Source organism: Calonectris borealis, unplaced genomic scaffold (genome assembly GCF_964195595.1).
Source record: "Calonectris borealis unplaced genomic scaffold, bCalBor7.hap1.2 HAP1_SCAFFOLD_49, whole genome shotgun sequence".
Taxonomy (NCBI): Eukaryota; Metazoa; Chordata; class Aves; order Procellariiformes; family Procellariidae; genus Calonectris; species Calonectris borealis.
In genome coordinates this window covers 605,480-675,619 of record NW_027441458.1, presented here as the reverse complement: position 1 = coordinate 675,619, position 70,140 = coordinate 605,480, and the positions used below count along the sequence as shown (strand labels likewise).

At 51.3% G+C, this 70,140-nt stretch overlaps 4 protein-coding genes across 4 annotated transcripts in view; all 4 read left to right on the top strand.

The window, feature by feature from the left end:
* The window catches only part of LOC142076400 (olfactory receptor 14J1-like), a 1,022-nt gene extending 165 nt beyond the window's left edge, over nucleotides 1-857 (top strand). Inside the window, exon 1 of the mRNA XM_075138699.1 lies at nucleotides 1-857. This exon is cut by the window's left edge and continues 165 nt beyond it. Coding sequence (XP_074994800.1) covers nucleotides 1-771 — 771 coding nt within the window. The 3' untranslated portion in view covers nucleotides 772-857.
* A 15,669-nt stretch (nucleotides 858-16,526) lies between these two features.
* On the top strand, nucleotides 16,527-17,778 carry LOC142076445 (olfactory receptor 14A16-like). The gene has a single exon (XM_075138747.1). It carries the CDS (start codon nucleotides 16,542-16,544, stop codon nucleotides 17,514-17,516), a length of 975 nt encoding a protein of 324 aa, XP_074994848.1. The 5' UTR covers nucleotides 16,527-16,541; the 3' UTR covers nucleotides 17,517-17,778.
* Nucleotides 17,779-32,261: 14,483 nt separating this feature from the next.
* LOC142076414 (olfactory receptor 14J1-like) lies at nucleotides 32,262-48,595 on the top strand. Its single transcript, XM_075138714.1, has 2 exons — nucleotides 32,262-32,831; nucleotides 48,518-48,595. Exons 1-2 carry the CDS (start codon nucleotides 32,262-32,264, stop codon nucleotides 48,593-48,595), a joined length of 648 nt encoding a protein of 215 aa, XP_074994815.1.
* Nucleotides 48,596-54,272: 5,677 nt separating this feature from the next.
* LOC142076413 (olfactory receptor 14J1-like) lies at nucleotides 54,273-54,982 on the top strand. Its single transcript, XM_075138713.1, has 2 exons — nucleotides 54,273-54,842; nucleotides 54,956-54,982. Exons 1-2 carry the CDS (start codon nucleotides 54,273-54,275, stop codon nucleotides 54,980-54,982), a joined length of 597 nt encoding a protein of 198 aa, XP_074994814.1.
* Nucleotides 54,983-70,140: the final 15,158 nt, after the last annotated feature.

Sequence of the window (70,140 nt, the reverse complement as noted above, 5' to 3'; positions counted from 1 at the left end):
CCCATGTACTTCTTCCTCGTCAACCTCTCCCTCCTCGACCTGGGCTCCATCTCCACCACTGTTCCCAAATCCATGGCCAATTCCCTCTGGGACACCAGGGCTATCTCCTACGCGGGGTGTGTTGCACAGGTGTTTCTCTTTCTGTTCTTGATCACAGCAGAGTATTACATTCTCACCATCATGGCCTATGACCGCTATGTTGCCATCTGCCAACCCCTGCACTACGGGACCCTGATGGACAACAGAGCTTGTGTCCACATGGCAGCAGCTGCCTGGGGCAGTGGGTTTCTCACGGGTCTGCTGCACACTGCCAATACATTTTCACTGCCACTCTGCAAGGGTAATGCTGTGGACCAGTTCTTCTGTGAAATCCCCCAGATCCTCAAGCTCTCCTGCTCACACTCCTACCTCAGGGAAGTTGGGCTTCTTGTGTTCAGTGCCTCTTTTGCTTTTGTGTGTTTTGTTTTCATCGTGCTGTCCTATGTGCAGATCTTCAGGGCTGTGCTGAGGATTCCCCGCGAACAGGGACGGCACAAAACCTTTTCCACGTGCCTCCCTCACCTGGCCGTGGTCTCCCTGTTTGTCAGCACTGCTGTGTTTGCCAACTTGAAGCCCCCCTCCATCTCCTCCCCATCCCTGGACCTGGTGGTGGCTGTGCTGTACTCAGTGGTGCCTCCAGAAGTGAACCCCCTCATCTACAGCATGAGGAACCAAGAGCTCAAGGGTGCCCTGAGGAAACTATTTGAACACACACTATTCCAGCAACAATAAGGTGCCCACCATCCTCATTGGACTCCCAGGGTAGCTCAGGAAATCCCAGGACTAGCTTTTGGTCATATGTGTCTTTATTTTTCCTTTGTGGGGTTGGTTTTTTTTGGGTGGGTTTGGGGTTTTGTTTGGTTGTTTGTTTATTAATACCTGTGATATTATTCTTGGCCTCCTAACTGTTTTGTGATGCAAAGACCTCCTGTATGTATGGATCCAGGCCCCCTGTTTAGATAAACTCAATGAGGAAACCAGCAGAAAACAATTTGCCTCAGCTCCCATCTATTCCCATCCCTTCTGGTCCTGGGGGCACAGCCCCAGCATGCAGAAGGATGTTCAGGAGCCAACAGCCCAGCCGTCGCATTGAGGAGCAGCCCTGATGGCCCTCGGGGCTCCCCCTCACTGCCTCGCCTGCCTCTCTGCTGCCTGTGAGTCAGGGCTGCTGCTTCCCTGGAGACACGGCCATGGACAACAGCAGGACGTGTTCTCCTCGGTCCTGGTCTCTCGTCACTTCCACACTGTCCTCTTGTGTCCTTGCGTTTGTGTAAGCCCCAAGGTCTTGCGTGACTTGTGATGGTGCTGTTGTCTCTACAGTGGCATCCCTGGGGCTGTGGGCAGGAGCAGGCCATGTGGACCACTGAGTCACAGCTGGCCTCCCTTCTAGCACCAGCGTAAGCAAAGGGTCTCCTCAGGGCAGGGCCAGAAGGCTGGATGCCTCTTCCAAAGCTGGTGTCAGGAACACACCCAAGGAGCTGCTCCCTGAAGAGGCCTGTCACTGTTTGGGCTTCGCGATGGATTCAGGGGGAGAAGCTCAGAGTCCCAGGGTGATGTGTTAGGGACCAAGGGCTGGGCGAAGAGCTGCCTTCTTGGTTGCACGCATCCAAAAAGACAGCGACTGGTCTGACTTCTCTGCCTGGCACTGTCCCACCTGCGGTGGGGCTGATGGCAGATGCCATCCTGGAGAGGAATCAGGAACCGCCAGGAGAGCTCAGGGCACCTCAAGGGAAGCATCTGAGTCTGGGTGGGCAGTGAGGGGTGCCTCATAAAATGAGTGACGATCCAGGCAGGAGTCTCCAGAGGAAAAGGTGAACCTGAGGAGCCCATGGGCTAACAAAGGCTCTGCAACACCAGGAGAGGCTGTGAGGATCCAGCACGTGAAGGGGCATAAGACTGGAGAGTGGTTCAAGACACCCTCTTGGAAACCCCATGGGCTGGATCTAGTGCAGCCGTCCCCTGCCCTTTGTGCCACTAGAGACACCCCATGGTCCTGCCCAGCCTTGTCCTTGGCTACTGAGCCACCAAGGGAAGATGGAAAGGGGCTCAGCAGCAGTGATCCCCATCTGGCTGGGTCTGCTTCTGACCCTGACAAGCACAAGGTCACCCCATGGCCCCAGGACACCACAGCCCCCTCGCTCTGCAGAGCAGCACCACCAGCTCGGGGTCCAGCGGGGAGCACAGGGTGGGAACCAGGACCAGCCGGCCAGGCCAGCATGGACACGTTCGCCTGGGGAAAGGGATGTCCAGGGAGAAGAGCAAGGGAGCATCTCTGTGCCTGCAGGGAGGAATCCATGAGACAGAGAAACCTCTTTCTGGAGGCACCCACCCGGGGCAGGCTGCTCTGTCCCCTGGCCAGGACTCTTGTGCTGGCCTGGGGAGAGGGGCTGACAGTGATGGGCACAGTCAGTCTGTGGTGGGCATCTCCTGCACCAGAGAGCAGGATTCATGGAGTCATAGAATCATAGAATCATTGTGGTTGGAAAAGACCTCTAAGATCATCGAGTCCAACCGTCAACCCAACACCCCCATGCCCACTACACCATGTCCCTAAGCGCCTCATCTACACGTCTTTTAAATACTTCCAGGGATGGTGACTCCACCACTTCCCTGGGCAGCCTGTTCCAAGGCCTGACCACTCTTTCAGTAAAGAAATTTCTCCTAATGTCCAATCTAAACCTCCCTTGGCGCAACTTGAGGCCATTTCCTCTCGTCCCCCAGCCTCTCCCATCACCATTTCCAGCACTGGCAACCCACCCCAGTTTATGGGGATGAGGTTGGCTTTGTGGCCATCTCCTTTCTCCTGCTGGTCTCGGTGCCTGTGTCGGGGGAACAGCCGGCCCTGCCCCAGCCTCTCTTCTTGCCCAGACCTTGGCAGACCCCAGAGCAGGGCTGTCGCCAACCCCTGTGTGGGACATGGCTGGGGCTGGGCAGGGGCCAGGAACTGGGGGAGGCTGCCAAAGCAGGAGGGTGGGGCACTGAGGGCTGTCAGAGGACTGTGCTGGGGGACACCTCCCCACCCCGAAGGTACCTGCTCCATGGGGTTCCTTCTCCGCAGAGCTGTAGGCCCATGTGTAGGCGTGGTGGTGCATTCATACCCCCCCTTTCTTCCCTGGGCCGCTTGTTGATCTCAGAAATTCCCATGAAACCTTGGTGTATTGAAGTCTGGCGGTTGAGCGCTCCTTGACTGTATCAGAAACTCCGCACAGCTGAGGTTGGGAACATACTCCTACTGCCTGGCCCAGGCGTCCAGTGGAACAACACCGAAACCTGGAGAGTTTTTTAGTAATTACCACCTGGGACTGTGGCCAGGATGGAAATTTACGGATGACTAAAGCCAACCATCTTGAGAACCTATAAACGGTGATTCTAAGTGAGGCCCTTGGAGCTCTCCTGGACCGCAGCGGCTGCACCCAGCATCTCCCTCGGAGTGGGAGCCTCTCAGAGCTTGCGATCTTTCGGGTCTGCGATATTCGGAGGACCGCTGGGTCCTGGGTGAGTCCCTTTCGAAGCTCAACCCTTCGCCCATTGAGAGGGAATGCCTAGACATTCGACGTGAATATTTCTTCACTGAAATTGAGGGGAATTTTTAACACGTATACCTTCTGTATATATTTTTTTATATATATATATATGTTTCTCTGTGTGTGTGGACTGATAGTAAGCATAATCTGTAATTAAGTTGTAATTGTAGTAGACTTACTAAGTCACTTTGCAAATATTGAATTAGTTAATGATTAAGCGTTACTAAAGTTTGTAAATGATTAGTTGATAATTAAGTGTTACTAAATTGTGAATGAAACCTAGACTGCTGCCAAACACATATAGTCCCTCAAATATAAACCCTTAGATGATTTTCCTTTATCTGTTTCATCCGTGTAATAAGTAATAGAGTGAACCTTGCCATCGAATTCTGTTAGGTCGCACCTTTATAAATCTCTATGAAAATCACTTTCTGCTGATATCTTTGGTGGTGATTCTTTAAGCGGCCTCTAAACCGCTCATTCGCGACAGTAGGGCAGTATGGATGGGCCATGCCAGGGGCAGGACACTGCCAGGGACACGAAGCAGCCGTTAGGAGGTGAAAGCAAGGGCAGGCTACAGAACAGGAGTTGATATTTATTGCCTTTGGTGCACAGGTGTGCTTTTAGGAAAGGCAAACCTCAACTGGAGTTGGTGAATTGTCCTGTGTTTTATGTGACCAGCTAAGACAAGTCAGGTGACATCTCCTCCACTTGTTTGACTGTCAGGGGAGGCTGGGAGGCACCGCCTCAGATGGCTCTACATTACCCCTGAAGCTCATTGCGTCCAGCTTCAACCATCTCAAAGGCCAGTATCTGGACTCTGAAGCTCCTACTTGTAGGTTTTGGGCATCAGAGGAACTGAATCCCACCTCTGACTATTTCATACCTTCCCAGTGTTTGTGGACAGCAAGGAGTTTCTCCTGGTGCATTCCCATGTCCCATGGACTCCACCTCGGATTTGTCTCCCCTTGATTCAGACAATCGCTGTTTGGGTGCCTCTCCGCTCTTGCTTGTACAGGCTCCTCTTAGAGCTGACAGTGGTTCTTGACCCTCCTTCAGTGTAATTTACCCTCACAGCACTTTTAAATCACTTGCTTCCTTCCTTCTTGGCCTCCAGGCACCTTATGAGCCCCCCCACAGCCTGGCTATTAGCTCACTCCTGGGCTCTTCTTTCCAGGTGAACCCCCTCCAAGTTGAATTCCCAGCTCTGCTTCTGAGTCTACTTTGGCCCAAGGTGAAAGTATGGATGAACCCAGGCAAGGTTCACTTACCTCCGCAAGTATGCCAGTGCTGTCCTGGAAAGCTCTGCACTGCTGTGCACACCCACTCTTCTTCAGGCTGTGCCTCAGTGCACACACCATGAAATCTTCTGCGGCACGCTATGAAAAACCTGGCTGGGAATAATACATCACATGCAACTTCTGGGAAGGTTGAGCTGCCAAAGCAAGCCTGCAGATGATCCCCGTGGTGTCTCCAGGCCACAGGGGCAGCCCATGGCATTCGAAGGAGACCTGGGCAAGGAGCCACATGCTGCTTGGTGTCAGGTCTGCTGGAGAGGAGACAGGGCTGAGCAGGGTGTCCCTGAGTGTGGCCTGCCCTCCTGCCTGCGCAGCCGCTCGGCTGGCTGCAACAGAGGTGTCCTCACAGCCAGCACCCAGACGGGTCCCTTCCACCTGCCTCACCCCTCCTGTTTTTGACACAGGCAATTGATGACTGATGAGGGCTGGACTCTTCCTCACAAACAAGGCAGAACTGGATGAGGATGTCAATGGTGAGGGCAACCATGGCTGCAGTGACCATGGCCGAGAGAGCAGATTCCAGCCTGTTCAGCATCTGCTTGGCAGGATCCTGGAAAGCCAAGCTCCATGGAGCCCTCTTGACTTTGCAGGGGCAATAGCATCAAAGCCCAGGAAGAGTCCAACGTTCTGGGAGTCAGGCAGGGCCTGGCTGGAGGCTGGTGGGACGAACAGGGACTCCTTGGATAAAGAGTTCAAACAGCAAAAGGCGGTGCAGAGGGCGTGGCAGGGGAAACAGGTCACCCAGGAGGCCGATAGACACATGGCCGTGGGTGCAGGGATGGACGCAGGAAAGCCAAAGCTCAGCTGGGGCTGGAACTAGCAAGGGATGGGGAGGGCTACCAGAGGGGCTTCTCTAAGTACACTGGCAACACAAGGAGTCAGCTGAAGAAAATATAGTGTCGTGGCTCAGTGGGGCAGCACATGGAGTGATAAAGACCTGGAAAAGGCTCAGTGAGGAACTCCCTGCCTTTTTTTCCATCCTCTTCTCCTGGTAAGATCTGCTCCCAGACCTCCCTGGCCCTCGACTCTCCTACCAACATCTGTGGTGGCAAAGCTGCATCCATGGCAGAGGAAGATGTGTCTGCGGAGCACATACGCCATATGGGCACACACAGGTCCATAGGACCAGAGGGGATGCAGCCCAGGTTGCTGGGGGAGCTGGCTGGTATCATTGCAAGGCTGCTCTCGATCGTCTTTGAAATGTCAGGGCAAAGAAGGGGTTCCCTGAGGACTCGAAAAAGACAGACATTGCACCCATTGTCAATCAGGGCAAGAAGGAGCACCCAGGGAACTACAGGCTGGTCAGCCGCATCTCAGTCCCTGGGAAGGTGATGGACCAAATTCATTTGATTAATTCCTTTTGCCCACTTCCAGCGGCTCTTGCTATCTGAGATGCCCTGGGGGAGCTGACATACCAATATGCTGCTTGGAAACCTCTCCCAGGACCTATGGGAGCCCTTCTGGATCACCAAGAAAGGTATCTCCAGAAACCTCGGTGGAGACAACTTCTTTCTCTCCGTTGATGAGAAAGGGAAGTCTAGACAACTTGATTCAACGCGGACAATTGCACTGAGGTGTCTGATGCTGGGGGAGACCAGTCTCCTCCCTTTCTTCACCAAAAATGGACTCACTCCTCATTTACCCTGGAGGGAATGAAAAGGGAGTCTTCATAGATGACCTAGAGACCCCTTGAAGTAGACACTGTTGTACAGATTTGCAGAGATGAGTACGAATCTGGCCACCCAAACCCAGGGCATTCACTGAAATTGGTCACCCTGCTTCCCAGGATCAGGTGAGAGAGCCTGCTGCTTCAGTGGGTGACTCTCTCTTGCAAAGAGCGAGGAGGGGCGTGGGTGCTCCTGGATGGAGAGGAGTTTTAGCTGGGACCTCTGCAAGACATAGAAATATCTTTTTTTATGCTGCAGGTCTGATTATGGTAGAAATGTTCAGGAAAAAAAACAATAAAAAAGAAAGAAAGAAGAAATGAGGAAAGATCTAAAGCAAAGACAATGTTTTAGTACAATTTTCAGCTTTTTAAATTCCTCGTCTTTATATCTTCCTAGATTAGGAGGAAATAATGTGTTTTGTTTTGATATACCAGTCTTTGGGGGATTTAATGAATGGTTGTTTTTAATTACTATTTTGAAAGAAAAAATGTTTTCCAGAAGCGGGGTGGGATGTAGCTACAGGGACACAGATGTCTTAAGTTACAGGGACACGGGGGCCTGGTGCCTGTGCAGATGTCCTAGGACCCTCTGCCTGCTCTCTATCAGCAGCTCCCGAGGGGTCTGGTCTCCTGCAGGAGACCTCCTGTCCTGTGTGACAGTGGCCAGTCGCAGGGAAACACCTCAGCTACTGCGGGGCCTCTACAAGCGGCCCTCGATGTCCATGGCCAGACAGCTGAGCTCCGCCTGGAAAGGGAAGGAACTGCTTGACACTTTTAAAAAACACATGAGCACCTTTTCATCAGCTGAGATGACTGAAAACTTGTAATAAAATGACAACATTTAAAATGACCAGGACAAAATGGGAATTTCCAGGAAGCGTATCAGCTGCAGGAGGTGAAGGATGTACCTTCCTCTGTGCTATCATTGCCAAGACTCTGTTCGTGATACTGTGTCTTTAACCTCCCTCACCTTTGCAGATGCAGTAGATGATGACTGTAGGTCCTTTCCAGCTGAACTAGTCTGGTCTCATCTAGTCTAGAGTATTCTGCCTGCCCAAGCCTAAAGGCACCTTCCCAGCAGCCTGTCTGTGCCTGTACCCTGTCCTCCGCTCTCCAGTTTTCCCCTCCCCTTACTCCTTGTTCACTCAGATCCCTCTCAACTCCCCAGGTGCTGCTTTGAGCTTCAGGGAGTTAGAGGCCTGCCCTTGTCTTTCTGCAGTCTAATTACCTCTTCAGCCAACCCCTGCCTTGTGCTTACAGCTATTCTTTCCAACCTCTCTCTCTCAGACCTTTCTAGTGAGGCCATCCCCTGAGGATGGTGAACCTCACTGGAGGCAGCTTGGACTCAGCAGACAGTTGAGGAGGGTGGGGGTTATTGTTTGCTCAACTTTGCTAGGTTTTCCTTCTGTTGCTTTGAAACAAAGAGAAAGGCAGCTGTGCCTGTGCGCAACCAGGTCCCTAAGGAAAGCAGGTGGGAGTTGGTGCAAAGGAGCTGTAACCTCCAGCTGCAGACTTCACTGGAGAAGTCTGATGGAAGGAGAAGTAATGCAAGTCCCAGGTGGCCCATGAGAGAAAGGGCAGGGGTGGGGAGGTGAGCAGGGAGGTTGTCCATGCCTGACCTCAAGGAGGAGCTCTTCCTACCCATCTTGACTTTATTTGGAGACACACACACACACACACACACCCCGCATCAATATTGATTGGAGAATGCTGCTATCACTTCTGCTGTGAATTTAAAAAAAGCCCCAAACTCTTAAAAATCAAAAATCCTCCTTTATTAAGTGCTCATTGAAAGCTTGGAAATCTTCCCCTTCACGTACTCTCTGGACACCTCTCCAATTAACTGTGTAAGTCTTGAAGACTTGCAAAAAATAATGGGAAGAGGCATGTCTTTTTCCATTTTAACGAGTCCCATGGTGTATTCGATGCTGAGACCATGAACTAAGACACTGAGAGGAGCCTGAAGGAACCACTGAAGAAGTCAGTGCCAGAAGCAAGCCCTACAGTTTCAGGGAGTGTTAATGGGTCCCAGTGGGGGTCGTTACTAACAAAGCCTCCCGAGGGGCTCGTTAGAGCAGAAAACGAGAGGCGGTGACGACAGGTAGGCAAAGGCAATCATAGAATCATAGAATGATAGAATCATTTAGGTTGGAAAAGCCCTTTAAGATCATTGAGTCCAACCGCAATGTAAAGGTGGCTCTGATGCTGAGTAACCCGTGGTATGTCACATCTACTGTGCTTTGCAGAGGAGCTGCTCCTGGGCAGAGCTGTCTCTCTGCAGCGCTGCCCGCTCGCCACGAGCCCCCTCCGTCCCAGGAGCCCAGCCCAGCTCAGCAGCAGAGGCCCAGCCCAAGGCATTTTAATGACCCCTCTGGTGGTTTTGGTGTCGAGTCCATGAAACTCAGACACTGAGAGGAGGCTGAAGAAACCTCTCAAGAAGTCAAAGTCAGCTGCAAACTCCAAAGTTGCTTGGAGCCTTAATGGGTCCCACTGAGAGACATTACTGACAAAGCAACCCTGGGCACTGGTTCGTGCAGAAAACTGCTCAGTAAACCTGGATGCGTTACATTAAGCCAGAGGGCCAAGCCCTGTCCGCCATTCCTTGGGAAGGGAGATGATGTCCCTCACACCTTGCTCACGGCTCTTCCGAGGGCCAGCGTGTTGTGGGGATGTGCGATGCCAAGTGCAGGACAGCTCCCAGGGCTCCTGGGTGGGGATGAGGAGGCCATGAGGCTCTTGTGCTCTAAGGAGAAGGTGTCTCCTTAGAGTCCTCAGGTGCAGAGAGAACAGCCATAGCCCAGGAGACAAAGACCTCGGCTATGGTGGGGGCTTTCAGCCTTGCCAGAGCCCTCAGCTCTCTCCACTACAGGATGTCCTCCATTTGGGAGCTTGAAAAGGAGATCCTTCAACATCAAGGCTCTCTGCCTTGTTCCCTTCTCTCAGGATCCTAAACTCTACCTTCTCACTCCTGCCTTTTACATCCCTGACCAGTTCTTCCATTTTGAAAGTATGAAGTCCCACAGGGCACCTCACCTCATTGCCTCCTCTGTCACCCCAGTCAGGAAGATGGTGTCAATGAGCTCCAAAATGCTCCTGGATGGCTTGCACCTTGCTATGTTGTCTCTTCAGCAGAGGCAGTTGGAATAGTTCAAGTCCCCCATGAGGACCAGGGCCTGCAAACATGAGGCTTCTTCCAGTTGTTTGAAGAAGGCCTCATTTACTTCCTCTTCCATAGCAGGTGGTCCATAGCAGACATCCACCCACCGCAGCGTTGCCCATCTTGTTCTGCCCTCTCATGCTGACCCTTCAGCTCTCAGCTGACTCATTGTTTGTCCCCAGGAAGAGCTCCACGCATTCCTGCTGCTCTCACATAAAGGACAACTTCCCCTCCAAGTCCAGACGTATGGCTGAGACCAGACCCCCAAGACCCCACCGTTTCCCCGGGAGGTGATTTGGGCCACCTTCTCACTCCAGTAGCCAACTTGCAGATCCTCTGGGCTCTCCAGTGTCCAGCCCAGACTTAGGGTCTCTAAATACGGGGCTCCCAGGCTGCTGCTTCTACTCACTGGCTGCTCTGGTTTGATGTTCGCTAGTGGTTACACCCAATGACATACACACCAACATTATATGCACGCTCTCCAATCTCTCCAGTTTCTGGGGCCCTGAAGAACATGAACTTGTATGACTTGTGGTTGCCGCTCCAGTGGCTGGCAATTGGGCCTCCATCCGTACACAAAACCAGAGATTCTCCTCAGCCCAGAAAGCTGTGGGAAATTGGAGTTTAATAAGAAGACGCAACAGTCTGGGGCAATCAGTTGCTGGGCATGGCCAGACAAGTGTACTGACCAATCACCTGTTTACACATGATCAGCCTCTCTTATCCCCTTTTCCCTCCGTTCTGCCACGCTTGTTCCCCCCCAAATCACCATGAGCCCTTCCTCTTGTTGCCTTTGGATCTTTCCTAGACGTTCCACAGGAAGTCTTGCACAATCCCCAAATGCTCTTTCTTGCATCCCATCAGGAGTCTCAGACACCCAGACGCAGAAACCCCCATCCTCAGTATGCAAGGTCATCCTGCGAGGCTCCCCCTTGGACCCACACCCACATATCTTGGACCTGTCTGGGAAAGACAGGTTTTTCCATTAGGGTGTTTAATTGTTTCTCTGAGAACAGGCTGATTCATGTTGTAGAAATGGCAATTCTTTATGTTTATGGAAGCGTGGGGGACTTGGTCAGATCCAAATGCCTACATCGGGCATGTGTGAAACAGAGCAGACTGTTTGCCTCCCCCCGGCCGTGACCAAGTCCTGAGGATATTGACTCTAGGAGGCATTTACTAGCACTGACCACAGACGATAAGGACCATAACAGCCACCTATCTGGATGACCCAAGAAGTCCTCTTCATTCCTGTCTGCCCATGTTTATGTGTTTCCCCCTTCAAAGGCTGTGTCATACACACAAGCTCCAAGACTTAAAGGAAATTCAAGGGACAGAAATGCAAGCCGGGCCAACAATAACTCTCTATCAAAGCTTAAGCCACAAAGAACAAGCAGCAGTCGATTAAAGACGTCCTAGAGCATTTGAGTGTACATCATCTTTAGCACGCCTAGGGAATTTTTTGAGGCACCCAGTCATTTGGAGGTTGTTTCCGATCCTCTCCAGTGTGTCCAGTCAACCCTAGGTATATATAAAGAGGGCTTATGAGAAAGACGGAGAGAGACTTTTGACCACGGTCTGTAGTAACAGGACAAGGGGTAATGGTTTTAAACTGAAAGAGGGTAGGTTTCGATCCGACATAGGGAAGAAATGCTGTACGGTGAGGCTGGCGAGACACTGGAACAGGTTGCCCAGAGAAGTTGTAGATGGAAGCGTTCAAAGTCAGGCTGGATGGGGTGTTGAGCAACCTGATCTAGTGAAAGATGTCCCTGCCCGTGTCAGGGAGGGCGTTGGACTAGATGACCTTTAATGGTCCCTTCCAACCCAAACCATTCTATGATTCTATGATTTCTCAGTGTCTGCAGAGCCCCTTGACTGGAGTTTAAGGTAGGCAACAGTGACCAGGCCAAAGAAGAGAGTCACCACCCCAAGGTGTTAGGAGCAAGTTGGAAAAGGCTTTGTGCCTGCTCCAAACTGAAGGCATTTTCAGAATTGCCCTGATAATTGTAGTGTAAGAAATAGCGATAAAGGAAAAGGGAAGGGCTGCGAATACCAGGATGATGGTGTGCAGCGTCACTTGGTTCCAGGACGTGTCTGCAGAGACCAGTTCCAACAGAGGGGGTGTCACAGAAGGTGTGATGAAGGTCATGGAATGCTCAGAAGGGCAAAGTGAATACCTGATAGGTCTGCCCTACTTAGACCGGTATGACAGCCACCTGTGACTCCACTACCATGTGACGCAGAACCCCCCTTTCATGATGAGGCTATAGTGCAGGAGGTCACAGACGGCTACATAATGGTCGTAGGCCAGGGAAGCCAGGAGAAGGCTTTTGGTGCCTCCCAGCAAAACCAGGAAATACAGCTGGGCAGCACATCCATGGAAGCAGATCCAGCTGGATTCCTTCAGGAAGCCCACCAGCGTTTTTGGCAGTGTGATTAATGTAGAGCAGATCTTTGGGAAGGAGAAAGTCCTCAGGAAGAAGTACACGGTGCTGTGGAGGGTTGACTCCACCACAGTGGTAAGCACGATGAAGCCATTCCCTATGAGGACCATGCAGCAGATGATCAGGAAGCCTGTGAAGCGCAAGCTCTGCAGGTCAGTGTGGACAGAAAATCCCAGAAGAAGAAATCCAGGTGCAGCAGTGTGATTCTCCAAGCCACTTCTTTCGGGCATTTTCTCTACATAAAGTCATCCACACAACAGCTGGTAGAGGTCACTGATGGCCCATCCATCATCGCATACCCCTCAAACATAGGGAAAGACTACAAACATCAGCATACACTATTGCAGCATCAGGAAAGCTAGCCCAAGATCTACGTGTATGTACGGAAGTCTAAGGTGGAGTGATGGGTAGACCTGCACGCAGCTAAACCTCCAAGCAGTCGCTCTCTCCCTCCCTCTCCTCAGCAAGATGGGGGAGAAAATAAGATGGACAAGCTTGTGGCTTGAGGCAGAGGCAGTTGAATGAGAAAAGCAAAGGTCACCCACGGAAGCAAAGGAAGAAGAGATTTATTCCCTCCTTCCCATTGTCAGGCAGATGTCCAGCCAATTCCTGGGAAGCATGGCTTCAGTGTGCCTAGCGGTTGCTTCGGAAGAAAAATGCCATTATTATGAATGCCCCTCACCCCTCCCTTTCTCTCGTCTGTTATTGCTGATCCTGACGTCATATGGTATGGAATATCCTTTTGATCAGTTTGGGTCAGCTCTCTTGGCTATGTCCCCTCCCGACCTCTTGCCTACCCCCAGCCTCCTGGCCTTTGCGGGTGGTGGGGTTGGAGAGACAGCCTTCGTGCTGTGCGAGTACTGCTCAGTAACAGCCAAAACAGGGGTGCGTTGTCAACACCCTTCGAGCAACCACTGCAGAGCACGGCACCCGATGGGCTGCTAGGAGGAAAGTTAACTCCTCCCCAGCCAGACCCAGGACAATCTCTACCTCGTATTCCACACCACCTGTGTCATGCTCAGGTCCCACATAATTTGATACGTTTACATATCTTCCGAAAATCCTTTGTTATGTATTTCTCTTTCCTGACATCCCCTCTTACCAACACTTAAAACTTATGCCACATGCATAAACCATCTTTACATCCAACGTACAGATTTATGCATCCTCATTAACCACTAACATTGGGGTTGAGAGCAGACTTGCAACAGGAAAACCTGCTACCAAGCACCCAAGACCTTGTGTGTGCAAAGGCTTTGCCTCAGAGCACAGCCATGCTGCAGTGGATGGCAGGTGGCAATGTGAAGAAGAGGTGAGGTGCCCACAAGGAAGACAAACCCTGCTGTCCCCAAGGCCAGAGAGAAACAGAGCTGGGCTGTGCAGTCCAAGCAGGAGAGGGCTTTGCTCTCTGTGGTGTCTCTGCAGCCCTGAGCGCCTGCGGTGGAGGTGAAGCTGATCTCAGGAAGGAAGAGGTGATATTGAGAGTGTCCTTGGGAGTGGACATCCTGTGGTACTGGCACAGTGAAAATCATTGGCCTGACCCGTGACTGTGACATCGAGGGGTGGTTAAACGATGGGGGAGAGAAGAACCAGCAGAGTTTGAGAGGGAATGCCCATGAGTGGAGACCCTAGTGTGATGTGCTTCGTATTCATGCGCTGCCCTGCATCTACTGGAAAGAGAAGGGCACAGCCTTAGGTCAGCGCAGTGGTGCGGTTCAGTCATTGGCCCAACGGCACCGAATCTGTCTGAGATGCCGTGCGTGATGCCTGTCACACAGCTGGTTTGAATGGGGACAGGGGTCCTGTACAGGACCTGTGCTGTCCACGTCAGCTGCAGAGCCCTGGCATCTCACGTAGCACTGCAGGCCTGTAGGTGGATATTAAATGAAGATTCAGCTGCCCTGAAGTAGCTTAGACAATTGGAGCGCAGGGGATGCACTCGACAAAACTGCCATGATACTCGCAGGACGTGTAGGAAATGCAGTTGATGGTGAAGAGAAAGAGAGCTCTCCCTGTGCTGCATGACTCCATTTGGCCAGCTGAATACCTCTATAGGCTGCCCCGTACATGGGAATAGCTACAGGTTCAGTTGTCCTACATATGGGCATCCGCCGTCATTCCACCTGGCCAATTTAACTTCCCATCAGCCTCCAAGAAGATGCCCCCAGATGCTGCCCTGTCTCTAGGAACTGCTCCCTTAGAGCTTGCAGTCACCTCACATAGCTTGGACCCCCTCCTGAACCCCAAAGGTCACCAGGTGATGGTGGCTGAGTAGCTCACTCCTGGTGGCCACCCCCATTATTGCCATGGCAGTTGAGAGAAGGAGCTCCCATGCAGGTGCCCATTTTGTGCCCACCTGAACTGAGGCAAGAGGAACCCCACCTCCTGTGGCTTTGTGGTCTGCAGGGGAGTGAGCTGAGACCCCTTCCAGCCCCGGGACTGCACACCCAGGATGAGATGCCTCGATTGACTCTGCTGGATCATTCCCTCAGCAGGGGTAAAGGAAATGCCTCCCTGTCACTGTCTGGGTGTCCTCTCTAATGCTGAGACAAGGAGAAGTGATTAGAGGACCTACATGTGACTCTGGGAAGAGAAATGACCTTGGTGGAAAGAAGTGTCTCTGCGCAGCTGAGGGAGGGAAGATCAGGGATGACTTCAGGCTGTTTCCCATCAGGTTCCCCTGGAGCCCCAGGGACCCCTCGAGGGAGCCGCGAGGGGCAGAGCAAGTGCTGCCTTGGGCTGGTCCTCTGCTGCTGAGCTGGGCCGGGCTCCTGGAAGGAGGGAGCTCCTGGCAAGTGGGCAGTGCTGCAGAGAGACAGCTCTGCCCAGGAGCAGCTCCTCTGCAAAGCGCAGCAGGGCTGAGGGCACTGCCTGCAGGCACCGAGGGGAGGGAGCGAGGCAGAGAGAGCGTAAAGGCAGTCTGGAGTGGGAGGATGCTGAGAGCTCACTGGGGGAGAGATCTTCGCAGCCCTTGACACAGTAAGTCTCTGGCTGCAGGCAATGCACATGAGTGCCTTGGAGGGGTCTCCTAGACATGGCACGTCATCCCTCCGATAGGAATTGACAGGATGGCTCTCAGAGTTTCTTTACCGTGGAGAAGGACATGCTCCAAAACAGAGGTACCCTGCCACACAGTCAGAGGACCGGACATGATGGTTGCCTTCTCCTGGAGATGGCTGCAGGGGTGTGCAGGCAGGGGTGGCCAGGGCTGTCCTTCCGAGCAGGGTCCTGGCGCTGCAGGGGGCTGAGTGATGGGGCAGAGACTCTGTCGCCTGCCAGGGTCAGCACCCAGCCTGCCCGGGGAGCTCCCCACAGTGCTGTGGGGAGAAGCTGTGGGAGGAAGGAGGGACCCCTGGCAGAGCAGGGCAGGGAAGGGAAGGACAATACAAGGTCCTTCTGCTGTCAAGAGTGTGCTTCGTGGGTCAGGGCTGGTGACAGCTCCAGGTCACCCCCAGAGCATGTCCAAGGGGATTTCTCAAGAGGAAGCTCAAGGTGAGGGTTACTTGAAAGTGAAAGAGCCTCAGCTTTCAGTTTTCTACTCTTGGTTGGCTGGGTGATGAATGACAAATTAAAATTCATCTTTCAGGGTTGGGGGGGGACCTGAGACTCTTCAGCTGTTTTGCTGACAGATGTAAAAGTCTCGGGGAAGCATCATAAACTCCAACTTCCCTTTGCTTCAGCTGACAGAGACCTCCAGCATCACCGATGCAATCTCTCCATGACCTTGCATCCCTTTGCAGAGAATCCCGTTGATGCTCCTTGTTTCCTTCCTTCCTGTTTTATGCTTTCTTGTTCTTCCCCTCAACTTGCTGGGGAGTGGGCTTTCAGCTGCAGCTCAGATACTGACCCTGTGGGTCCTGTCATGCAGATCAGAATTCCCTTTTCTCTACTCTTCCCTGGTTCTTTTGGGGGATAATACAGGAGTGTGAACATGCTCCAGGTCAACGAGGTGCAAGCACAAAGAAGCCAGCAAAAAGGCTGATGCACAGAGCACCTCCCCTCACTGGGTGCTAAGATGTAAGTCATCCTTTTGCTTGTCCCCAGCTGTTCACTCTCAGTGCAGTAAAGATGCTGAGTATTTTTGCTCCCAAAGAACAATGCCCTGTTAATCTTACGATGATGAGGGGGTAACATCTGACCTAACCTGTGAGTAGGAAAGCTTCATCCTCACCCTGCCCCACTGTAGGGCAGAACTATCTCTTCTGGAGCCCACAGCAGAGACCCTGCTCCTCACTGTACACTCAACAAGCAAACAAAGGAGCTCTAGAAAAGGAGCTGAATGAAAGTGCTCCCAAAGAATAAAGACAATTCGAGCATTTCAATGAGAAACATTGAGATTTATTTCAAGATGTTTGTCCTAAGCTGTCAATGACCTCTCTTCCTTGGACAGGTCCCCATACCTAGAAAGAGAAAATGTCCAACGGCAGCTCCATCACCCAGTTCCTCCTCCTGGCCTTCGCAGACACGTGGGAGCTGCAGCTCTTGCACTTCTGGCTCTTCCTGGGCATCTACCTGGCTGCCCTGCTGGGCAACAGCCTCATCATCACCGCCATAGCCTGCGACCACCATCTCCACACCCCCATGTACTTCTTCCTCCTCAACCTCTCCATCCTCGACCTGGGCTGCATCTCCACCACTGTTCCCAAATCCATGGCCAATTCCCTGTGGGACACCAGGGCCATCTCCTACTCGGGATGTTTTGCTCAAGTCTTTTGGTTTCTCTTTTTAGTTGTAGCAGAGTATTGTGTTCTGACTGTCATGGCCTATGACCGCTATGTTGCCATCTGCAAACCTCTGCATTATGGGACCCTGATGGGCAGCAGAGCTTGTGTCCACATGGCAGCAGCTGCCTGGGGCACTGCTTTTCTCAATTCTCTCATTCACACTGCCAATACATTTTCACTGCCCCTCTGCAAGGGCAATGCTGTGGACCAGTTCTTCTGTGAAATCCCCCCACTCCTCAAGCTCTTCTGCTCAGACTCCTACCTCAGGGAAGTTGGGCTTCTTGTGGTTAGTGGTTTTCTTTTTTGGGGATGTTTTGTTTTCATTGTGCTGTCCTATGTGCAGATCTTCAGGGCTGTGCTGAGGATCCCCTCTGAGCAGGGGCAGCACAAAGCCTTTTCCATGTGCATCCCTCACCTGGCCGTGGTCTCCCTGTTTGTCAGCACTGGCATGTTTGCCTACCTGAAGCCCCCCTCCATCTCCTCCCCATCCCTGGATCTGGTGATGGCAGTTCTGTACTCGGTTCTGCCTCCAACAGTGAACCCGCTCATCTATAGCGTCAGGAATCAGGAGCTCAAGGATGCCCTGAGGAAACTGATTAGATGTTTTTCAACAGCCAGCAACTGTGTCCCTTCCTCTGCAAATGACTCCCAGCGTATGTCGTGACAGGACAGGTCTGTCTTTCCTTCTTTTTTTTTTTCTTTCTTTGTTTCCTTTTTGCACTTGTGATGATGTTGTCTGCAAAGAAATGCCATTATTCATCCCCTCTTTCTTAAGTATTCCAGAAGGACAGATGCCAGTTTGTGCCAGGGGACTCACCCTGGCAATGGCACAGGCTGGGGGCTGCCAGGCTGGGAGCAGCCCAGTGGGAAAGGTCCTGGTGGGCAGGGAGCTGGAGAGGAGGCAGCCGTGTGCCCTGGAAGCAAGGGAGACCAGCAGTGTCCTGGGCTGGACGACCAGAGCATGGCCAGGAGATTGAGGGAAGGGTTTATGCAGAATACTGTGTCCAGATTTCAGATCCCAATATAGAAAGATGTCGGCAAGCTCGAGTCAGTTTAGGAAAGGGCCCCCAAGATGGGCGGCTAAAGCACTTTGTCTTTGAGAAGAGGCTGAGGGAGCTGGGCTTGTCCTGCCTGGAGGAAGGAAGATCTTGGGCTAAACACATAGCAGCATTGCACTCTTCCCAGGAAGACCGCGTCGGGCTCGTGTCTGTGGTGCGAGACACAAGGACAAGAGGCAATGGGCTGAAACAAGAGGGTTAGGGTACACAGAGAGAAATACTTTTCCAGCATGAGGATACTCAAATGCTGGAAGCTCTTTACCAGGGAGTTTGTGCTGGCTCTATCCCAGAAAGTGACCAAGACGTGCTTGGATAAAGCCCTGAGTAATCTGGTCTAGCCCTGCTTTGAGCACGAGCTTGGTGGAGACCCCTCCTGAGGTCCCTTCCAGCCTGAACGATGCTGGCTGTGGGAAAATAATGGAAGATCGGCAAAGAGGATTGTAAACACATTCAAGTGACTTGCAGCTGGGGTGTCGAAAAACACATATATCATACTAATTGTTGTTTAGCCTTGTGCGTTGGACAAGTAGAACATCTGTGTTCAGATAACATAGGCTTGTGGTAGACTTAGAGGCACCCTATTGAACATGCTTGAGATTCCTGCCCTGCTGTGGGAAAGATCAAAGCACGGTGGTAAACAGCAGGTTTGGTAATCCTCTAGCATGGACTGAGCTCCATGGTGCCGGCGTCCCCGCTTGTGTGCCTCTGCCTGGGTGCTGCTTCAGGGATCCCCCAATTGGTGAGGTAACAAAAATAAATTTACTCTTCACATTTCATCCGTGATTTTGTGGTTGTTCCTGTGTCCTGCCTGTGCCGGCTCACACAACCACTCTCTCGGTAAAGAAATGCTTCCTAATGTCAAGTCTGAACCTCCCCTGATGCAGCTTTGAACCATTGCCACGTGTCCTATCGCTGGATCCTAGGGAGAAGAGCTCAGGACCTCCCTCTCCACGTCCCCTCCTCAGGAAGCTGCAGAGAGCAATGAGGTCGCCTCTCAGCCTCCTTTTCTCCAAACCAGAGAAGCCTAAAGTCCTCAGCCGCTCCTCATAGGACATTCCTTCTAGCCCTTTCACCAGCTTTGTTGCCCTCCTCTGGACACATTCAAGGACCTTAACATCCTTCTGAAATTGTGGGGCCCAGAACTGCACACAGTATTCAAGGTGAGGCCGCACCAATGCTGAATGCAGCGGGACAATCCCCTCTTGACCAGCTGGTTATGCTGTGTTTGATGCACCCCAGGATGCAGTTTGCCTTCTTGCCTCACTGCTGGCTCCTATCGAGCCTGCTGTTGACCAGCACCCCCAGATCCCTTTCTGCAGGGCTGCTCCCCAGTCACTCCTCTCCCAGTTCATATTTATGTCCAGCATTACTCCGTCCCAGGTGTAGAATCTGGCATTTCCACTTGTTAAATTTCATCCCATTGATGATTGCCCGATGCTCCCATCTATCTAGATCCCTCTGCAAGGCCTCTTGTCCCTCAAGAGTCAACAGCGCCTCCCAGTTTGGGATCAGCAACAAACTGGCTAATGGAGCATTCAACTCCTGCATCCTGATTATTGGTAAAAATATTGAACAGACCCGGCCCTAGGAATGAGCCCTGAGGGACACCGCTGGTGACCAGTCGCCGGTCAGATGTAGCCCCATTCACTACAACTCTTTGGGCCCTTCCCTTCAGACGGTTCTTCACCCAGTGCACCGTGAACCTGCTCATCTGACAGTTGGACAACGTTTTCCAGAAGGATGCTGTGAGGGACAGTATCAAAAGCCTTATGAAAGTCCAGAAAAACTACATCGGCTGCCTTCCCTTCATCCACCTCACCATAGAAAGATATCAAATGAGTTAGGCAGAACTTTGCCTTTGTGAACCCGTGTTGACTGTGCCTGACTGTAGAATCATAGAATATCTCCAGTTGGAAGGCACCCATAAGGATCCTCAAGTCCAACTCCCTGCTCCTCACAGGACTACCTAAAACTAAACCATACGACTAAGAGCATGGTCCAGACACTCCTTGAACTCTGACAGGCTTGGTACTGTGACCACTTCCATGGCAATGTTTGCCATTCCCTGGTCTCCTCGTCTCTCTTGCACCAGAGGACACACTGGGGAGGAGATAACATGAATAACACACAGGTGACCCGAGCCTGTAACTGAGCAGCACTGGAGATGTTCTGCTCCAGGGCATTTTTTCCCCTCTGATAACATGCTCATTTAATATGCTCAGCAGGTGCAGAAACTCTCACCCTTCTGCATTATGAGTGCGTTTTCATACAGGAAGCCTTGTGACAGATGCACTCGGCCCCTTAACCAGACTGGCGGTGGTTTGGTGCAGGCTCCAGAAGAGGTAAAGGCCTGAGCCACAACCAGGCCAAGAACTTCTCTAGTTCCAATCTGTTCTCTGAAAACCCGCAAAGGACACAGTGACACAGTGAGCATCGATGCAGGTGAGTTTGGAACACCGGTCATGTCATTAACACATGAATAGCAGGTGGTTCCTCCAAGACTCATTTCTCAAGGAACAAAGAAAGTTGTGGGTACAAGGAGGCTCATGCATACCTTTCCCATCGCATGTAATTTGACTACGAGCCAACCACTTTATTCCATAAATATGACAGCCTAAGGGAGCCTTCTCTGAGCTCTCCCTGCTAGGCAGCGTGGCTGCATGGCGGTGATCTCCTCTTGAGCTGGGACACCTCTCAAGGTTGCTCCTCGAGGCAGAGAGACCTTTTACCAATGGCAGATCTTTGGTAAGTGGCCGATATCATGCACAACCTATATCATAGTGCACTAAGATTTTGTATCGGTAACTTTGATTGCATGCTGAATTGATGCTAATGAAACATTGCATAAATTTTGCATATATACTCCCATAGACATAAACCGTCGACCAAGGCTGAGACTAGGTTTGGATCCAGCTGCACCGGGACACCTCTCTGAGAAGGAGTTTAGAAAGCAAGGGGGTCCGCTCTGAACTTCGTGACTCAGCGGGAGGGTCCTCCTTAGCCTTTTGCATCCCTACTCTCTCTGTGAATCGTTCCAACTCAAGTGTAACTCAATTTTCCTTTGTATGTTTCTTCCATGCAGTAATTCATAGAGTGAACCTTGCCATCAAACTTTGTTAAGTCGCACTTTTACAACATCATATTAAAATCACTTTTGCTAATACCTTTAACAGTGATTCATTAAGAAATCTAAATCACTCATTCTGGGACACCCAGGTACAGCTATTTGTTCATGGACCCAGGTAGTGCCAACTTCTGCTGGGAAAACTGGAGGCCCGGGTACCCCAAACCTTACAGGTGAGTGAGTTACATGAACTGATCACATTCACGGCAGTGATCTGGGAATGGCAATAACCCAGAACTGGACTCAAATTGGCCTTCAGTGCCTCAGTCTTGCTGAACCATAATCCCAGCTCTCTCCCTCGTCCTTTGTGGGACAAGGATGGCATTGAGCAGAGGCTCAGAGACCCTAATCCGCAGGCAAGAACAAGGTTCACTCCAGTGGCATGACCAATGAGATGATGAAAATCTTCTACCACCGGGCCAATAAACCATAAGGCAAACCCTGACACTAACCCTAACCCTAACCTAATCCCAGGCCTAACCCGAATTCTAACCTAACCCTAACTGATCTGGAAATACCAACACCTGTATAACTGCAACATTAACATCATATCAGGCTGAGATTCCCATGGTAATGTCATGGAAAAAAGCCAACAAACCAACAAATTTGGGTACAGAGGCAGCAAAAGTGGGGTAGCCAAACAAGCATCTTAGTATCACCTTGTCAGGCTTTTAGTTTTGATTCTCTAGTGAGAGCGAAACGCTGGGCAATTCCCTAGGACAATTCACTCTATTCAAACTGTGCTTCTAAGATGAATGGATCGAATAATACCCATCTGCTTTTTTTAGAAGCATGCATATGAATTACCAGGGCTCCTCCTGTGTTTCCAGGCACTGAAACCCTACGAAAAATGTTGAAGAAACCAGAGAAGAACTACTCATCAATATCTCTGTCATTTCCTAAGGGAAAGGGAAACAAAAGCACCAGGTGCATCGGGCATCAGCTTCCTGTGGTACTGGGGAACTTCAGATGTGTTCCTTCATTTGAGTCTGATCTCTGGACTCTGCTGCAAGAGGTAGAGGCAAAAATCATCTTTTAGGCAGAAGCAGTAAAATATATCCCTTCTCATTTTTGTTTGTTTGTCTGGGTTTTTTGGCTCCTGTCTGCATGTGAAAATCACAGAACCCAGCCTTACTACTGATGGTTAACACTTCCAGCTGAGCACCGTGTTTAATGTCACTTTAAAAGCTCTCCATTAAGACCTACAAACTTCTACATCCCAATTTGCCTGAGCTTTTTAGACTTCACCTTCATGAAAAGATAATTGAGTCCTCGAATGCCGACACAGGAGAGATGATGCATCGGGTATCCCACTCCCAAAGCACTTTCTTGGTCTTCTTTTGACTGCTGGTTCCTGAGAGATTGGGAAAGAACACCTCCAAAACCTAGCAGCAGAGTGAAAACGGAAAGCAGTGACTCATTAATCCAAAGGGAGTTGTTCTTCTCTGGGGTATGGGGGCATGATGGAAGGCAGCCTTTGTGGTAGGTCTCACTATTGCTTTTGTCAGTATTAGTCCAATTATGTGTATGCCTCTGGTACGTGCAGTCAGTCTTCAGAAATTCAGGGCCCAGTGATCCCAGAATCACATCTCCTTGGTGACCCAGGGAATATCAGCCATCACCTACTTCCACAAGCCGCTCTCGTGAGCTCAGTATAATCCTTCCTTAGCTACCGTCACAGGGTATAGTCATGATTCGGCCTCTCGGGGCTGTGTTATCCTCTGCCCAGTATGTTGTCTTTCTCGTACTTCAAACCCCAGCATGAACATCTGCTTAGTGGGTAAGAGAGCTAAGTGTGAGAACGAGCTCCAGCACGGGGCTAGCGTGATGAAGCAGGTAAATTCAAAGATCAAAGAAGACAGAATGACTCTGTGATCAGTAAAATGTTGAGTAGGATTCGGTTTGAACATCTGCAGTGTGTAGATGTAAGGGAGTAATTTCTGCTTCCTTTGTAGCCACTGAAGGACGTCTTTGTCTAAAAGGCAGATTTCCTAGACTCGTCCCCTCCTTAGGACTTTTCTGAAACAAGTGGACACTTCCACTGGAGAAAATCCTGTCCTTGGAGATACTCTCCCCTGGAAGGGGTTATTTGTGTTTTGGCTATAAAGCTGTGGAAGCAGAATAAAACTATCTGGCTGAAAAGTTGGATGGCTCAAATATTAGGAATAAAAGAATATATCATGTCCAGATGAATGTTTTTCATTTGCAGAAAGAAAAAGTCTGTTTGTGCTTTCTGCACTTGGGTTCACACTCAGAGCCTGGAGAGAAAGCTCACGTTTGAGAAGTACAAACAGGAAGGTAAAAAAGGACTGTGTCATGTCACTAGGCTGCTTACCTCTATATTTATACAGACTAATTTGGTCCCATTTTTTAAAAAATGAGTCTGACCAGGGCAGTCAGAGACAGTTTTCTCCAAGGGACATGTCCATTTGATCAGCTAGGTCAGCCTGGAGAAGAAATGGCTTTGGGGTTACATTTTGATGATGATTCTTTTTTAATCATTTTTACTTTTGATTTTTTTCAAATTCAAAATCATGAATTTGATTTCAGGGTAAGATTAGTATTTTTGTTGGTGTCATATAAAATCACCGTAAAAGACGGGAGGGTGACCTCGTAGGCATGGTCCTGACCTAGCAGGCAACAAGCTAGGGCAGGTGAGATAAATGAGACTGGGACGGTGGGCTTTGCTCTTGGAGTCCAGCAGAGAAATGTCAGTGCTCTGTGAGGTGTCCACATCTGAGCTGGCCTCACTCCTCATGCACACAGGGACGATCAGAGACTGGAGTCCTTCCCTTGCACACGCAGAGCAGTGCATTGCAGCAGTCCTAGTGTCTGCCTGGCTTCCTGCTGCCATTCCCAGAGGGTGGAGGCACCTCAGCCCCGCGGTGTACCACCCTGCTCTGCACCCACAGCATGAAGAATGGACACGGGGACCTAGATGCAAGGAAGCACATCTCCGTGGTGGTTGTCCAGGGGATGTTAATCGCAAACTGCAGGCACCTCAAGAAACCACCTGTCCCACAAGCCTTCAGGACACCCCGAGGAGTAGCTGGTAGCACTTGTGCTCACTCAAGTTCATCTCATCACATGCATAGATGTGCATGCATAAGTCTGTTACGCAAGAACAAACTTCTGACCTTTTGGTGCCCCTCCATGAGGGGACAAACCACCTCTCTGACCTGGGGTGAGTGGCCAGCGGTGGCACTGGCAGCTGTGAGGGGCTGGTCTGTGACCCTGGGGCAGCTTGCTCACGGTGTCCAGGGACTATGGCACAGACCAGGTCCTGTTCTGCTGGTCCTTCAAGCCTCTGCCAGGAGGCCTGGCTGTGGGAGGACACTGCTGTGTGCCCCCACCCTGCACACTCACACAGTTGAGCTGTATACTGGCCTTTTCCTCTCCTGGGATCGTCCCAGCCCAGCCCCTCCCCAGCTCTCTCCACCTCCTCTGCCCTCTCCCCAGCTCATCCCAGTAGAGCAGCCCACTCCCCATGGCAATGCCAACCACAGGGTGCTGCAGAGCTCTGGGCACTCACCCCACAGCCCCAGCCCCTCTGAAGGGCACAGGAGCTTTTACAGGGCAGAGAGGTCTCTCAGCCTCCCCAGCAGACCCAGGCCTGGAGGCTGGCCGTGACAGGAGGACACAGAGCTCTGTGACAGTGTCCCTCCTGCTGTCATGCTCAGGAGATCCCCACCACCAGCAGCCTGCTTCCCCCCGTGCCAGTCCTGCTCCCCAGGACGGCACCAGGGTCCTGGCCCTGGGGCTCCTCTGGCAGCTCCTGCTGCCCCAGCAGCACAGCAGCCTGCCCCAGCTGGACACGCAGGAACGGGATGCTCTTTTTGTTTCTCCCCTCCACAGCCACGGTGCCCTGCTCTTCTCCCTGGCCATCCCTTCTCCCCAGAGAGCCTTTCCCAGGTGAGGGTGTCCTGGCTGGCCGTTCCTGCAGCCCTGAGCACACTCCCCACAGGGCCCTGAGCTGGCGGTGCTGCTCTGCAGAGCGAGGGGACTGCGGTGCCCTGGGGCCATGGGGTGACCCTGCACTGGCCATGCTGGTCAGGGTGAGGCAGACCCAGCCAGATGGGGATCACTGCTGCTGAGCCCCTTCCCATCTTCCACTTCCCAACTGGCCTGTGACCAAGGAAGGTGCCTAGTAGCACCATGAGACATTTCCATAGGCCTCTGCATTTGGGTGCAGCACTAAATCGGGCATGTGGTGTTTCAAACAGGGTGTCATCACTCACCCTCCAGTGTGATGTCCTTGGCCTTCTGCTTGCTAACAGCCCGTCCTGGGACTGCAGAGAAAGAGTGTCCTTGGGCGCAGCCCGTCCACTCAATAGACTCTGAAGGGGTGAGTTTGCTCAAGTAGCCCCTGCCTTGATCCTCATCCACTGCTGGTTGTTCTCTTCCTCCTGGAGTCCTTCCAAGGGCACAAAGACCTGGGAGACCTTGCTGGTGAAGACAGAGGAAAAGAAGACCTAGCTGCGTCTACTCTTCCTAAATTCAGCAGTGGCCCACTTCACCTTTCGTTGTTCTTTTAACTGTTAAGGAAGATGTAGCAGCTTCCCTTATTGCCCTTTGACATCCCTTGCAAGTTTGAACTTTTGGGGAGCTTTGACTCTCTTAACACAACCCTTATTTCTCCAGACAACGTTTCTGAACCTCCTTTGTAGCCTGTCCCGGCTTCCACCTCCTGCCTGCTGCCGTTTGGCACTGGAGCTCAGCCATGATGTTCCTGTTTAGCTCAGTCGGTTTCTTGAGATGAAGGGTTGTTTTCCTGAGTATCGGTACAGCCCCTTCCTGTGCTTGGAGGAAGATGTCCTTAAAGGCCTCTCAGCTTCCGTAGATTTTTACCTTTCAGAGCTTCTTCTCCTACTATCAGAGCCCTGAGCAGGACAATGTTTGCTTCTCCGAGATCCCAAACCTGAGCTCTGCTCTTCTGCCTTACTTCCCAAGGGAACTGAGACCCAATGATTTCACGGTCACCACAGCCAAGGCTGACACTTCAAGGTCCCTGACCAGCCCTGACTCACCCTCTCAGCCAGTCTGGCAGCTGTGATAAGAAGTTGACCCCGAGACTCTCCAGGACCCAATGGGACTGTTTGCACCCAAGCATTTTGCCCGTCCAGTGACTGCAAGGGTCACTGACCTGGGGACTTCCTCAGGTTGCCTGCAGAAGACTTTGTCCACTTCCTCACCCTGACTGAGTGGTTCTAACTCCCACCTTCATGTCACCTTCACTGGTTTCTCCTCTGTCCCTTATCCACAAATGCTCACGCAACCTGTCTTCTGCCCCACCATACATTTGATCTGCCCGATCCTTCATAGAGCGGGTGCCCCAGTCTCATTCTCCCACCTTCCCCAATCACCTCCAGTGTCTCCTAAAGAGCCTGTCTCTATCCACCACTGTACCCAAAGCTATGCAACTTGTCCCACCACGTCACCGCAGTGGTTCCCTCAGAAGCTCTGTGATGGAATAAGGGGCTCCAGATCCTCCTGCCTGTGTCCCAGGCTGAGGACATCGGTGCACATTTGGGTTGCAGCAGCTCAGCAAATACTTCTCAGGGAGAAAACTAGAACCAAGCACCAAGGACCCCAACACAAAGGCGTTGCTTCAGAGCAAAGACACGCTGGTAAGGATGGCAGGTGGCAGCGTAATGATGAAATGAGATGCTCATGAAGATAACAAACCCTGCAATGCCCAAGGCCAGAGAAAAACAGGCCTGGGCCGTGCCAGCTTTGCAAGAGAGGAGTTTGCTGCCTGAGATGACTCTGCAGCACCTTGTGTGGATCTCCAGGAACACAAGTGTCCTGGTTTCGTCTAGAATAGAGTTCATTTTCCTCCCAGTAGCTGGTATGGTGCTGTGTTTTGGATTTAGTATGAGAATAATGTGATAACACACTGATGTTTTAGTTGTTGCTAAGCAGTGCTTATACCAAGTCGAGGACTTTTCAGCTTCCCAGCGAGGAGGTGCACATGTAGCTGGGAGGGAGCATAGCCAGGACAGCTAACCCAAACACTGTATGTCCCCATACCATATGACATCATGCTCAGTTTATAAGCCAGGGCAAGTTGGCCGGGGGGCAGGGATCACTGCTCAGGGACTGGCTTGGCGTCAGTCGGCAGGCGGTGAGCCATTAAATCACTTCTTTTTCCTGAGTTTTATCTCTCTCTCTTTTTGTTATTTTCCTTGTCATTACAATTTATGATTATGATTATGATTATATTTCAATTATTAAACTGTCTTTATCTCAACTCATGAGTTTTCTCACTTTTACTCTTCTCATTCTCTCCCTCATCCCACTGCCATCGCTGGTATGATAAAATTATTGTACCCAGCACTGCCGTCATCCCCATACTTCGGGACCCATCTCTTGCAAACTATTAATAATTACACTTTTTACCTCTTCTCCTCAGAGAGGCAATCTATAGAGGAGACCCCTTCCGCCACTTTCCCCTTCTCCTCCAGGCTGACAGCTCTTGCAATAGCTCTTGAGAATTTTCAATGTCCTTGGGGTGTTCAAACCAGCAGGTTCCTATCGCTGTGTCTCCTGAATGTGTTTCAGGCCTTGTTTAAGGTTAAGTCAGGCAAAACTGCCAGGAGGCCTGCATGGATGAACAAGGAGCTCCTGGACAAACTCAAACACAAAAAGGAAGCCTACAGAGGGTGGGAGCAAGGACAGGTAGCCTGGGAGGAATACAGAGAAATTGTCCGAGCGGCCAGGGATCAGGTTAGCAAAGCTAAAGCCCTGAGAGAATTAAATCTGGCCAGGGACATCAAGGGCAACAAGAAAAGCTTCTATAGGTCCGTCAGGGATAAAAGGAAGACTAGGGAAAATGTGGGCCCTCTCCAGAACGAAACGGGAGACCTGGTTACCCAAGATATAGAGAAGGCTGAGGTACTCAATGACTTTTTTGCCTCAGCCTTCATCAGCAAGTGCTCAAGCCTCAGTGCCCAAGATGCAGAAGGCAAAGGCAGGGACTGGGAGAATGAAGAGCCGCCCACTGTAGGAGAAGATCAGGTTCGAGACCATCTAAGGAACTTGAAGGTGCACAAGTCCATGGGACCTGATGAGATCCATGCATCCGGAAGTGGTCACGGCATCAAGCCTGTCAGAGTTCAAGGAGCCTCTGAACAACGCTCTTAGTCATATGATTTAGTTTTTATGTAACCCTGTAAGGAGCAGGGAGCTGGACTCAATGATCCTTATGGGTTCCTTCCAACTTGACATATTCTATGATTCTGTGATCCATAAACTTGGTGAGGGTGCACTCAATCCCACTGTGCATATCAGTGATTAAGATATTAAACAGTATTGGTCCCAGTACGGACCCTTGAGGGAACCCATTCATTCCTGGTTTTCACTTGGACACTGAGCTATTGACTGTAACTCTTTGGACACAGCCATCCAGATAATCCATCTATCCATCAAACCAATATCTCACCAATTTATAGGTGAGCATGTTGTGGGGGACCGTATCAAAGATGTCCAGATAGATGACATCCCTAGCTCTTCCCTTGTCTGCTGATGTCGTCACTCCATCATAGAAGGCCACTAGATTAGTCAAGCATGATTTACCCTTGGTGAAACCTTGTCAGCTGTCTCTAATCACCTCCCTGTCTTCCATATGTTTTGACAGATCTTCCAGGAGGATCTGTTCCATGATCTTACCAGGCACAGAAGTGAGGCTGACTGGGTGGTGGTAGTTCCCAGGGTCCTCCTTTTTACCCTTTTCTAAAAATGGGCATGATATTCCCTTTTTCCATTCACTGGGGACATCCTGTGAGCCAGGATGATAATAATCATTGTCCTATTCCTTGATTGTATCGTCAATGGGATGAGCAAAGGATAGGGGAGAGAAGAACCAGCAGAGTGTGGGAGTAGAGACACATGAGTGCAGACCCCGCTGTGACGTGCTTCATATTCATGCTCTGCCTGTATCTACCAGATGGTCTCAACACAGTGGTGGCAACCAGTCACTGGACCACAGAAACTGAGTCTGAGATGCCCTGGGTGGTCAGTGACACACCTGCTCTGAGTGGGGATGGCTTTCCTGTTGGTCCTGTGATGTCTCTGCCAGCTGCAGGCAGTTGTGCTGGAGAGCCCTGTACACATCTATAGGCCTGGATTTGGCCATGATCTTGAGCAGCTGCCCTGAATTAGGTTAGGTAATGGAGGGATGTACCTGAGGCAAATGCCATTATTCCCTAGTGGGATTCTTCTAGCGGAAGCCCAGTATATACAGCTGATGGAGAAGAGAAGGAGAAAGGTTGAGCTCTCCCTCTGGCAATGACTACATTTGGTCAGCTGACTATCGCTATAGGTTCTGAACAAGAACATACTGAGGAGTGACGGGTTTCGTTGTTGCAAACGTGATCATCTGCTGTCATTTCATTTGGCCAAAGGAATTCCCCACCAGGCTCGAAAACGCTGCTCCCAGAAACTGCCCTGTTTCAGCATTGCTCCATTAGACCTCGAATCTGCCTGCACGTATCTTGGACCACCTCTGACACCTCAGATGTTACCGGGTGTTTGAGTCTGAACAACTCACTCCCGGCCTCCATCTCCAGGAATTACCATGGGAGCTGAGACGAGCAGCTCCCAGGCAGCAGGTGCCTATTTTGTGCCCACCTGAACTGAGGCCAGAGGAATGCCACCTCCTGTGGGGTTGTGGAAGCCAGAGGTGAGAGCTGAGTCCCCTGCCAGCCCCAGGACTACAAACCCAGGATGAGATGCCTCGATTGGCTGAGCTGAGTTCCTTCCCGCAGCAGGGGTAAAGGAGATCATTGCCTGTCCTTTTCTGGCTGCTGTGCCTAAAGATGGGCCAAAAAAGGTGATTCTCATGCCCAACTCTTTTTTTATTAGGACAAATGACTCTACTGGAAAGAAGGGAACATCAGTGATGACTTCAGCCTGTATCAGAGGAGGCTGCCCAGGAGCGCCAGGGGCTCCTCAAGGGAGCCCAGACAGGATAGAGAATATGATGCCGCCTTCTGCTCTTCTGCTGATGATCTGGGCCGGGCTCCTGGAAGGAGGGAGCTCCTGGCAAGTGGGCAGTGCTGCAGAGAGACAGCTCTGCCCAGGAGCAGCTCCTCTGCAAAGCGCAGCAGGGCTGAGGGCACTGCCTGCAGGCACCGAGGGGAGGGAGCGAGGCACAGAGAGCGTAAAGGCAGTCTGGAGTGGGAGGATGCTGAGAGCTCACTGCGCGGAGAGATCTTCACAGCCCTCTACATGGTAAGTGCCTGGGTGCAGGACAATGTAGCTGCTGTTCCTGGAGGGATATCCAAAAGCTGGTACATGCCACAGCAACTATGATCTTTCAGCAGGACTCTCACAGCTTCCCTGCTGTAGAGGAGGAGGAGGTGCTGCAGAGCAGGGCTTCCCTGCTGCACCGTCAGAAGGAGAGGGCATGACGGCTGCCTTCTCCCGGGCACTGCTCCAGGGTGTGAAGGCGTGTGTGCAGGCAGGGGTGGCCAGGGCTGTCCTTCCGAGCAGGGTCCCTGCACCCCAGGGGGCTGAGCACCAGGGCAGGGACTCTGCCGCCTGCCAGGCTCAGCACTCAGCCTGCCCGGGGAGCTCCCCACGACGCTGTGGGGAGAAGTTGTGGGTGGAAGGAGTGAGCCCCACCAGGGCACGGTCCTTCTGCTGTCCAGAAGGTGCAGCGTGGGTCAGGGCTGCTCAGGCTTCTCCATCACCCGGAGGACATTTGCAGAGGGTCATGTTAAAGATGGGTGTCGAGGCAGGGGATTACCTGAAAGGGAAGAAGTGTGTGCTTTGAGTTTTCTCCCCTGGGTTGTCTGGGTGGGCAGTGGGAGATGGGAATTGATTGCTCTGCTCTGGAGTAGGCAATGAGACCCCAGTTCTCGTAAGGACTTGCCTGAGCTGCTCCTTAGCCCCTGCACACACCGAGATGTCCCTGGGCAGTGCCCTGCTGCCAGGACGTGTCTGCAGGGCAGAGCTGAGCACGCAGCAGGGCGGATGGGCTCTGTGAGCATGAAGAGGGAGGAGCCGTGAGGGCAGAAAAACAGGTCCTGGCCCAGAAGAGCTCCAGGCAGCAGAGCCATGGGCAGCGAGGAAGAGAGAACTGCTCTCAGAAAGGCCATGGGAGGAGGGGTTCAGGCACCTCCCTGCCATCCCCTGCAGTGCAGATGCTTTCCCTGGAGCAACCTCCTGCTCTCCTCACTCACACAGCAGAGCCTCTGCCCTTCATGTCATGGATACTTGGCCATGAGTTGCCTTCCCGGCAGCCTGACCACCAAAGAGGAGAAAAACTCAAGCCTCTGACTGTGTCTCCTTTTGGGGGGAACACACGAGTGCCATAGTCCTCCAGCTGAAAGAGCTGCCAGCACAGGGCAGCTGAGATCCGGGCTGATGGACAGAGCGGCTGTCCTCACTCTGCACTGAGGGACAGTCCCTTTGCCTCTCAGGACCCACACGATTTCACTTGCAGTGCAGCAGAAATGCCCAGGATTTCTGCAGTAGAAACACTGCTCAGCTGTTGTGGGGCAACCAGACCAGAAGACACAAACCAAAACCCCCACAGCTCTGCTCTGCAGGCAGGTGAATTGGCAGCGACAATGCTGAAAAGCTCTTTGATATCACGAGTGGATTTAATCTGAGATCACCCCGTGTTCCTGTTTACCTATTGCTGTGGGGCAGGACTAACTCCTCCAGAGCCCAGAGCAGAGCCTGCGGCTCCCTGGGGCACCCTCAGCCAGCACCAACCAGAGCTCGTGCAAGGGACCTGCCAAAGGACTTCCTGAATGGAGAGAGACTCTTTGGGGTGGTCCTATGAGAAATGGCTTTGATTTTGCTCAGAGAAGTCTCTCCTAACTTGTCACTGTCTTTTCCCTCTTGGACAGTCCCCCATGCCCAGAGGCAGCAGATGTCCAACACCAGCTCCATCACCCACTTCCTCCTCCTGGCCTTCACAGACACGCGGGAGCTGCAGCTCTTGCACTTCTGGCTCTTCCTGGGCATCTACCTGGCTGCCCTGCTGGGCAACGGCCTCATCATCACCGCCATAGCCTGCGACCACCGCCTCCACACCCCCATGTACTTCTTCCTCCTCAACCTCTCCATCCTCGACCTGGGCTGCATCTCCACCATTCTCCCCAAATCCATGGCCAATTCCCTCTGGAACACCAGGGCCATCTCCTACTTAGGATGTGCTGCCCAGCTCTTTCTGTTTTCCTTCTTTTTAGTAACAGAGTATTCTCTGCTCACCATCATGGCCTATGACCGCTATGTTGCCATCTGCCAACCCCTGCACTATGGGACCCTCCTGGGCAGCAGAGCTTGTGTCTACATGGCAGCAGCTGTCTGGAGCAGTGGGTTTCTCACTGCTCTGCTGCACACTGCCAATACATTTTCACTGCCCCTCTGCAAGGGCAATGCTGTGGACCAGTTCTTCTGTGAAATCCCTCAGATCCTTAAGCTCTCTTGCTCACACACCTACCTCAGGGAAGTTGGGCTTCTTGTGGTTAGTCTTTCTTTAGGTTTTGGGTTTTTTATTTTCATTGTGCTGTCCTATGTGGAGATCTTCAGGGCTGTGCTGAGGATTCCCTCTGAGCAAGGGCGACACAAAGCCTTTTCCACGTGCCTCCCTCACCTGGCCGTGGTCTCCCTGTTTGTCAGCACTATCATATTTGCCTATCTGAAGCCTCCCTCCATCTCCTCCCCATCCCTCGATCTGGTGGTGACAGTTCTGTACGCGTTGGTACCTCCAGCAGTGAACCCGCTCATCTACAGCATGAGGAACAAGGAACTGAAGAATGCCCTCAAGAACCTCATTCTAGAAGTAGTATTTCAGCAGCAATAAGCTGCCCATCTCTCTTCACAAGGTTTCTCCAAGTGATCTCAGGCAACTTGTGTCCTTTGGGCATTGTACTGGTTATAATCGTGATCAGAAATGTTTGCTTTCATCCTCCTTCTCAAGAGGCTGAAGCCAGTCTGTCTGGCCCAAAGGCCTTCTCTCAATGAGTCCATCACTGCGCTACTGCTGGCCTCCTTTGTGGCATGTCTGTAAATAAAGGGGATTGCCTGTGTGCAGCGTGTGCAGCTTGGGCTCTTCTTTCCACAGTGGAGTGCAGAATACGCTCAGGGAATTGCAGGCTAAAAGGCCCTGCTGTTGGGTTTGGGTGCTGCATTGGCTTAGGGGGACAAGGGCATGGCTTGATGTGTGAGGGAATGAGGGCTGGAGTGAGCCTTCACTTTACTGGTGCCCAATGCCATGGAGATCCTGGATGGTCAAAAGGCATCTGCTTGAGGCTCTCTCACATATGGCAGGGCTGGTCAAAGATGCCCGACCTTCTGATGGGGGATCTGAACCCACCAGGTGAGCACAGGGCATCTCTGGGTCACTGGGTGCCTCGGGGTGGGAAGTGAATGGAGGTTTCCAAAACTTCCCCAAAAGTGGAGTCACCCAAAGGAAAAGGCCTAACCTGCAGGATGCACAGCCCAATGGGGCTCTGCAATGCCAGAGAGGCAGCGGAGACACAGCAGGCACGAGGAAGGCAGCCTGAAGAGTGCTTCACATCATCTTCAGTGAGGAGCCATGGGCTGGGTCCAGCGACACACCTGAACACATCCTAAAAGAGTGGAAAGGCCCTGTGATTTCTCGGAGTATCCCAGCCCCAGAGCCATGGGAGAAACCTGTCAGGGCAGTGATGCCAGTCTGGCCAGATCTGCTTCACTCCCGCACCAGCATGGCCAGGATGGAGTCAGCCCATGGTGCCAGGGCAGCTCTGCAGAGCAGCAGCACCAGCTCCGGGCCCTGTGGGCACCTCAAGGGAGGGAGCCAGCAACAACTGGCCAGGCCAGCACGGACACACTCCCCTGGGGAAAGGCTCTCTGTGGAGCAGGGGTTTCCCTGGAGAAGAGTGGAGCACCACGCGTGGGTCAGAAAGAAGGCAAGAAGCAGGAGAAAGAGGTTTTTCTGTTCACCAGCTTGGGGCAGCTCCTGTGCCACTGGACCTGGGGGTGGGGGTGGCACCGGCTGTGTGGGGGCTCTTCTGGAAAGGACACAACAGCACCCCAAGACTGACGGAACCAATTCCTTGGGCCATTGCTGGCCTCGAGCCCTGGGACTGATGGGGAGGATGAGAGCCCCTCCCCACCCCCAGGAGCTTCTGGGTCCTTCCGAGAGGCTGGGGCTGTGGTGGGAGTGCCCAGAGCTCTGCAGCACCCTGCAGCAGGCACTGCTGTGGGGCAAGCCCAGGCTGAGACTCACATGGAGCCTGCTGCCAACCAGCACCCCCAGGTCCCTTTCTGCAGGGCTGCTCTCCAGCCACTCCCACTCTGTACTTGTGTCCAGAGCGTTACTCCGTCCCGGGTGCAGATACCGGCATTTGGACTCGCTGAATGTCATGCCCTTCAGGATGACTGCTCAATGCTCCAACCTAGCCGGATCCCTCGGCAAGGCCTCTCGTCCCTCGAGAGAGTCAACAGCACCTCCCAGTTTGGGATCATCAGCAAACTTGCTAACAACGGATTCCACTCCTGCCTCCAGATCATTGAGAAATATCTTGAACATTGATAAATGTATAGAACTGGCCCCAGGATGGAGCCCTGAGGAACACCACTGGTGACCAGCTGCCAGCCAGATGCAGCCCCGGTCACTGCGACACTTTGAGCCCTGCCGTCCAGCCAGTTCTTCACCCGTGAGTGCTCCGGGAACCCCCTCATCTCACGGCTGGACAACTTGCCCAGAAGGATGCTGTGAGGGACGGTATCAAAAGCCCTTTGTGAACCCATGCTGACTGTGCCTGATGATTGCATTGTCCTTTAAATGCCTTTCCGTGGTACCCACAATCCTAGAATCCTAGAATATCTCAAGTTGGAAGGCACCCATAAGGGTCATGGAGTCCAACTCCCTGCTCCTCACAGCACTACCGAAAACTAAACCATATGACTTTCATAAATCAAAACAAATTGGCAAATATCAATTTTTATAGAAAAACACCCCCAGTGCTATGAAGATTCCTTCCATGGCACTGAACTATATCTGTCACTCTTTTCTAGTGGCATTAAGAAAAGGGAAAAAAACTCTAAAATCTTGCTGCAGGGGAGGTCAGAATCAGATGTTGCTTATGGAAAAATTTATAACAGCCATCTCTAAAACTCTGTATTGCTTTATCTGGAATAAACACCTCTTCTCCTTCAGTAAGTTACGTCATCTCCTTCGGAGCAGGTTTCCTCTCTTTGTACCTAACGTACACCATTGCAACTGACATGTTGTGCATCAGAAGAGATCAGCACTTCAAGAATTGCCCTCTCTCTCAACAATGCAGAGCTCTTGCTGAGCCACTGGTCATACTCAGTGCTAATACACAATAAACTAAACCATTCCATACTCCTTTCATGTCATTGAACCATTTTCCTGTACAGATTTATGCTTATTTTTATAAGCCAGTGATTGCACTGATGCAGCTGGTTCTCGCCTTGGGACTCTCCCTTTCTACGTTCAGTAGCAGAGAAGTCTTGAGGGCATGCATTCCCTTCCCACAATTTTTAAAATAATCAGTTGTCATGGTTTAACCCCAGCCGCCAACTGAGCGCCACAGAGCCACTCACTCAGCCCTCTCCCCATTGTGGGATGGGGGAGAGAATTTGAAGGGTAAAAGTGAGAAAATGAGTGGTTTAAGATAAAAACAGTTTAATAATTTTAAAAAGACATAGTAGTAGTAGTAGTAGTAATAATAATAATAATAATAATAATAAAAATTCTAAGGAAAAGAAAAAAACAACAAAGAGAGAGATAAATAAAACCCAAGAAGGACAAACGATACAAATGAAAACAATTAGTCACCACTAATTGGCCGATGCCCAGTTAGTCCCCGAGCAGTGGCCCCCCCGCGAACCTCCCCCCTAGTTTTATTGCTGAGCATGACGTCATATGGTATGGAATATCCCTTTGGTCAGTTGGGGTCAGCTGTCCCGCCTGTGTCCCCTCCCACCTTCTTGTGCACCCCGAGCCTACTCACAGGTGGGGTGGGGTGAGGAGCAGAAAAGGCCTTGACGCTGTGCAAGCGCTGCTCAGCAGGAACAAAAACAGCCCTGTGTTATCCACACCGTTTCCAGCACAAATCCAAAACGCAGCCCCATACCAGCTACTCTGAAGAAAATTAACTCTATCCCAGCCAAAACCAGCACAGCAATTTATATTATGATCTTCTCCATGGTTTTTCCAGGTACTGAGGTCAGACCAACAGGTCTGTCGGTTCCTGGGTCTTCCCTCTCGCCCTTCTTGTGTACGTTGGAATTATTTTGACTAACTGCCAGTTAGGGGGACCTCGCCAGGCTCCCCAGACCTTTGGTAGGTGATCGAAAGGGGTCCTGTCGTGACATCCCCTAGCTCCTCCAGTACTCTGGGATGAATCCCATTAGGCTCCATGGATTTATGAACATGCAGCTGATACAACTGGTCCCTTTCAATTTCAGGGTCCACAAATGGACCGTGCACAAAGTTATAGCAGGAGTGTGACGATATTATAATCACCTTGAAGTCTTTGGCAGTTTCAAGAGAATCCAGCAGGACTGGGAGAGCCTTAAACATCTCAGGACACTCAGGTCAAATGCGTAACATCGACTTTCTCACTGTGGAAGTTTGAGAAAGCTGGATTTGTTGACTCAGTGGAAAAGAAGGCTTTGGGGAGACCGTAGAACAGCCTGCCCACACCTACCAGGAGGTAATCCGGAGAGTCAGGCTCTTCACTGTTGTGCATGATGGGCTGATGAGGGCCAATGATCAAGGAGGTTTCCCAGAGAGTAGGTGCCATCTCCATCTTGGGAGGGTTTGAAGTCCAACGTGAATAAAAGCCTGTGCAACCTGCTTGACCCCACAGGTGACCCTGCTGTGAGCAGGATGTTGGACTAGAAACCTCCTGAGGACACTTGCAGCCTGAACGTTTCTGTGTTTCCATGCACTATGGCATTTCTCTTGATGATTTTAGGGAAAGCCCTCCAGTTCCCCATGACCATGGAAGTAGGTCACGTGTAAATACGGTCAGATCAAACTCATCTGTCTTGTCCCACTCCAGTCTTTATTTTGCAGGTGAAGGGCTTCACCTGGTATTTTCTTTTGTCCTCTTTTGCCCCTCCCAAGGTCTTCCCTTTGACCGTGCTCATGCCCTTCCATGCAAGCAGTGCACCTCTGGTTACCCTTTCCTCATCAGACATGGTTTGTCTTGCTTTGTGCCCTCATGTGGTGTTTCTGGGATGGTCACCATGGTTACACTTATCTTGGCTTGCAATTTCATTTAACTAGTATGTCCTCACTGAGGCAGGCTCAGACTTGACTGGCTGAAGAGCAACCTCAAAGAAAAGGGCCTGGGCATTACAAGGGATGCCATAGCAGCCGGTGGTGCTAAACAGGAATAGAGCCATGTGCATATGGGGCTGCACTGGGAGGAGTGTGGCCACCCAGATGAGGGGAGTTGTCGTCCGTCTTGACTCAGCACTGGTGTGGCCACATCTGGAATAGTGTGCCCCAGTGTGGGGCTCCCCATTCTGGAGGAATGGCAAGAAACTGGGGGTGATCCAGAGGACGTCTGCCAGGATGGGGTTAGGGGCCATGTGGGGAGAGACTGAGAGACCTGGGCTTCTTTGGCCTAGTGAATCGGAAGATCTGGGGAGTGTAGTATCATGTAGGCCATGATAGCTTGAAAGTTGCTTTCAGAGGAGGTGGCACCTGGGAAAGAGCATGAGAAAGGAAACCCATCAAAAACTGGAGTTTGAGAGGTGCAGACTGGCCATGAGGAAGGAAGAAACGTCACTGCAAGGGTAGTGCTGTGGTGCAACAGGTCACCCAGAGGGAGTCTGGATGAGGAACAGAGTCTGTTTCAAGGAACAGTCGTCGGTGGAGTCAGAGAGACATCAGTACAGGTAGGAAGATGCTGTGGCGGGGGAAGCAGGGTATCTACAGCATGAAGAGAAAGAGGCATAGGCATGGGAAAGTGTAGGACAGCCTGCGGTAGAGGTGGCCAAGGGTGCTGGCAAGTCCCTGACAGAACTGAGGCCTTGGTCCCCTTGGCTATGGCTGATGTCTCTGCCACCAAGGCCTGTGAGGAGACACATTGTCCTCATGCCACCGGAGCCTCCTTGCCTCCTTGCACCCTGGCAGAAAGGCCAAGCAGTGCGATACCATTGTCCTTCACTCGGCATCGCACATCCCACCTCCCACCACCCCAGGAAGAGCCCTGAGTCACATGTGAGGGACACAATCTCCCTTCCCAAGGGCTGGGGGTCAGGGCTTGGTGTTTGCCTTGAAAAACACATCAAGTCTTGACAAAGCATCAGAGCCACTTGCACTCCTGTCAGCACTGCTGCCAATTTTCTGCTGTAACGAGCCCATGGGGAGGCTTTCTCAGTAATGGCCCTCAGTAGGACCCCTCAATGCTTCAAGGTACTTTGGGTTTTGCTTCTGACTTTGACTTCTGGAGAGGTCATCTCCTCTCAGCATCTCAAGTTCATGGGCTCAGCACCAAAGGCACCCTGGGGCTCATTACAATGCAGAAAGCCCTCATGGGCCTTGCTGTTCCTACACTTTTGTTCAGGTCTTCATGTCTTGTATAGCTAATTGGAGATGTTTCAGTGAGGGAGGTAAAGAGGAAGAGTTCAGTGAGTACTTAATAAAAAATCAGTTCTGTTTCTTAAGGCTACTTTGTCTCATTTTTCAACCTCCTGAAGAAGGGCTATAGATCCATGCTGTCTCCCAGGGAGGTCTGGAAAGGAAGGAAAAGCAGTCCCTTGAGGTCTGTATGGACAACCTTGCTCCTCACCTCCCCAAGCCCACCCATGCCCACATCGGCCACCTGGGACTTGCATCACTTTTCCTCACACCAGACTTCTCCACTGCAGCTGGGTGTTACAGCTCCTTTACCCCAGCTCCCCCCTGCTTTCCTTAGAGAACTGGGCTGCACACAGGCACAGAAAGGTTTCTCTTCATTGCCAACAAACAAAAGTTAAACATAATACAATTTAATAAACTTTAAAAATTTCTCCCAGCTGTATGCTACGTCCAAGCAGATCTAATGTGGTCCACCTTTCACAAGGGATTTCCATACAAGAACAGTTTTAGACAGAGAGATAATGGGGCCAGTAGCCTGGAATTAGAGGGGAAGGAAGCCAAACAGCTGGGATCACTTTCCAGGGAAGGGGGCATTGACAAAGCAATTGGAAAAGGGGCACAAGCCCTCAGCCTCTGGAGGCGACTGCTGTCAGGCGTGAAGGAAAGGTATCCCTTCAAGGAAGATGTTCTATATCGCCTAGGCAAACGGACCACTATGGAGAGAGGTATCCAGTACCCGAGAGAATTAGGTGTGCTGGAGGTGGTTTATAGTGATCTGGAAAATGACCAAACGCCCAAAGATCCAGATGAAGTCCAGTGCGCGCGACCCATGTGGCGCAAGTTGGTACGGAGCGCACCAGCATCGCGTGCCAATTGTACTGTCCTGGAAAGAGGAAGAAGCACCAACGGTGGATGACGTGGTTGGCAGACTCCGGGAATACGAAGAAACTGTCTCCTCCTCCCTTGTCTCGGCTGTGGAGAAACTGTCCAGGGAGGTCCAGCAACTCAAAGAGGATATGTCTTATTCTCCACCTGTACGGACCAGTATCTCAGCCATTTGGAGTCAGCGTTCTTCTGCTCAAGAGAGAGGATATAGAAAGTACACATGACGGGGCCCCCTGTGGTTTTACCTGCTTGACCATGGAGAGGACATGAGGAAGTGGGATGGAAAACCTACCTTGAACCTAGAGGCACGGGTATGTGAGTTGCAAGGAAAAACAATGACACAAGTGGGTTCTCCCAGGAAAAATACTGCTCTGGTTTTCAGGAAAAACCTGTCTCACGACGGTTCAGTTTCCAGTGAACAGTTCCCCAGACACAGTAGAAAGGCTGATCTTACTTTGGATTGTAATTGTAATGAAGAAATTCTTGACTCGCGTTTGCAAGAAGTGAGAAACAGATATTATGGCCAGGATTAGAGGGGCCCTGCCTCCGGCCAGGTTGAGGAAAGGGACAACCGGGTTTACTGGACTGTGTGGATTCGATGGCCTGGCACATCAGAGCCACAGGAGTATAAGGCTCTCGTAGACACTGGTGCACAGTGTACCCTGATGCCATCAAGCTCTAAAGGGGCAGAACCCATTTGTATTTCTGGAGTGACAGGGGGATCCCAAGAGTTAACTGTGTTGGAGGCCGAAATGAGCCTAACGGGGAACGAGTGGCAGAAGCACCCCCTTGTGACTGGCCCAGAGGCTCCTTGCATCCTTGTCATAGACTACCTCAGGAGAGGGTATTTCAAGGACCCAAAAGGGTACTGGTGGGCTGTCTCTCCGAGGACCCTTCTGTTGTGGGGTTGCTGAGGGTTAAAGAACAGCAGGTACCAATCACTACCACAGTGATGCACCAGTGGCAATATTGCACCAACCGAGACTCCCTGCTTCCCATCCACAAGCTGATTCATCGACTGGAGAGCCAAGGAGTGATCAGCAAGACCCGCTCACACTTATAACAGCCCCATATTGCCAGTGTGAAAGTCCAATGGAGAGTGGAGACTAACAGTAGACTCTAGTGGCCTGAACGAAGTCACGCCGCCACTGAGTGCTGCCGTGCCGGACATGCTGGAACTCCAATAGGAACTGGAGTCAAAGGCAGCCAAGTGGTACGCCACAACTGACATTGATAATGTGTTCTTCTCCATCCCTTTGGCAGCAGAGTGCAGGCCACAGTTTGCTTTCACTTGGAGGGGCGTCCAGTACACCTGGAACCGACTGCCCCAGGGGTGGAAACACAGCCCTACCATTTGCCATGGACTGATCCACACCGCACTGGAACAGGCTCCAGGACACCTGCAATACATGGATGACATCATTAAATGGGGCAACACAGCAGAAGAAGTTTTTGAGAAAGGGGAGAAAATAATTCAAATCCTTCTGAAGGGTGGTTTTGCCATAAAACAAAGTAAGGTCAAGAGACCTGCACAGGACATCCAGTTTTTAGGAATAAAATGGCACGATGGACGTCATCAGAGCCCAATGGACATGATTAATAAAATAACAGCCATGTCTCCACCAACTAGCAAAAAGGAAACACAAGCTTTCTTAGGCGTTGTGGACTTTTGGAGAATGCATATTCCAAATTACAGTCAGATCGTAAGCCCTCTCTATCACGTGACCAGGAAGAAGAACGACTTCAAATGGGGCCCTGAGCAACAACAAGCCTTTGAACAAATTAAATGGGAGATAGTTGATGCAGGAGCCCTTGGGCCAGTCCGGGCAGGACAAGATGTGAAGAATGTGCTCTACACCGCAGCCAGGGAGAATGGCCCTACCTGCAGCCTCTGGCAGAAAGCACCAGGGGAGACTCGAGGTCGACCCTTAGGGTTCTGGAGTCAGGGATACAGAGGATCCGAGGCCCGCTACACTCCAACTGAGAAGGAGATATTGGCAGCATATGAAGGGGTTCGAACTGCTTCGTAAGTGGTTGGTACTGAAGCCCAGCTCCTCCTGGCACCCCGGCTGCCTGTGCTGGGCTGGATGTTCAAAGGGAGCGTCCCCTCTACACATCGATGCTACGTGGAGTAAGTGGGTCGCACTGATCACACAACGGGCCCGAATAGGAAACCTCAGTCGCCCAGGAATCTTGGAGGTGATCACGAACTGGCCAGAAGGCAAAGATTTTGGAATATCCCCCGAGGAGGAGGTGACACGTGCTGAAGAGGCCCCACTGTATAACAAACTACCAGAAAACGAGAAGCAATATGCCCTGTTCACTGATGGGTCCTGTTGCCTTGTGGGAAAACATGGGAGGAGGAAAGCTGCTGTATGGACTCCAAATGACAACTCAAAGAAACTGCTGAAGGAGAAGGTGAGTCAAATCAGTTTGCAGAGGTGAAAGCCATCCAGCTGGCCTTGGACATTGCTGAACGAGAAAAATGGCCAGTACTTTATCTCTATACTGACTCATGGATGGTGGCAAATGCCCTGTGGGGGTGGCTGCAGCAGTGGAAGCAGAACAACTGGCAGCGCAGAGGTAAACCCATCTGGGCTGCCGCGTTGTGCCAAGATATTGCTGCCCGAATAGAGAACCTGGCTGTAAAAGTACGTCACGTAGATGCTCACGTACCCAAGAGTCGGGCCACTGAGGAACATCAAAACAACCAGCAGGTGGATCAGGCTGCTAAGATGGAAGTGTCTGAGGTGGATCTGGACTGGCAACATAAGGGTGAATTACTTATAGCCGCATGGGCCCATGACACTTCGAGCCATCATGGAAGAGAGGCAACATATAGACGGGCTCATGATCGAGGGGTGGACTTAACCATGGACGCTATTGCACAGGTTATCCACGAATGTGAAACATACTCCGCAATCAAGCAAGCCAAGTGAGTAAAGCCTCTTTGGTATGGGGGACGATGGTTGAAATACAAATATGGGGAGGCCTGGCAGACTGATTATATCACACTCCCACAAACCCGCCATGACAAGTGCTATGTGCTCACCATGGTGGAAGCAACCCCCAGATGGTTAGAAACATACCCTGTGCCCCATGCCACTGCCCAAAATACCATCCTGGGCCTTGAAAAACAAGTGCTATGTTGACATGGCACCCCAGAAAGAATTGAGTCAGACAACGGGACTCATTTCCAAAACACCCTCATAGACACCCGGGCCAAAGAGCACGGCATTGAGTGGGTCTATCACACCCCCTACCATGCACCAGCCTCCAGGAAAATCCAACGATACAACGGACTGCTGAAGACTACACTAAGGGCAACGGGTGGTGGGACATTCAAGCATTGGGGTACACATTTAGCAAAAGCCACCTGGTTAGTCAACACCAGGGAACCTGTTAATTGAGCTGCCCTGCCCAACCAAAACCCTTACGTACTGTAGATGGAGATAAAGTCCCTGTCGTGCACATAAGAAATATGCTGGGGAAGACAGTCTGGGTTACTCCTGCCTCTGGCAAGGGAAAACCCATCCATGGGATTGCTTTTGCTCAAGGACCTGGGTGCGCTTGGTGGCTAATGTGAAAGGATGGGGAAGTCCAGTGTGTACCTCAAGGGGATTTGATTTTGGGTGAAAATAGCCAAGGAACTGAATTGTATGATACTGTATAATACTGTATGTCATCATTTCCATGGTTGCTATATGTCATATCAATGGTATAGCAGTAAACATCACCCAGATTAATGAAGAATGAGCTCTGATGAAACCGAGCAAAGTGCCACGATGACAGGACCGGATGAGCGCAGCGATAATGGAACCAGACCTGGCTTCAGGATGCCCCAGTCCAACACCACACACCGTCTCTGTCGGAGTGACCCGGGGTCGTAATATGCTTGACCCCCCATCTCATCAGAAAGGTTCTCAACTTCTGACTGGTGTAAGCAGGGCCATTGTCTGTTTTCAGTTGTTCTGGCACACCCAACACCGCGAAGCAAGCAAGGAGGTGCTTACACAGATGATGAGCCTTCTCACCCGATAAAGCCGTGGCCCATATTACTTTAGAAAAGGTATCTATGATGTCATGTACATATTTGAGCTGCCCAAATTCAGCAATGTGAGTGACGTCAGTCTGCCAGAGCTCTAAAGCCTTGAGACCTTTTGGATTAACGCCCAGACCTATTCCAGGTCCATGATTTCCACACTTGGGACAGGCCTGTATGATAGAGCGAGCTTCGTTTTCTGATAACCCATATTGCCTTCTTAAACCCTTTGAGTTTTGATGAAATATTTCATGACCCTGCCTAGCTTGTAAAAATTTATCTACAGTGGTACATGACACGCTGGACTGACAAGATTGTCCGCTATCTGATTGCCTTGTCCTAAACCCAACTCCCATTGATGGCTACGGATATGAATGACACAACACGGAGCCGCTCGCTGAGAGATAGCTGATCTTAATTGAATAAATAGTTTCCCTAGCTGAGGATTATTTGTTTCCCTAATCAGTGCGTCTTGAATTCTTGGTATAAGCCCAGCTACATATAGAGAATCAGTCACCACATTCAAAGGATGATCAAGCCAGTTCCCTAACGCCCATACCACCGCCATTAATTCTAAAGTCTGTAAGGTATCTCCAGCTTGCCCTTGCAAAATCTTTTTGCACCATTGATCTGTTTCCCACCATACGCATGCAGCTTGTCTAGAGCGTTTTCCCGCATCTGTGTATACCGTCAACCCCTCGAGTATCGGGCTAACAATCACTTTAGGTTTTTCTAGCCACTGATTTCGTTTTAGAATCTGCCACATTTTCCCTTGAGGTTGCTGAGAATGCACCTTTCCACTAAATCCTAACAGAGATTCTTGAATGGCCAGCATGTGACGTATCCACCATTCTAAATCTACAGCGTTAACAGGAATACTGATGTCTGCTGGTTCCTGTCCTGTCAGCTCTATAATTCGCGTTCTCCCTTTTCAGATTAATTCCCCTACGGCTTCAGGACAAGTTTGTATACAGAAACGTGATTGTACCCGTAAGAAAACCCATTCCAAAATTTGAAAAAGGGAGGAATTTGGCAAGTTATCATTACTCTTGTTGTCAATGGCAATCACGGAGTTCATTCCCTGTTGTGCCTTCATCTCCCCCTTCTTGTTTTGCCATTGACATATAACGGCAAAAGGTGATTCTTCGGTGTTACAGATAAGCAAAGAAAGTGGCAGTTCAAGGATTCTTCTTGCAGTCCAGGCTATAGTAAGTTTGTTTATAATGTGCTGTAAGGCTACATGATGTTTGTCCATCATATGAATTTCAGCTGCAGGCTGAGTGCCTCGCAGTAATTCAGTTAGTGGTTTAATGTCTGCATTGGTAATGCCAGCGCAATTGCGAACCCATTGGATGTCGCCTAAGACCGTTTGCACATCGGTCAATCACACCATACAGTAGCACGACAATTTCACCTGTTATGCCCCTGTTCCCCACAACGAAAGCAGGTGCCTTTAAAGGGCTGGACTATTCCTGGAGAGTTTTTTTGCCTAACAACAGCTGCCAATGGTTGCACTACTTCTTTGACAACACTTTGCACCACTGCTGCCATCGACTCATTTTGTTTTTGAACCCCTGCTCTTTCCACCCGAGAAAGCATTTCTTCCACTCCTACCCCTTTGGGCAGGCTGGCTAGAATGGCCCTGGTAAGGTTTATTGGAGTTATCAAAGGCCAAAATTCTAAACATTTGTTGTTTATTGTCCTATCCCAAATCTGGGTGGTTCATTACTGCATCCCAAAGCCTATCAATAAAGTTGCTATACTTCTCAGTTGCACCTTGCGTCACCGAGCTGAAAGAAGGGCCTTCCGATCCTGGTAAGGAAAAAAACGCATCTAAAGCAAGCTTAGAAGATAACTGTAACATATTGACAGGAAAAGTCAGTTGGACATTTATATCAGCATAACGTCCCCCACCAATGAGCATTTCTGCTGTGATCCCATATAATGGATCCCCTGGCTGTTGATGTTGGGCAGCAGCATTCACTGCCCTCTGAGACCATGACGATCCCCATAACAAAAACTGTGTAGGTGTCAACAGAAGCCTCATCAGACTTTGACAATCATGAGGACACATCAAATCAGCAGAAAAAATCCAAATAACAATGTGTCGCGAGGCTTCCGATTTAACACCATACTGCCATATAGTATTTTTGGCTTGTTGTAGAATCTTCCAATCATGCGGTTCCCATTTTCCTTGACCGTTTTGCTGTACCACCGGAAAAGCCATGGGGCCAATGTTGGATACAACTCCCCACTGTCCATCCAAAATAGCATCCCGAACAACTCCACTCCATCGGCCAGGATGGGTAGCCGCGGTAGGTCCGGAGAAACAGGGTGGCAAGTTGTCTCTCGAATCGGCGGTTGACCAAGGTTCTCCTTTTTGTTGAGTCTGTGTAGTCAAGTCCTTTAGTTGTTGCACAACGTCTTTTAACAACTGATTAATACTGTCTGTTGAATTTTTCTCTTTTCCGCTAGATGGCGGTGTGGCAGCACCGGAGGAATCATTGGAGAGTGGCAAGGGGGGGTGGAGAGGAGGGGCAGTGGGAGGAGGGCGGCACGTTTCCCTGCCTGGAATCGGGGGGGTGGGTGGAGCTGGCCACTCCTCCCCCTTCATGCCCGGCGGTTGCTCTTCCGCTTTCGCCTCACACTGCTGCTGTGCTTTAGCTCCGGCAACTTCTGGCTGCTGTGGCGCAGATGATATTGTCGGGCAAGATGGCGAACATAGACTGTCGGGCGTTTTTAAGTCCTGCTCAACTCTATCGCGCAATTCGGCAACAGTCTTACAGGTGGACCCCGTCATACCCTTCACAGCAGGCAGCCCAAAAAATCGCGCAAAAGGTCCCGCCTTGGATTCCATGCTCTTAGACTGTTCCGGCATGGGGTCCGGAGCCAGCATCTGAACAGCCGCACACGCCACCTCCCGTTCAGCTTTCATAGCTTTTAAAGTGTCTAGTACGTCTCCCCACAAGTCTGACACAGACTTAATGTCCTTCTCCAATTTCTTATTACCTTCAGTAAGCTTCTGCCACATTAGTTCTCCCAGCTCCCGCCATTCAAGCACAGAAAACAACGTGTGAGTGTTCTTAAAAAGTTCCAAACGTTGTCCTAACTTAATTAGCTTGATAAGCTGTTTCACCGTTGTCTCGATCCCTCTCTTAGAGAGTAAACCAGCGAGCAACGTAGCAGCTGCCTCACTTTCCATGATAGCAGCGCACCCTCTGGGAGGCAGTTGGCCACTCTGCACTGTTATCTATTCTATCTGTTTGAGCAATAGAATAGTACAACTCCCAGTCGCTGGTTTCCCACTCCCCTTCTCTCGCTGCGCTTACCGCAGTCTCGAAGAATTGTAGTCTCTGCTACCAGACCTCTGGGTTACGAGCCCAGCATCTTTCCGCATCCTCTGCTACCAGATGTTGGAGTGACCCGGGGTCGGAATAGGAGCGCGTTCCTGGAGTAATGAGGAGTCCCAATGTGGGTATGGTCATTCTCCTTTATTTCAAGATATTGTGCTACTTTTATAAGCTAGCCACACTAACACGCGCACCTACGAATCCTCTATTGGTTTACAGTCAGCAAGCACACGAATCTTAACATACACAGATTGGTCAAAAGCAGGTGTCCACGCGAACGCTTCCTGCGCCTGCATTCCGTTACCTAATCTACTGATAGTTACATTCCTCAGCCTGTTTTTCCTACTCTACTATCACTTCAGAGACTCTAAAACTGCAATTGCTCTTTAGCAGCCTTCTACTATTACTAACAAATCCTCAGTGCTTGGAATGTTCATAGGATGACCGTTATTTAATAAAAATCCCTCCACAGGGCTGGAGCTCAATTTGGGCGGTTGGCCTTAAGCCTTATCTGACATTGTGGACAAGCCATAAGGACTGCTTCACATGTTCTCATGGACACTGGCCATCCCTGGGACAACACTCATAACAGAGGTCTGCTTTCTCTGGGTGGCCTCGCTTAATGTGCAGCCACTCAGCCAACCACCCCCAATCTTCTTTTTCGCTGTCTACTACCTTAATTTGGGCTAGGTGATCTACCTGTTGATTCCATTTCGCAGCAGGGGTTCCATTTCGTGCATGGCCTTTTCCCCATCCCACCTTAGGGGTCGGGATCTGCCTATTTCTAACAATCGCTGCCCGTCTCCAGCTCTCCAGACTTTTGTACGGCCTGCTTCCCACTGATTGGATTCCCACCGGCATATCCACTCTGTGGCACCCATATGGGTGTGTAGGAATCAGTGTAAATTATGGCAGCGCCCTTCTCTGCTGCCAGCAGGAGGGTGCAACTCCCCTGCCTGTGCGCTCCCTTCCCTCTCCTCTGTAATCCTTTTCCCAGCACCAATTTCCAAAGCCGCTGCTTTATGTTGCCACCTGGATCCCACTCGGCAGGCAGATGCATCTGAGAAGCACATCCCTTGTGCACCTGAGCCTGCGGTCAGTTTGGGCGCCTCTTTGATTGGTGAAGGATTCTAGGGTTGGCCCAGCAAAACCGGATCCGGATTCACAGGTTGTTAGAGCGTAGAGGCTTTGACCAGGCCCTCTCTTCATGACAGTAACAGACTAACTCCCTCGCCATAGGCATACCACTTTGGCATCGTAGCCTTCTGGGCCACTCCCTCAGGAGGGGGTGATCCCCTGAGGATCGAATTTAACAGAGGAAAAGGCCCTTGTACTGTAATGTCTTCGAAGTACCTAACTCCTCTCTGCCCTGCCAAGTGAGAGGAGTCCCTTCTCCCACTCTGACTACCACCTCTCCAGGCAGGTGTCGCCTGCTTTTAGACTGCCCTCTGCCTCCCCTTCAGCAGACTAAAGAGGCCCAGTTGCCTCAGCCTCTCCACACAGCTCATGTGCTTTAGGCTCCTAAGCCCATGGTAACAGCCTTCCTCTGGACATTCTCCAGTTTCTCCATCCTCCTTTCAAAATGGGAAACTCATGGGCTCCTATGGCATCCACCAGAACTCCCATGCCCTTCTCCTCAGAACAATCCTCAGCCAGTCAGGTACCAGCTGGTCCTGATACACGAGGTTCTTCCGACAGACCTTGCCACCTTCGCCTAAAATTTCAGGAGGTTTCTGTTGGCCAAGTAATAGAATCATAGAATCATAGAATCATACAGGTTGGAAAAGACCTCTAAGATCATCGTGTCCAACCGTCAACCCAACACACCATGCCCACTACACCATGTCCCTAAGGGCCTCATCTACACGTCTTTTAAATACCTCCAGGGATGGTGACTCCACCACTTCCCTGGTCAGCCTGTTCCAAGGCCTGACCACTCTTTCAGTAAAGAAATTTCTCCTAATGTCCAATCTAAAGCTCCCTTGGCGCAACTTGAGGGCATTTCCTCTTGTCCTATTGCTAGTTACTTGGCAGAAGAGACCAACACCCACCTCGCTACAACCTCCTTTCAGGTAGTTGTGGAGTGCGATGAGGTCTCCCCTCAGCCTCCTCTTCTCCAGGTTAAACAACCCCAGTTCCCTCAGCCGCTCCTCATAAGACTTGTGCTCCAGGCCCTTCACCAGCTTCGTTGCCCTTCTCTGGACATGCTCCAGCACCTCCATGTCCTTCTTGTAGTGAGGGGCCCAAAACTGAACACAGGATTCGAGGTGCGGCCTCACCAGTGCCGAGTACAGGGGCGCAATCGCTTCCCTACTCCTGCTGGCCACACTAGTTCTGATACAGGCCAGGATGCCGTTGGCCTTCTTGGCCACCTGGGCACACTGCCGGCTCATGTTCAGCTATCGACCAGCACCCCGAGGTTCTTTTTCTCTGGGCAGCTTTCCAGCCACTCTTCCCCAAGCCTGTAGCGTTGCCTGGGGTTGTTGTGGCCAAAGTGCAGGACCCGGCACTTGGCCTTTTTGAACCTCATACAGTTGGCCTCGGCCCATCGATCCAGCCTGTCCAGGTCCCTCTGCAGAGCCTTCCTACCCTCCAGCAGATCAACACTCCCGCCCAACTTGGTGTCGTCTGCAAACTTACTGAGGGAGCACTCGATCCCCTCGTCCAGATCGTTGATAAAGATATTGAACAGGACCGGCCCCAGTACTGAGCCCTGGGGAACACCGCTCGTGACCGGCCGCCAACTGGATTTAACTCCGTTGACCACAACTCTCTGGGCTCGGCCGTCCAGCCAGTTTTTTACCCAGCGAAGAGTGCACCTGTCTAGGCCGTGAGCCGCCAGCTTCTCTAGGAGAATGCTGTGGGAGACAGTGTCAAAGGCTTTACTGAAGTCCCCATGTGTGTCGAGGTCCCTCTGGAGTGAAACTCCAACACATCAGCATTTAAGGTTTGTGGGCAAGTGTCTCAAAGAAGATAACGAGATGGGGAATTGCAGGACGCTACAAGGACAGAATGATTTTCCCAGTGAGGAAAGGTTTAAGAGGGTAGGCTGTTCATTTTGGAGGGTATTAGGATAAGAAAAGAGAAGCACTTGTAATTTCAAGGAATGAAAAGAGAAGCAAAGGATGCTGTTGGCCTTCTTTGGTGATGGCTCCCATTTTGCCTAATGAAATCCAAGGACCACCAGAACCTTTCCCACAGAGCTGCTACCCAGCCACACAGCCCCTGGCCTCTGTCATTGCACGGGATTGGTGCACCTCAAGGGAGGACTTGCAAATTTGTCTTTACTGGATATCATGATGTTACTTTTTGCAAATCCCTCTGGCCTGTCTCTGTTCTTTGGGGTGGCAGGCCTGCCCTCCAGTGCAGTGTCTGCTCTCCTCAATATGGTGTCATCTACAAATGCTATGAAATAGCACTCGCTCATCTTCTCCTGGTCTTTAAAAACACGTTAAAGAGGGCAGGTGGCAGGACAGACCCCTGCAGGACCCTACTAGCTCGATGCCTCCAGGCAGAGTACCACGCATTGATCACGTCCCTCTGAGCCAGACCATCCATCTGGTTATTTACCCATCTACTTATCCACCCATGCAGACCATAATGTCCGAACGTGGGCACAAGAATATTGTGGGTGGGCGATGTGGAAAACTTCACTGCCTTCCAGGTTAAAAGACAACCACTGGTCTCCCTGTGTCCAGCAGTCCTGTCCTTTCATCACAGAAAGCAAAGAGGATGGTGAGAGACAAGCTAAATCCAGTAAATCCAGTGACCTTCTCTTTCAGACCCCCAGAAATGGGATCTGAGGGAACACGATGTGGGGCACAGCCTTCCGCTCCTCTGCACATCTTTGGGGCAGTTTTGCAAGGTGCGTGCAAGGTCTCAGATCTATCTGCTCCTGCTCTCACCACATTCAGCAGTGGCCACACAGCATCTTTGGTTCTTCTTTAACTGTTCCTGAAGTAGTGAACGCTCCTTCTGTGGCCCTTCAATGGCCTTTCAAGTTCAGAGGGAGTTTCAATCTGGAGCCTTGCTGAGCTTGGAGGATGCTGTCCTTGAAGAGCAGCTGTCCTGAGCTCTGCAACCATGTCACAGCTCTGTCTCCTCAGGAGCAGCTCCAGCTCTTCCTGCCTGTGGCCCTGGCTGAGGCCATTGCTGCACGTTTGTGCTGAAGCCCTGCAGCTGTGGAAGCAGGCAAGCTCGTCCCTGCCCGAAGGAAACCTGGTCCCAAGCGCCAAAGACCCCCTGTGTGCAAAGGCTTTGCTTCAGAGCAGAGACATGGCGTGGCCAACAGAGAGCTGAATGTCTTTCGAGCCCTAGGACTACAAAGCCAGACTGAAATGCCTATTTCATTCACGTGAGGATATCCCCCAGCTTGGAGAAATTAGGTCTTTGCTTGTCACCTTCCTGGAAGTCCTGTCTAATGCTGGGACAAAGAAAGGGGATTCTCATGCCCAAGTCTTTTCCTGAGAGGAGAAGGAAGTGTCTCTGCGCAGCTGAGGGAGGGAAGATCAGGGATGACTTCAGGCTGTTTCCCAGCAGGTTCCCCTGGAGCCCCAGGGACCCCTCGAGGGAGCCCCGAGGGGCAGAGCAAGTGCTGCCTTGGGCTGGTCCTCTGCTGCTGAGCTGGGCCGGGCTCCTGGAAGGAGGGAGCTCCTGGCAAGTGGGCAGTGCTGCAGAGAGACAGCTCTGCCCAGGAGCAGCTCCTCTGCAAAGCGCAGCAGGGCTGAGGGCACTGCCTGCAGGCACCGAGGGGAGGGAGCGAGGCAGAGAGAGCGTAAAGGCAGTCTGGAGTGGGAGGATGCTGAGAGCTCACTGCGCGGAGAGATCTTCACAGCCCTCTACATGGTAAGTGCCTGGGTGCAGGACAATGTAGCTGCTGTTCCTGGAGGGATATCCAAAAGCTGGTACATGCCACAGCAACTATGATCTTTCAGGAGGACTCTCACAGCTTCCCTGCTGTAGAGGAGGAGGAGGTGCTGCAGAGCAGAGCTTCCCTGCTGCACCGTCAGAAGGAGAGGGCATGACGGCTGCCTTCTCCCGGGCACTGCTCCAGGGTGTGAAGGCGTGTGTGCAGGCAGGGGTGGCCAGGGCTGTCCTTCCGAGCAGGGTCCCTGAGCCCCAGGGGGCTGTGCACCAGGGCAGGGACTCTGCCGCCTGCCAGGCTCAGCACTCAGCCTGCCCGGGGAGCTCCCCACGACGCTGTGGGGAGAAGCTGTGGGTGGAAGGAGTGAGCCCCGGCAGGGCAGGGTCCTTCTGCTGTCCAGAGGGTGCAGCGTGGGTCAGGGCTGCTCAGGCTTCTCCATCACCCGGAGGACATTTGCAGAGGGTCATGTTAAAGATGGGTGTCGAGGTAGGGGATTACCTGAAAGGGAAGAAGTGTGTGCTTTGAGTTTTCTCCCCTGCGTTGTCTGGGTGGGCAGTGGGAGATGGGAATTGATTGCTCTGCTCTGGAGTAGGCAATGAGACCCCAGTTCTCGTTAGGACTTGCCTGAGCTGCTCCTTAGCCCCTGCACACACCGAGATGTCCCTGGGCAGTGCCCTGCTGCCAGGAGGTGTCTGCAGGGCAGAGCTGAGCACGCAGCAGGGCGGATGGGCTCTGTGAGCATGAAGAGGGAGGAGCCATGAGGGCAGAGAAACAGGTCCTGGCCCAGAAGAGCTCCAGGCAGCAGAGCCATGGGCAGCGAGGAAGAGAGAACTGCTCCCAGAAAGGCCATGGCAGGAGGGGCTCAGGCACCTCCCTGCCATCCCCTGCAGTGCAGATGCTTTCCCTGGAGCAACCCCCTGCTCTCCTCACTCACACAGCAGAGCCTCTGCCTTTCATGTCATGGACACTTGGCCATGAGTTGCCTTCCCAGCAGCCTGACCACCAAAGAGGAGAAAAACTCAAGTCTCTGACTTTGTCTCCCTCCCCTGCCTCCCTTGGCAGGGGAACTCTGGCACGTTCTCCTCTTCTCCCTGATGCCCTTGTTCTTACTGTGACACTCACTGCTGTGGGGGGTGAGGATTCAAGTGCAACTCAGACACCAACGCTGTGTCTACTGTCATGCCCATATGTCCGTGGAGGAAAAGCATCCAACTTGCACCCTGTTAACCTTTGGGGCTCTGGGTACTGCAGGGTGTGCGGCTGGCACACATCTCACCCTCCTTCCAGGACACAGCAAATTTAGGAGAGTTGAGTCTTTCCTTGGGAGGTCCTGCTGGGCTGCAGGCTGCCCGCCAGTAGGGCAAAGCTCTCCCGGGGCATCTCTATGTCATGCAGGAGCCCCATGGAGAAGACTCCTCGGTGCTAAGGCCATTGAAATGCTGCTGGGTGGCTGTATGTGGGCAGCTGTAAGGAGCCCTCTGTGTCCGTGGTTGGGAGGGGAGAGCTGAGATCCTCCTCAGGTACGATGGGGTAAGGGCTTTGGAGATGTGCACTCAGAACGTGGATTCCTCTGCTCCCAGCACTGTCCCGTTTCTTTTGGGGGGAACACGTGAGTGCCATAGTCCTCCAGCTGAAAGAGCTGCCAGTACAGGGCAGCTGAGATCCGGGCTGATGGACAGAGCGACTGTCCTCACTCTGCACTGAGGGACAGTCCCTTTGCCTCTCAGGACCCACACGATTTCACTTGCAGTGCAGCAGAAATGCCCAGGATTTCTGCATTAGAAACACTGCTCAGCTGTGGTGGGGCAACCAGACCAGAAGGCACAAACCAAAATCCCCACAGCTCTGCTCTGCAGGCAGGTGAATTGGCAGCGACAATGCTGAGAAGCTCTTCGCTATCACGAGTGGATTTAATCTGAGATCACCCCGTGTTCCTGTTTACCTGTTGCTGTGGGGCAGGACTGACTCCTCCAGAACGCACAGCAGAGCCCCCGGCTCCCTGGGGCACCCTCAGCCAGCACCAACCAGAGCTCGTGCAAGGGACCTGCCAAAGGTCTTCCTGAATGGAGGGAGACACTTTGGGCGGGGTCCTATGAGAAATGGATTTTATTTTGCTCAGAGAAGTCTCTCCTAACTTATCACTGTCTTTTCCCTCTTGGACAGTCCTCCATGCCCAGAGGCAGCAGATGTCCAACACCAGCTCCATCTCCCAGTTCCTCCTCCTGGCCTTTGCAGACACGCGGGAGCTGCAGCTCCTGCACTTCTGGCTCTTCCTGGGCATCTACCTGGCTGCCCTGCTGGGCAACGGCCTCATCATCACCGCCATAGCCTGCGACCACCACCTCCACACCCCCATGTACTTCTTCCTCCTCAACCTCTCCATCCTCGACCTGGGCTGCATCTCCACCACTGTTCCCAAATCCATGGCCAATTCCCTCTGGGACACCAGGGCCATCTCCTACGTGGGATGTGCTGCACAGCTCTTTCTGTTTGTCTTCTTGGTAATAGCAGAGTATTCTCTGCTCACCATCATGGCCTATGACCGCTACGTTGCCATCTGCCAACCCCTGCACTATGGGACCCTCCTGGGCAGCAGAGCTTGTGTCCACATGGCAGAAGCTGCCTGGGGCACTGCTTTTCTCAATTCTCTCCTTCACACTGCCAATACATTTTCACTGCCCCTCTGCAAGGGCAATGCTGTGGACCAGTTCTTCTGTGAAATTCCCCCACTCCTCAAGCTCTCCTGCTCACACACCTACATCAGGGAAGTTGGGGTCATTGGGTTTAGTTTTTCCTTACATATTTTGTGTTTTATTTTCATCATGGTATCCTATGTGCAGATCTTCAGGGCTGTGCTGAGGATCCCCTCTGAGCAGGGACGGCACAAAGCCTTCTCCACGTGCATCCCTCACCTGGCCATGGTCTCCCTGTTTGTCAGCACTGGCATGTTTGCCTACCTGAAGCCCCCCTCCATATCTTCCCCATCCCTGGATCTGGTGGTGAGTGTTCTGTACTCGTTGGTACCTCCAGCAGTGAACCCCCTCATCTACAGCATGAGGAACAAGGAACTCAAGAATGCCCTCAAGAACCTGATTCTAGAAGTAGTATTTCAGCAGAAATAAGCTGCCCATCTCTCTTCACAAGGTTTCTTCAAGAGATCTCAGGCAACTTGTGTCCTTTGGGCATTGTACTGGTTATAATTGTGTTTGCTCAGAAATGTTTGCTTTCATCCTCTTTATAAGGAGGATGAAGCCAGTCTGTCTGGCCCAAAGACCTTCTCTCAATGAGTCTATCACTGCGCTAATGCTGGCCTCCTTTGTGGCATGTCTGTAAATAAAGGGGATTGCCTGCGTGCAGCGTGTGCAGCTTGGGCTCTTCTTTCCACAGTGGAGTGCAGAATACGCTCAGGGAATTGCAGGCTAAAAGGCCCTGCTGTTGGGCTTGGGTGCTGCATTGGCTTAGGGGGACAAGGGCATGGCTTGATGTGTGAGGGAATGAGGGCTGGAGTGAGCCTTCACTTTACTGGTGCCCAATGCCATGGAGATCCTGGACAGTCAAAAGGCTTCTGCTTGAGGCTCTCTCACATATGGCAGGGCTGGTCAAAGATGCCCGACCTTCTGACAGGGGATCTGAACCCACCAGGAGAGCACAGGGCATCTCTGGGTGCCTCGGGGTGGAAAGGGAATGGAGGTTTCCAAAACATCCCCAAAAGTGGAGTCACCCAATGGAAAAGGGCTAACCTGAAGGATGCACAGCCCAATGGGGCTCTGCAATGCCAGAGAGGCAGCGGAGACACAGCAGGCACGAGGAAGGCAGCCTGAAGAGTGCTTCACATCATCTTCAGTGAGGAGCCATGGGCTGGATGCAGTGACACACCTGAACACATCCTGAAAGAGCGGAAAGGGCCTGTGATTTCTCGGAGTATCACAGCCCAGAGCCATGGGAGAAACCTGTCAGGGGCAGTGATGCCAGTCTGGCCAGATCTGCTTCACTCCCGCACCAGCATGGCCAGGATGGAGTCAGCCCATGGTGCCAGGGCAGCTCTGCAGAGCAGCAGCACCAGCTCCGGGCCCTGTGGGCACCTCAGGGGAGGGAGCCAGCAACAAATGGCCAGGCCAGCACGGACACACTCCCCTGGGGAAAGGCTCTCTGTAGAGCAGGGGTTTCCCTGGAGAAGAGTGGAGCACCACGCGTGGGTCAGAAAGAAGGCCAGAAGGAGGAGAAAGAGGTTTTTCTGTTCACCAGCTTGGGGCAGCTCCTGTGCCACTGGACCTGGGGGTGGGGGTGGCACAGGCTGTCTGGGGGCTCTTCTGGAAAGGACACAACAGCACCCCTAGAGTGACGGAACCAATTCCTTGGGCCATTGCTGTCCTCGAGCCCTGGGACTGATGGGGAGGATGAGAGCCCCTCCCCACCCCCAGGAGCTTCTGGGTCCTTCCGAGAGGCTGGGGCTGTGGTGGGAGTGCCCAGAGCTCTGCAGCACCCTGCAGCAGGCACTGCTGTGGGGCAAGCCCAGGCTGAGACTCACATGGAGCCTGCTGCCAACCAGCACCCCCAGACCCCTTTCTGCGGGGCTGCATCCAGCCACTCCCCTCCCACTCTGTACTTGTGTCCGGAGTGTTACTCCGTCCCGGGTGCAGATCCCGGCATTTGGACTCGCTGAATGTCATGCCCTTCAGGATGACTGCTCAATGCTCCAACCTAGCCGGATCCCTCGGCAAGGCCTCTCGTCCCCCGAGAGAGTCAACAGCACCTCCCAGTTTGGGATCATCAGCAAACTTGCTAACAACGGATTCCACTCCTGCCTCCAGATCATTGAGAAATACATTGAACATTGATAAATATATAGAACCGGCGCCAGGATGGAGCCCTGAGGAACACCACTGGTGACCAGCTGCCAGCCAGATGCAGCCCCGGTCACTGCGACACTTTGAGCCCTGCCGTCCAGCCAGTTCTTCACCCGTGAGTGCTCCGGGAACCCCCTCATCTCACGGCTGCACAACTTGCCCAGAAGGATGCTGTGAGGGACGGTATCAAAAGCCTTTCCGACATCCAGAAAAACGACATCCACCGCCTGTCCTTCATCCACGAGGCAGATGACCTTATCTTAGAAGGATATCGGATTGGTTAAACAGGACCTTCCCTTTGTGAACCCATGCTGACTGTGCCTGATGATTGCATTGTCCTTTAAATGCCTTTCCATGGCACTCACAATCCTAGAATCCTAGAATATCTCAAGTTGGAAGGCACCCATAAGGATCATGGAGTCCAACTCCCTGCTCCTCACAGCACTACCGAAAACCAAACCATATGACTTTCATAAATCTAAACAAATTGGTAAATATCAAATTTCATACAAAAACACCCCCAGTGCTATGAAGATTCCCTTCATGGCACTGAACTATATCTGTCACTCTTTTCTAGTGGCACTAAGAAAACAGAAACAACGTCTAAAATCTTGCTGCAGGAGAGGTCAGAATCGGATGTTGCTTATGGAAAATTTTATGACAGCCATATCTAAAACTCTGTATTGCTTTATCTGGAATAAACACCTCTCCTCCTTCAGTAAGTTACGTCATCTCCCTAGGAGCAGGTTTCCTCTCTTTATACCTAACGTACAACCTTGCAACTGGCATGTTGTGCATCAGAAGAGATCAGCTTTGGTACCTGTCCTGGTTTTGGCTGGGATGGAGTTGATTTTCTTCCTATTAATTTGTATAGTGCTGTGTTTTGGATGTAGTGTGAGAATAATGTTGATGACACGCTGATGTTTTGGTTGTTGCTAGGTATTGTTTATGCTAGTCAAGGACTTTTCATCTTCCCATGCCCTGCCAGATGTGCAGGGGGCTGGGAGGGAGTGTGGCCAGGGCGGCTGGCCCAGCTGGCCAATAGGCTATTCCATACCATATGACGTCATGCTCAGCATATAAGGCTGGGTGAAGAAGAAGGAGGGGGGATGTTCGGAGTGATGGCGTGTGTCTTCCCAAGTAACCGTTACGCGTGATGGAGCCCTGCTTTCCTGGCGATGGCTGAACACCTGCCTGCCGATGGGAAGTGGTGAATGAATTCCTTGTTTTGCTTTGCTTGCGTGCGCGGCTTTTGCTTTCCCTATTAAACTGTCTTTATCTCAACCCACGAGTTTTTCTCACTTTTACCCTTCTGATTCTCTCCCCCATCCCACCCGGCAGGGGGGGTGAGCGAGCGGCTGCGTGGTATTTGGCTGCTGCCAGGTTAAACCACGACAGTCCTTTTTGGCGCCCAACGTGGGGCTCGAAGGGTTCGAGATAACGACAGGTTTGATTGGAATGTGCTAGATCGAATTTATAGCTGTTACTGCTGTTTAGCTATTAATTTGCAGGCTCTTGTGCTTGCCATGGGGCTTGCTTGCCTTAATGTGTATTAGAGCCTTGTGCTCGTTAGTGGCTGCTTTTATGCTCTCGCTGCTTGCTGTACTGCTGCACTGCTGATCACCTCACTGTGCTGTGCCTGGGAACATTCTGATAACAGCAATGGGGATGCGCCTGGGCTGGCAGATGACCAGGGCATCGCTGCTGCTTCTGTGCTGCTGTGCTGGACAGGCTGGAACTGCAGTGTGAACTCGAGTCGAAGGGACTGTGACCTGTGGCTGAGTCCACGCGGGAGCAGGACACCCCGAGGCGTCTGTGACCGAGGATAAGCCCATGCCCAAGCAGGTACATCTCGAAGCATCTGTGGCCGTGATTATGTCCGTGCCGCAGCAGGTATACCTCTGAAGGGATTGTGGCCCAAGGATAAGTCCACACTGGAGAAGGTACACCTCAAAGCATCTGTGGCTGTGGATAAGTCCATGCTGCCGCAGATACACCTTGAAGCGTCAGTGGCTGTGCATGAGGCCATGCTGGAGCACCTCAAAGCATGTGGCCATGGATAAGCCCATTACAGGGGAAGTACACCCCTGGAGAGATTGCAGCCATGGGTAAGGCCATGTTAGAGCAGGTTTACTTCTGAAGGGACTGTGGCTGTGGGTAAGGCCACGCTGGGACTGGTGCTCCTCGAAGCGACTGTGGCTGTGGACAAGTCTGTGCCGCAGCAGGTATACCTCTGGAGAGACTGTGGCTCATAGGTAAGGCTCCACTTGGAGCAGGTACACCCCTAAGAGACTGCAGTCTGTGGATAAGTCCAAGCCGGAGCAGGGGCAAGGGGAGGAGTTCATTGCAATGTTAAACCTGTGGTCTGGCCCAAAGGGACCAGGGGTGGAGATTGTAATGGATATACCTTTAAATTGTTGTAACCCATGATTTGAGTTGCATGTTATAGGAATTACTATAGCAGGAACCACCTGAACCAACGGAGGACAAACTTTACAAGAAGCAGCGCAGGTGCAGCAGTGACCCGACCTGAGCTGGCTTTGGTGCCCAGTAACTCCACGCAACACACCACCTCTGCTGACCTGAGTGACCACCATAACAGATGGAGCCCAAAGTCATGGACTAAATGAACGCAGTGGACATTTTGTGGACATTTATGGATATTTTATGAACATTTTACAGGGGTGGTCCATAGACTAAGGGAATGATATCTGTATATTATATCAAAAGATGGGAAGGGGGATGGTGGGTAATGAGAATGTATTGGATAGTGTGGGACCTGAGCATGATGTAAATGGTATGGAATAAGGGGTGGATACTGTCCTGGTTTTGGCTGGGATGGAGTTGATTTTCTTCCTATTAATTGGTATAGTGCTGTGTTTTGGATGTAGTGTGAGAATAATGTTGATGACACGCTGATGTTTTGGTTGTTGCTAGGTATTGTTTACGCTAGTCAAGGACTTTTCATCTTCCCATGCCCTGCCAGATGTGCAGGGGGCTGGGAGGGAGTGTGGCCAGGGCGGCTGGCCCAGCTGGCCAATAGGCTATTCCATACCATATGACGTCATGCTCAGCATATAAGGCTGGGTGAAGAAGAAGGAGGGGGGATGTTCGGAGTGATGGCGTGTGTCTTCCCAAGTAACCGTTCCGCGTGATGGAGCCCTGCTTTCCTGGCGATGGCTGAACACCTGCCTGCCGATGGGAAGTGGTGAATGAATTCCTTGCTTTGCTTTGCTTGTGTGCGCGGCTTCTGCTTTCCCTATTAAACTGTCTTTATCTCAACCCACGAGTTTTTCTCACTTTTACCCTTCTGATTCTCTCCCCCATCCCACCCGGCAGGGGGGGTGAGCAAGCGGCTGCGTGGTATTTGGCTGCTGCCAGGTTAAACCACGACAGTACCATATTCATCTGCATATATATATACGTATTGATTGACCTAGATCTTTTTGCGCATTTACAATTACTAACAAGTATAATCTGTGTTTATGTTGATTTAGTATTTGTAGTAACTTAACTAACTCTTTGATAGCTGTCAGATTGATTCATGTTTAGGCACTGCTGAACACACTTTATGCTAAACACCCTTAACCCTGTCGTGGTTTAACCTGGCAGGCAGCCAAATACCACGCAGCCGCTCACTCACTCCCCCCACCCCCAGCGGGACGGGGGGAGAATCGGAAGGGTAAGAGTGAGAAAAACTCGTGGGTTGAGATAAAGACAGTTTAATAGAACAGGGAAAAAAAAAAGGGAAAATAATAATGATAATGATAATGATAAAATATACAAAATGAGTGATGCACAATGCAATTGCTCACCACCCGCGCTGACCGATAACCAAGTAGCGTTCGGCACTTCCTGGATCACGCCTATCCTTCATATACTGAGCATGACGTCACATGGTATGGAATACCCCATTGGCCAGCTGGGCTGGCTGTCCTGATTATGTTCCCTCCCATCTTGTGTACCTAGCTCAGTCAGTAGGCACGGGAGCTGTCCTTGGACTAGGAGGGCACTTAGCAACAACTGAAAACATCAGTGTGTTATCAACATTCTCCTCATACTAAATCCAAAACACAGCACTAGGAAGAAATTTAACCCTATCCCAGCCGAAACCAGGACAGTATCCACCCCTTATTCCATACCAATTACGTCGTGCTTAGGTCACACATCTTTTTTAATACATTTCAATTAACCACCACTATCTTTCTTTATATATACACACATATATATATATGCACGCACAGATATCATTCCCTCGGTCTATGGACTATCCCTCTAAAATGTCCACTGAGTTCACTTAGTCCATGACTTTGGGCTCCATGTGTCATAACAGTCTTTCAGGGCCGAAGAGATGGTGTGCGGTGTTGGGCCGTTGCATTCTGAAGCCAGTTCTCATTTCGGTACTGCTGCGCTCGTCCAGTTCTATCATCGTTGCACTTCGCTCGGTTTCATTGGAGTTAGTTCATTCTTCACTAATCTGGGTGATTTTCACTGCTATACCACTGCTATATCATAGAAATAATGATATACAATATCATGTAACAGTTGACATCAAAAATCAGTTCATCGGCTATTTTCACCCAAAATCAAATCCCCTTGAGGTACACACCGGACCTCCCCATCCTTTCGCATCACCCACCAAGTGTACCCAGGTCCTTGAGCAAAAGCAATCCCACGGATGGGTTTTCCCTTGCCAGAGGCAGGAGTAACCCAGACTGTCTTCCCCATCATATTTCTTATGTGCACGACAGGGACTTTATCTCCATCTACAGTATGTAAGGGTTTTGGTTGGGCAGGGCCAGCTCGATTGGCAGATCCCCTGGTATTGACTAACCATGTGGCCTTTGCTAAATGTGTGTCCCAATGCTTGACTGTCCCACCACCCATTGCTCTCAGTGTAGTCTTTAGCAGTCCATTGTATCGTTCGATTTTCCCGGAGACTGGTGCATGGTAGGGGATGTGATAGACCCACTCAATGCCGTGCTCTTTGGCCCAGGTGTCTATGAGGGTGTTTTGGAAATGAGTCCCGTTGTCTGACTCAATTCTTTCTGGGGTGCCATGTCACCACAGGACTTGCTTTTCAAGGCCCAGCATGGTGTTCCGGGCAGTGGCATGGGGCACAGGGTATGTTTCCAGCCATCCGGTGGTTGCTTCCACCATGGTGAGCACATAGCGCTTGCCGTGCCGGGTTTGTGGGAGTGTGATATAATCAATCTGCCAGGTCTCCCCATATTTGTATTTCAACCATCGTCCCCCATACCAAAGAGGCTTTACTCGCTTGGCTTGTTTGATTGCAGCGCACGTTTCACATTCATGGATAACCTGTGCAATAGCGTCCATGGTTAAGTCCACCCCTCGATCACGAGCCCATCTACATGTTGCATCTCTGCCTTGATGGCCTGACGCGTCATGGGCCCACCGAGCTATAAATAATTCACCCTTATGTTGCCAGTCCAAATCCACCTGGGCCACTTCAATCTTAGCAGCCTGGTCCACCTGCTGCTTCTTTTGATGTTCCTCAGTGGCCCGACTCTTGGGCACGTAAGCATCTACATGACGTACTTTTACAGTCAGGTTCTCTACCCGGGCAGCAATATCTTGCCACAATGCGGCAGTCCAGATGGGTTTACCTCTGCGCTGCCAGTTGTTCTGCTTCCACTGCTGCAACCACACCCACAGGGCATTTGCCACCATCCATAAGTCAGTATAGAGATAGAGTACTGGCCATTTTTCTTGTTCAGCAATGTCCAAGGCCAGCTGGATGGCTTTCACCTCTGCAAACTGGCTCGATTCACCTTCTCCTTCAGCAGTTTCTTTGACTTGTCATTTAGGACTCCATACAGCAGCTTTCCACCTCCGATGTTTTCCCACAAGGCGACAGGACCCATCAGTGAACAGGGCATATTGCTTCTCGTTTTCTGGTAGTTTGTTATATGGTGGGGCCTTTTCAGCACGCGTCACCTCCTCCTCTGGGGATATTCCAAAATCTTTGCCTTCTGGCCAGTTTGTGATCACTTCCAAGATTCCTGGGCGACTGGGGTTTCCTATTCAGGCCCGTTGTGTGATCAGTGCTACCCACTTACTCCACGTAGCATCGGTTGCATGATGTGTAGAGGGGACCCTCCCTTCGAACATCCAACCCAGCACCGGCAGTCGGGATGCCAGGAGGAGCTGGGCTTCAGTACCAACCACTTCCGAAGCAGCTCGAATCCCTTCATATGCTGCCAATATCTCCTTCTCAGTTGGAGTGTAGCGGGCCTCGGATCCTCTGTATCCCCGACTCCAGAACCCTAAGGGTCGACCTCGAGTCTCCCCTGGTGCTTTCTGCCAGAGGCTCCAGGTAGGACCATTCTCCCTGGCTGCGGTGTAGAGCACATTCTTCACATCTTGTCCTGCCCGGACTGGCCCAAGGGCTACTGCCTGAACTATCTCCTGTTTAATTTGTTCAAAGGCTTGTTGTTGCTCAGGGCCCCATTTGAAGTCGTTCTTCTTCCGAGTCACTTGATAGAGGGGGCTTACAATCAGGCTGTAATCTGGAATATGCATTCTCCAAAAGCCCACAACGCCTAAGAAAGCTTGTGTTTCCTTTTTGCTAGTTGGTGGGGACATGGCTGTTATTTTATTAATCACGTCCGTTGGGATCTGATGACGTCGATCTTGCCATTTTATTCCTAAAAACTGGATCTCCTGTGTGGGTCCCTTGACCTTACTTTGTTTTATGGCAAAACCAGCCTTCAGAAGGATTTGAATTATTTTCTTCCATTTCTCAAAAACTTCTGCTGTGTTGCCCTGCACAATGATGTCATCCATGTATTGCAGGTGTTCTGGAGCCTCACCCTGTTCCAGTGCGGTGTGGATCAGTCCATGGCAAATGGTAGGGCTGTGTTTCCACCCCTGGGGCAATCGGTTCCAGCTGTACTGGACGCCCCTCCAAGTGAAAGCAAACTGTGGCCTGCACTCTGCCGCCAAAGGGATTGAGAAGAACACATTAGCGATATCAATGGTGGCATACCACTTGGCTGTCTTTGACTCCAGTTTGTATTGGAGTTCTAGCATGTCCGGCACGGCAGCACTCAACAGCAGCGTGACTTCGTTCAGGCCACGGTAGTCTACTGTTAGTCTCCACTCTCCATTGGACTTTCGCACTGGCCATATGGGACTGTTAAAGGGTGAGCGTGTCTTGCTGATCACCCCTTGGCTCTCCAGTCGACGAATCAGCTCATGGATGGAGATCAGGGAGTCTCGGTTTGTGCGATATTGCCGCTGGTGCACCACTGTGGTAGCAATTGGTACCAGTTGTTCTTCAACCCTCAGCAACCCCACAACAGAAGGGTCCTCCGAGAGACCGGGCAAGGTGGACAGCTGTTTAATTTCCTCTGTCTCCAGGGCAGCTATACCAAAAGCCCACCAGTACCCTTTTGGGTCCTTGAAATACCCTCTCCTGAGGTAGTCTATGCCAAGGATGCACGGAGCCTCTGGCCCAGTCACAATGGGGTGCTTCTGCCACTCATTCCCGGTTAGGCTCACTTCAGCCTCCAACACAGTTAACTCCTGGGATCCCCCTGTCACTCCAGAAATACAAATGGGTTCTGCCCCTTTAGAGCTTGATGGCATCAGGGTACATTGTGCACCAGTGTCTACGAGAGCCTTATACTCCTGTGGGTCTGATGTGCCAGGCCATCGAATCCACACAGTCCAGTAAACCTGGTTGTCCCTTTCCTCCACCTGGCCGGAGGCAGGGCCCCTCCAGTCCTTGTTAAAGAATCCGTTTCTCACTTCTTGCAAACGCGAGTCAAGAATTTCTTCAATACAATTACAATCCAAAGATCAGCCTTTCTACTCTGTCTGGGGAACTGTTCACTGGAAACTGGACCGTCATGAGACAGGTTTTTCCTGAAAACTGGAGCAGCATTTTCCCTGGGAGAACCCCCTTGTGTCATTGTTTTTCCTTGCAACTCACATACCCGTGCCTCTAGGGTCAAGGTAGGTTTTCCATCCCACTTCCTCATGTCCTCTCCGTGGTCACGCAGGTAAAACCACAGGGTGCCCCAATGTGTGTACCTTCTATATCCTCTCTCTCGAGCAGAAGAACGCTGACTCCTAATGGCTGAGATACTGGTCCGTACAGGTGGAGAATAAGACATATCCTCTTTGAGTTGCTGGACCTCCCGGGACAGTTTCTCCACAGCCGAGACAAGGGAGGACGAGACACTTTCTTCGTATTCCTGGGGTCTGCCAACCACGTCATCCACCGTTGGTGCTTCTTCCTCTTTCAAGCACAGTACAATTGGCACACGATGCTGGTGTGCTCCGTACCAACTTCCGCCATATGGGTCGTGTGCACTGCATCTGGATCTTTGGGTACTTGCTCGTTGTCCAGATCACTATAAACCACCTCCAGCACACCTAATTCTCTCGGGTACTGGATACCTCTCTCCATAGTGGTCCATTTGCCTAGGCGATATAGAACATCTTCCTTGAAGGGATACCTTTCCTTCACGCCTGACAGCAGTCGCCTCCAGAGGCTGAGGGCTTGTGCCCCTTTTCCAATTGCTTTGTCAATGCCCCCTTCCCTGGAAAGTGATCCCAGCTGTTTGGCTTCCTTCCCCTCTAATTCCAGGCTACTGGCCCCATTATCTCTCTGTCTAAAACTGTTCTTGTATGGAAATCCCTTGTGAAAGGTGGACCACGTTAGATCTGCTTGGACGTAGCATACAGCTGGGGAGAGAGGTTTAAAGTTTATTAAATTGTGTCATGTTTAACTTTTGTTTGTTGGCAATGAAGAGAAACCTTTCTGTGCCTGTGGGCAGCCCAGTTCTCTAAGGAAAGCAGGGGGGAGCTGGGGTAAAGGAGCTGTAACACCCAGCTGCAGTGGAGAAGTCTGGTGTGAGGAAAAGTGATGCAAGTCCCAGGTGGCCGATGAGGGCATGGGTGGGCTTGGGGAGGTGAGGAGCAAGGTTGTCCATACAGACCTCAAGGGACTGCTTTTCCTTCCTTTCCAGACCTCCCTGGGAGACAGCATGGATCTATAGCCCTTCTTCAGTAGGTTGAAAAATGAGACAAAGTAGCCTTAAGAAGCAGAACTGATTTTTTATTAAGTACTCACTGAACTCTTCCTCTTAACCTCCCTCACTGAAACATCTCCAATTAGCTGTACAAGACATGAAGACTTGAACAGAAGTGTAGGAGCAGCAAGGCCCATTAGGGCTTTCTGCATTGTAATGAGCCCCAGGGTGCCTTTGGTGCTGAGCCCATGAACCTGAGATGCTGAGAGGAGATGACCTCTCCAGAAGTCAAAGTCAGAAGCAAAACCCAAAGTACCTTGAAGCATTGAGGGGTCCTACTGAGGGTCTTTACTGAGAAAGCCTCCCCATGGGCTCGTTACAGCAGAAAATTGGCAGCAGTGCTGACGGGCAGGCAAAGGCAGAGTGCAAGTGGCTCTGATGCTTTGTCAAGACTTGATGTGTTTTTCAAGGCAAACACCAAGCCCTGACCCCCAGCCCTTGGGAAGGGAGATCGTGTCCCTCACGTGTGACTCAGGGCTCTTCCTGGGGCGGTGGGATGTGGGATGTGCGATGCTGAGTGAAGGACAACGGTATCGCACTGCTTGGCCTCTCTGCCAGGGTGCAAGGAGGCAAGGAGGCTCCGGTGGCATGAGGACAATGTGTCTCCTCACAGGCCCTGGTGGCAGAGGCATCAGCCATAGCGAAGGGGACCAAGGCCTCAGTTCTGTCAGGGACTTGCCAGAACCCTTGGCCACCTCTACCGCAGCCTGTCCTACACTTTCCCATGCCTATGCCTGTTTCTCTTCACGCTGTAGACACCCTGCTTCCCCTGCCACAGCATCTTCCTACCTGCACTGATGTCTCTCTGTCCCCACCGGTGACTGTTCCTTGAAACAGACTCTGTTCCTCATCCAGACTCCCTCTGGGTGACCTGTTGCACCACAGCACTACCCTTCGAGTGACGTTTCTTTCTTCCTCATGGCCAGTCTGCACCTCTCAAACTCCAGTTTTTGATGGGTTTCCTTTCTCATGCTCTTTCCCAGGTGCCACCACCTCTGAAAGCAACTTTCAAGCTCTCATGGCCTACCTGATACTACACTCCCCAGATCTTCTGATTCACTAGGCCAAAGAAGCCCAGGTCTCTCAGTCTCTCCCCACATGGCCCCTAATCCCATCCTGGCAGACCTCCTCTGGATCATCTCCAGTTTCTTGCCATTCCTCCAGAATGGGGAGCCCCACACTGGGGCACACTATTCCAGATGTGGCCACACCAGTGCTGAGTCAAGACGGATGACAACTCCCCTCATCTGGGTGGTCACACTCCTCCCAGTGCAGCCCCATATGCACATGGCTCTATTCCTGTTTAGCACCACCGGCGGCTATGGCATCCCTTGTAATGCCCAGGCCCTTTTCTTTGAGGTTGCTCTTCAGCCAGTCAAGTCTGAGCCTGCCTCAATGAAATTGAGTTAAATGAAATTGCAAGCCAAGATAAGTGTTACCATGGTGACCATCTCAGAAACACCACATGAGGGTACAAAGCAAGACAAACCATGTCTGATGAGGAAAGGGTAACCAGAGGTGGACTGTTTGCATGGAAGGGCATGAGCACGATCAAAGGGAAGACCTTGGGAGGGGCAAAAGAGGACAAAAGAAAATACCAGGTGAAGCCCTTCACCTGCAAAAGACTGACTGGAGTGGGACAAGAAAGCTGAGATTGATCTGACCATATTTACACCTGACCTACTTCCATGGTCATGGGGAACTGGAGGGCTTTCCCTAAAATCATCAAGAGAAATGCCATAGTGCATGGAAACACAGAAACGTTCAGGCTGCAAGTGACCTCAGGAGCTTTCTAGTCCAACCTCCTACTCACAGCAGGGTCACCTGTGGGGTCAAACCAGGTTGCACAGGCCTTTATTCACGTTGGACTTCAAACCCTCCCAAGATGGAGATGGCACCTACTCTCTGGGAAACCTCATTGATCGTTGGCCCTCATGATCCCATCATGCACGACAGTGAAGAGCCTGACTCTTCCGGATTACCTCCTGGTAGGTGTGGGCAGGCTGTTCTACGGTCTCCCCAAAGCCTTCTTTTCCACTGAGTCAACAAATCCAGCTTTCTCAAACTTCCACAGTGAGAAAGTTGATGTTACGCATTTGACCTGAGTGTCTTGAGATGTTTAAGACTCTTCCAATCATGCTGGATTCTCTTGAAACTGCCAAAGACTTCAGGGTTGTTAAAATATCATCACCCTCCTGCTATAACTTTGTGCACGGCCCATTTGTGGACCTTGAAATTGAAAGGGACCGGTTGTATCAGCTGCATGTTCATAAATCCATGGAGCCTAATGGGATTCATCCCAGAGTACTGGAGGAGCTAGGGGATGTCACGACAGAACCCCTCTCGATCACCTACCAAAGGTCTGGGGAGCCTGGCGAGGTCCCCCTAACTGCCAGTTAGTCAACATAATTCCAACGTACGCAAGAAGGGCGAGAGGGAAGACCCAGGAAACGACAGACCTGTTGGTCTGACCTCAGTACCTGGAAAAACCATGGAGAAGATCATAATATAAATTGCTGTGCTGGTTTTGGCTGGGATAGAGTTAATTTTCTTCAGAGTAGCTGGTGTGGGGCTGTGTTGTGGATTTGTGCTGGAAACGGTGTGGATAACACAGGGCTGTTTTCGTTCCTGCTGAGCAGTGCTTACACAGCGTCAAGGCCTTTTCTGCTCCTCACCCCACCCCACCAGTGAGGAGGCTCGGGGTGCACAAGAAGGTGGGAGGGGACACAGGCGGGACAGCTGACCCCAACTGACCAAAGGGATATTCCATACCATATGACGTCATGCTCAGCAATAAAACTAGGGGGGAGGTTGGCGGGAGGGCCACTACTCGGGAACTAACTGGGCATCGGCCAATTAGTGGTGACTAATTGTTTTCATTTGTATCGTTTGTCCTTCTTGGGTTTTATTTATCTCTCTCTTTGTTGTTTTTTTCTTTTCCTTAGAATTTTTATTATTATTATTATTATTATTATTATTATTACTACTACTACTACTACTACTATGTCTTTTTTAAATTATTAAACGGTTTTTATCTTAAACCACGCATTTTCTCACTTTTACCCTTCAAATTCTCTCCCCCATCCCACAATGGGGAGAGGGCTGAGTGAGCGGCTCTGTGGCGCTCAGTTGGCGGCTGGGGTTAAACCGTGACAATTATTTTAAAAATTGTGGGAAGGGAATGCATGCCCTCAAGACTTCTCTGCTACTGAACGTAGAAAGGGAGAGTCCCAAGGCGAGAACCAGCTGTTCTGCAGGAATTTTAGCAGCATCATTGAAATTACTGGCTTTTAAAAATAAGCATAAATCTGTACAAGAAAATGGTTCAATGACATGAAAGGAGTATGGAATGGTTTAGTTTATTGTGTATTAGCACTGAGTATGATCAGTGGCTCAGCAAGAGCTCTGCATTGTTGAGAGAGAGGGCAATTCTTGAAGTGCTGATCTCTTCTGATGCACAACGTGCCAGTTGCAAGGTTGTACGTTAGGTACAAAGAGAGGAAACCTGCTCCGAAGGAGATGACGTAACTTACTGAAGGAGGAGAGGTGTTTATTCCAGATAAAGCAATACAGAGTTTTAGAGATGGCTGTTACAAAATTTTCCATAAGCAACATCTGATTCTGACCTTCCCTGCAGCAAGATTTTAGAGGTTTTTTCTCTTTTCTTAGTGCCACTAGAAAAGAGTGACCAATATAGTTCAGTGCCATGAAGGGAATCTTCATAGCACTGGGGGTGTTTTTCTATAAAAATGGATATTTATCAATTTGTTTTGATGTATGAAAGTCATATGGTTTAGTTTTTGGTAGTGCTGTGAGGAGCAGGGAGTTGGACTCCATGATCCTTATGGGTGCCTTCCAACTTGAGATATTCTAGGATTCTAGGATTGTGGGTGCCATGGAAAGGCATTTAACGGACAATGCAATCATCAGGCACAGTCAGCATGGGTTCACAAAGGGAAGGTCCTGTTTAACCAATCCGATATCCTTCTATGATAAGGTCACCTGCCTCGTGGATGAAGGACAGGCGGTGGATGTCGTTTTTCTGGATGTCGGAAAGGCTTTTGGTACCGTCCCTCACAGCATCCTTCTGGGCAAGTTGTGCAGCCGTGAGATGAGGGGGTTCCCGGAGCACTCACGGGTGAAGAACTGGCTGGACGTCAGGGCTCAAAGTGTCGCACTGACCGGGGCTGCATCTGGCTGGCAGCTGGTCACCAGTGGTGTTCCTCCGGGCTCCATCCTGGGGCCAGTTCTATACATTTATCAATGTTCAATGTATTTCTCAATGATCTGGAGGCAGGAGTGGAATCCGTTGTTAGCAAGTTTGCTGATGATCCCAAACTGGGAGGTGCTGTTGACTCTCTCGGGGGACGAGAGGCCTTGCCGAGGGATCCGGCTAGGTTGGAGCATTGAGCAGTCATCCTGAAGGGCATGACATTCAACGAGTCCAAATGCCAGGATCTGCACCCGGGACGGAGTAACGCTCCGGA

What these genes read in the sequence shown, in the direction of transcription:
- LOC142076413 (XM_075138713.1), top strand. Translation starts at nt 54,273, where the DNA reads ATGGCCTATGACCGCTACGTTGCCATCTGCCAACCCCTGCACTATGGG. An exon ending in TCAAGAACCTGATTCTAGAA is followed by an intron (nt 54,843 to 54,955) that starts GTAGTATTTCAG and finishes GTGTTTGCTCAG; the next exon opens with AAATGTTTGCTTTCATCCTC.
- LOC142076445 (XM_075138747.1), top strand. Translation starts at nt 16,542, where the DNA reads ATGTCCAACGGCAGCTCCATCACCCAGTTCCTCCTCCTGGCCTTCGCA.
- LOC142076414 (XM_075138714.1), top strand. Translation starts at nt 32,262, where the DNA reads ATGGCCTATGACCGCTATGTTGCCATCTGCCAACCCCTGCACTATGGG. An exon ending in TCAAGAACCTCATTCTAGAA is followed by an intron (nt 32,832 to 48,517) that starts GTAGTATTTCAG and finishes CCTTCTCCTCAG; the next exon opens with AACAATCCTCAGCCAGTCAG.